At 36.1% G+C, this 72,089-nt stretch overlaps 1 protein-coding gene and 1 pseudogene across 5 annotated transcripts; both read right to left on the bottom strand.

Annotated features, from left to right (window-relative positions):
- Positions 1-22,022: 22,022 nt before the first annotated feature.
- LOC145559634 (phenylacetaldehyde synthase-like) lies at positions 22,023-53,243 on the bottom strand. The gene is made up of 3 exons (XM_081621029.1): positions 52,729-53,243; positions 25,865-26,245; positions 22,023-22,782 (listed from the first exon to the last, which is right to left on the bottom strand). The coding sequence occupies exons 1-3, from the start codon at positions 53,168-53,170 to the stop codon at positions 22,163-22,165; spliced, it is 1,443 nt and encodes a 480-aa protein (XP_081477155.1). The 5' UTR covers positions 53,171-53,243; the 3' UTR covers positions 22,023-22,162.
- A 375-nt stretch (positions 53,244-53,618) lies between these two features.
- Positions 53,619-59,097, bottom strand: LOC145558465 (pentatricopeptide repeat-containing protein At3g49240, mitochondrial pseudogene; annotated as a pseudogene). Of its 4 annotated transcripts, none has more exons than XR_014092486.1 (3): positions 57,052-59,097; positions 54,238-54,312; positions 53,619-54,075 (listed from the first exon to the last, which is right to left on the bottom strand). The product of XR_014092486.1 is annotated as a pentatricopeptide repeat-containing protein At3g49240, mitochondrial pseudogene, transcript variant X4 (transcript). The 4 variants fall into 4 exon arrangements; XR_014092484.1 differs by having other exon boundaries at positions 54,163-54,312; positions 57,052-59,096; XR_014092485.1 differs by lacking the exon at positions 54,238-54,312 and having other exon boundaries at positions 57,052-59,096.
- Positions 59,098-72,089: the final 12,992 nt, after the last annotated feature.

Raw genomic sequence — 72,089 nt, 5'->3', positions numbered from 1 at the left:
GTATGAATGAGATTCATGAAATTCCGCTTAGAGTACCTAAAACCCTACATTTGGGATAGACGCCTAGTATTGGCGTCCCCTAGTCAATGAACCAATCCCCTATGGTTTAAGTGTGCTATGCTTTTGCATGATGCAATGTTGCTTGTTTGATTTATACTCTTATGCAAAAGGAAGATATTATGCGTTCAAGTCTCGCTCTCTAACTAGAGATAATCCAAGTTAATTCTCGTTACAACCCATAGGCAACCTAGTGTTGGATACCTTGGACCATAACTACGAATTAATCATGTAACCTCTAAGTCCCCAGTGGAGTCGCCACTGTAAGGAGGGTGATCCCATCGTAAGGGGTACTCTCCTTAAATGCCCTTGGCCCCTTAAAAGCCTAGGACTTTATACTTGTTAGGGTGAAGTAGGATTTGAATTCTTGCCTATTTGGCGGACCTTGAATTAGAATTGATTCTATCATTACGCTTTTTTGTAAGAAACAAGTAGGAGTCGCTAATGAGTTTTGGGAAAAACTCATAAAAATCGTTCATGCCTTTCTTCCATGTGGAGTTCATTGAATAATTAGCACAAATCATAAGTTTACCCATGCCCAAATTGGTCTATAAACCAGAAATGAGTTCGGGAGCGAGGGTACTAAAATAACGTTCCTTTTAGAGGGGAATCGTTATCCTAGCCCTAGTACGCCCTCTACTAGCTCTTCCTTTTTTACAATTTCATCACCAAACAAAATATGGAACGCGATACCTAAAACTATGTTAATTGATTTTATTTACAAGCATTAATTCACGTAGGAATTACATCGTAATGTCGTTATTCTTATTTAATTAAATTCGTGAAAAGGACAAGAAAATAAACAAGATTCGCCTTGGCTTAAGTGATCAACCAACAATTATTTAATTAAATTCTAATTTTTATTTAACGCAAGATACTATGTGGAATTGATTAATTAATTATTTTAAAGGTGATCAAACAACACTAATTAATTAATTAATTAAAGTCCTTTTAAACAAGAAAATAAAGGTGATTTAACTAAGTGATCGGGAATTTACCACTTCTCTTTGCTAGATATCCGTTTAGAACACTTATGGACTCCTTCTTGTTGGGGAACCTCCACCGTAGTAACAAGATATCGAAAGGGTGAGTGTTTAGGACAAGAGGGCTAGGTTGCACAAGTTCAAAAGTATTTCGCCAGAGTTTTAGGTTAATTTTCTGTCTGTTTAAGCCTCTGTCTAAGATCGTATTTATAGGGAATGATTCGATTTAAGGTTTCTAGCATTCAGCCGCAGCAGGTGTCACGCGCAACAGATTGAGTTGGGCGCGTCATCCCAGTGCAAGTGATTGAGTTGCACTGCTATGTGCAGCGCAACTAATTGTCTTGCGCGCGGCTTTATGGTAAGATTCGATTTTATATTTTCCGTATAATTCTGAATCTTCCGCAGCGCAACTCTGAAGGTTGCGCTGGGTGTCGTGCGCAACTGAATTAGTTGTGCGCGGCAGCCCAGCGCGACTCTTTGAGATGCGCGCGGCTTTTCCAGCGGCAGCACTAAGATTTAACGTAGCTCCTAAATCCGTCATTTTTAGGGTTTAAGCACGGGCTTAAGCCTAATTAGATCTGATTTAGTTAATTGGACCTTTGTTTTGGATTTTTCTTTAATTTGGGCTAGTCTTTTGTGTTTTTTGGCTTAACCAGTTATCCATAAGTATTCTCCACTTCGATCCAACACGAAGATGGCTTTATTTATCGTCATTGCACTTCCTGTCGGGACAGAAGGCCAAAAGTAGATGTTTACAAGTAATTTAGTATATAAATTCTTCCATACCTTTCCTCTTGATTCCATAAAAGCTTCTATACATACGTATAGTAATTTAGTATATAGTAATTTAGTATATAAATCCTACACATTAGCATTTGGACAACAGATGTTCCTAAGGATTCCCTATAAGAATCTATGACTCTACCACCAACACTAAAGGTGGATTCTGAAGCAACCGAAGTTACAGGAATAGCAAGGATATCACATTTCATCTTTGATAAAATACGAAACTTCAAGTTGTTAGCCTTCCACCATTGTAGTGTATCAAAATCATCAGACTCTTCATCACAAATGACAACACCTTCTTCTAAATAGACATGAAGCTCTGATTTTATGCTCTCAAATGTGTTGTAGCCACTCCTAATAAAGCTATCAAATCTCTTCCTACCCTTTTGGAAAATCTTTTTTTTTTCCAGTATTACAAGGGCCCACATTTACAGCAGAACTATAATTCTCATCACTCTCATGAGCAGTTTTTTGAGCATTATTCAAGGAATGAGCTTCAACATACTCCAAGTAGATCTCATACAAAGTGTCCCGCACATATTTTGTATGTGTTGCCATTTCATCCTCCGAGTAAAGTGTAGAAAAAGACCACCCAATTAATTTTTATTTATTTCTAGGATCTAATGTAGCTGCAACAAATATAAGCAAATTACAATTTCCCCATTATTTATCAAATTTAACCTTCATCCTTTGAGCCATTGCCCTCATAAAATAATAATAATAATCACTTTTAACTTGACTCTCCAAAGCTTCCTTAATGTTGGTAAATTTTGGAAAAAATAAGTTTGAAGTTGGATACTCACTTCCTGCATTTAAATGTGATGTTAATCAATAACAGTTGATATAATTATGTGTAACAAAAAGGCATATTTGAATTACGATAAGAAAGTGCAAACAACTTCAACTTTCTTCCACTCTTCATCTGATGGCAACAGATTGTAACTTGGCTCTCTATTCTTGTACCTTGGAAACACACTCCTAAACTCGAATGCAACAGATAACATATGGGGTAGGTTGCATTCCACCTAGTACAACAATCAAGAACTAACCTTCTACCAGGTAACTTTAGTTGTTTACATATTTCACTAAAGATGTTAAGTCGAGCTATGGATGCTATGACATGCTTCACACTTCCCCTCACCTTATATATTACATCCTTGATATTTTCTAACCCATCATGCACCAAAATGTTAAGTATATGAGCATAACAAAGGACATGAAATAACTTTCCACCATAAGGTAAAATAGCTTGGCAAGATATTCTATCTTTCAATGTCCTTACAACTACATCATTGTAAGTTGCATTATCCACTATTATGCAAGCAAATTTACTCTCAATTTCCCATTCAACTAAATATTTATACAAAGCATCATGAACAGAAACTCCAGAGTGAGGTGGTGGAATATCCACAAAGTTAATGACTCTCTTGTGTAATTGAAAGTCAATGACAAAATGACAAGTTATTTCCATATACTCTATCTTTTGTTAATCCGACCTCCATATGTCAATAGTAATGCAAACCTGATTTGCTTGTTTTAACAATCCCTTAGTTCTCTTCTTTTGAATGTCATAACTAGTCAAACAATTATTTTTTGCAGTCACACGTGAAACTTTTTTATATTATAAGGCAGAGGCTTTCATTAACATATTAAAGACCTCATATTTTACAAACATGAATGGTAGCTCATGAACAATAATCATGTGAGCCATAAGCTCTCTAATCTTAGCATGGTCATATTTCCAGTTTTCAAGACCCTTATTGTTTTCAGATTGAGGAGTAGAAATTTGAAAACCTAATTGTTGTTGCCCATTTGACTTACGTATAGAACAAGACGTCAAATGCCTCCTATATTGAGTTGTCGGACCTTTAAACAATTTGGTCCATCAATTATATTAATACAGAGTCAAAGCAGTCTAAGTTACAATTAACGTAACTAGACCCATCAATGGCCACAATTTTAACACAATCAACAACATGAATCAAGCATAGGTGTGTAGCATGGAAATAACATAAATGTGATCCAAAATGTCTATTTCAAACTGGTCCACTTTAAAATTTAGCAAGATCACGATATGATCTAATAGAAGAGTAAACAAAACTGAATACTTTATTTCTGCACAAATACTTAAAACCACAATATTCAAAACGTGTTTATGTCATACAAGCAACAAGGTAACAAACTCCCACTAAAACTATATATACTTAGGTGGCATGACACCCATATGAGCTGTGTGCTCATGAAATACTTTGGTGGTAAACCCTTAGTAAGCGGATCTGCAATCATGGAGTTTGTGCTAATATGCTCTAAAGACAATTGTTTACTCTATACTCTTTCCTTCACATCTCTAAACTTGACAACAATATGCTTTGATTTTGACAAGCTTTTGTTAATTTTTGCATACAATACTGCTGACCTGTTGTCACATAGCAATTTGAGTGGTCTATCAATACCATTCACTATGCGTAGACCTGTGACAAAATTCATTAACCATAATGCATGGTTAGATGCCTCATAACAAGCTATGAATTTTTCTTCCATGGTGGAAGTAGCCGTAAGAGTCTGTTTGACACTTTTCCAAGAGACAACTCCTCTAACTATGATAAAGATGTAGCCAGATGTGGATTTCAGGCTATCTTGACATCCAGCAAAGTCAGAATCGGTGTATCCAACGATCTCAAGTTGATCTGACCTTTTGTAAGTGATCATGTAATCTTTTGTTCTCTGCAAATACCGCATAACCCTCTTACTACTTTCCAATGATTAAGTCTTAGATTACTTAGGTATCTTCCTAAAATTCCAACAATGTATGCAAAATCTGGAGGGGTATAAACTTGAGCATACATAAGTCTCCCTACAACTGATGCATAAGGGATCTTCTTCTTTTCTTTATTCTAAAAGTCATTCTTTAGGCATTTAGTGAGACTGAACTTGTCTCCCTTAGCCACAGGGGTATCACCTGGTTTACAGTCTTGCATGCCAAACCTTTTCAAAACTTTTTTGATATAGCCCTTTTGTGACAATCCAAGAGTGCTTAGATGACGATCTCGATGAATTTGTATCCGTAACACAAAAGAGGCGTCCCAAGATCTTTCATCTCAAAGTGATTTGATAGAAATCTCTTGGTTTCATGCAAATAGCCTATATTGTTGCTGGAAACCAATGTGTCATCAACATATAAAACCAGAAAAACATGCTTACTCCCACTAATTTTATGGTACACACAATCATCAACTGCATTTGTCTCAAAACCATGAGACATAACAACTTGATGAAACTTAAAGTACCATTGACGAGAAGCTTTTTTGAGTCCATAGATGGATTTCCTCAATTTGAAAATCATTTTCTTTGAATCTCCCGAAACAAAGTTTCTGGTTGCTACATATAGATGGTTTCCTCAATGTCACCATTGAGAAATGTTGTCTTAACATCCATCTGATGTAACTCAAGATCATAATATGCTACAAGTGCCATCATAATCCTAAAGGAGTCTTTAGAAGAAACTGGTGAATAAGTCTCCTTATAATCAATGACTTCCTTTTGAGTATAGCCCTTAGCAACAAGACGAGCCTTACGCCTTATCACATTTCCATTTGAATCCCTTTTGGTCTTAAAAATCCATTTATAACCAATGGGTTTCACACCTTCTGGAAATGAAACAAGGTCCCAAACGTCATTGTCCATCATAGACTTAATTTCCTCATTATGGCATCAATCCACTCTTGAGAGTTAGGGCCTTCAATGGCTTAGCAAACGGTGATTGGATCATCATCCACCATTTCATTATCCAACTCTTGTTCTTGAAGTAGTGCAACAAATTCTTTGCTAATTTCATTGTTATCCACCTGTTCTTGGAGAAAAACAATGTAGTCATCTGAAATTGCACTTCTTCCTCTAGTGGATCTCTTTAATGGCACTAGTTCTTGAAGTTGTTGAGTTTGTTCATCATGAATTTCCTATTGATTCTGAATAAGGGAATCATTTTGAGTTTCTTGAGTTGTACCTTCAATCATGCTAGGAATTAATGTCTGATCATGATTGATAACAACTAAAGGAAGAGAAACTTGTTCCTCTTTGAAAATAAACTCTTTAACCTTATTTTCCTCTCCAAACTCAACATCTTCAAAAAATCTAGCATTTCCCATCTCAAAACTTGATCTAAATGTGGGATCATAAAATTTATACCCCTTAGACCTTTCAAGGTACCTAAAAAAGTAACAATTGACAGTTCTAAAGTCCAGCTTCCTTTCATTTGGCCTATAAGGTCTTGCCTCAGCTAGACAACCTCAAATGTGTAGATTCTTTATACTGGGTTTCTTACCAGTCCATAGTTCATAAGGGGTTTTAGAAGCTGCCTTAGTTGGTACTCTATTGAGAATATAAGTTGCGGTCTTAGTTGCCTCTCCCCAGAGGGATTCTGCTAAGGCAGAGTGACTAACCATACTTCTTACCATCTCCTGTAATGTTTTATTGTGCCTCTCAGCTACACCATTCATTTGAGGTGATCCTTGCATGGTGTATTGAGGGACAATTCCACATTCCTATAGGAATTTAGCAAATGGCCTTAGACGTTGTTCATCAGATCCGTCATTTCTGCCATAGTATTCACCACCACGGTCAAATCTGACTTTCTTAATTGTTTTCCCAAGTTGATTTTCAACTTCAGCTTTATAAGATTTGAACACATCCAATGCTTGGGATTTCTCTTGAATCAAATATAGGTAGCCATATTAAGAATAGTCGTCTATGAACATAATAAAATATTGTTGACCATTCCAAGAAGCTGTAGGAAATGGTCCACAAATGTCCATATGTATTAGTTCTAAGGCATCTGAAGCTCGTTTGGCTCCTAATTTACTTTTGTCTGTTTGTTTCCCTTAGATGCAATTAATACATACATCAAAATCTGAAAAATCAAGGGAATCAAGAATTCCATCTGACATAAGTCTTTGAATTCTTTGTTTAAAATATGTCCTAAACGTTTGTGTGATGAGTGACATTTATGTCACTCTTAGGGAGTAGTTTTAGAGTTATTTTCGTGTTTATTTTCCCTTATTTTCCCTTTTATTCTCTTGTTTTCTTTTTAATAAAGTTTCTAGTTTATTTCTTAGTTTTAGTATGTTTTAATTTAATTTCTTTATTTAATTAGTTTCTAGTTTATTTTCGTATTTTATTTGCTTTCGATTTATTTTATTTCGTTCCTTTTCTTTGTTACTTTCATAGTTTTTATTAGTTTTAAGTTTATTTTGTTATTTTATTTTATTTTATTTACTTGTATAGTTTTATTTAATTTTTATTGGTTTAGTGTTATTTCTTTTATTTTCTATTTTATTTATTTTATTCTATTCTTTGTCCCAATCCTCTCCTCAATCTTTCTCGTGTTTGTAGGTGTGTTCAAGGTTCAAGGCATATGCTACAATATCCAAATGGAGTGAGTTTCGGGTTTGAGATAAGGGCATAAATAGATGCCCTGCTCCTTGCTGCTGCCTCCTATCCTTCACCCCACCTCTTTCTTAACCTCCACCACATCAACAGCCCGCATCAGCTCCCCATCTCCTTCTTGCTCTGCTCCAATTGCACAGCCACCACAATCCTCTGCTCCCTCACTCAACTCACACGCACATCACAACCAGCACCCACGAACCGCAACACCACCGTACCACACACATCAGCCCACCAAAACCATCAGCAACACCACCAAAACCACAGCAATTAACCGCACCTCTTCCCTGACCACCAACGACCACCACTACTGCCTCCTTCCACCCACAATCAACCACCAAACTCCAACCCAATTAACAGTCACAGCCACGCACACCACCAGCTCCCACGCAACTGCACCACCGTCAACAATCAGCGCAGCCCCCTACTTCCTCCAATCGCCACCTTCGAGCACAGCCGCATCACCAATTTACAGCAACAAATCAGCCACCAATTGCAACCCCAAATCGCCCAAGCAACAACCCCAATTTAGAGTAAATCACAAATTGATCGGGTTCGGGCAAACCATTGAGGAGTTCGATCGAAGTGCAAAAAAGTCTTAAAACAGTCAGGAACTTTTGAAGTTTTCTAAATTGAACTGGTGTGGTTGAAAATACCCATGGTTCGACTGAACCAACCCCGTAGTTCGGTCGAACCTACCCGAGTTTTGATCGAACCATTTCACGAGCTTCCCACGTGATTTTAGTAAAAATCAAACGGCCTTAATTGATGTTCAATGTAGGAGATAATGAACGGTGTTTATTTGATGATGATGATTGCTGAAGGTATTTTGGTGAGGCGAAAAGCTTGGGATTATTTTCCCCATTGAAGAGCTGTCGAAATATCGAAGAGGAAGAGGAGGGTCTGATTGTTTGGTGGGATTGGTGGGTTTTTGTTATTTTCTTTTCCTTTTATTTTTAATTACTTTTTTCCCTTTTTCTTTTACTTTCTTTCTTTCTTTATTTATTTCCTCTTTTTATTTATTTATTTTTATTTATTTATTTTCTTTTATTAACTTTGTATATATACCCATTTTTTTGGGGTAATAAAAAAAGAGGGGGGAGGAGAAAAACACAATTACCATTTTACTCAACTCTCTAATTAGTTTTTAGGAGAGCTTCTCTCTCTAGGTTTAGGTTAGAATTAGAGTAGTTTAGAGAAAGAAAGTAAGGGTTTCACCATTGTTGAGCTTGGATATTGAAGAGGAAGATTGATCATCTTGCTTGTAGATTTTCACATTCAATCAATGAGAATCTCTAACTCTCTCTCCTCTATTTTTATTTGCTTTATTTTGATTATTATTTTAGTTGTTGGTATTGCTTGTTAATCATGTTTATTCTTGATTATTTGTTAATTAATCTTGTTATTAGCATGAATAGTGAGTAATTTCCCCATTAAGGGGAGTGTTGTGGTGTATTTGGATCTTGAGCATGTTCTAGGGTTTAGAATTGATTTATTTGTGATTAAAGTCTTTATATGCTTGATATTCTTTAATCTTCTTGCAAGTGCACATTGTTGGTTGATTAAAGGTGAATCTTTGCTAACAAGGAACGGAAGTTGACTTAGTTAAGATTCATTATTATTGATTGTTATTTAATAGTACCTCCTAGTATATGGTTCTAATGTGGAAACATAGAGGCTATGTTAGGAGAAGCCAATTGACCCCGGAAAGCGGCTAGATTGGATCCTTTACTTCGATATTCGAGCATGTTTAGTTCATAATTAATTCAATTTCTATGCCTTTGTTTATGTTCAAGTGAATGCTATACCTAAACCATTTCCCTTAGTGTTTTATTTCTTATTTTAGCATCTTTAGACTTTAGTTATTTATCTCTTATTCCGGACTAGCTTAATTGTCGATAACATTTGGTGGTGTTTATTCGTTCTATGTGGTTCGACCCCTATGCTTGCCTTATACTCGTATATGGTTTTTTTAGGTTGTATAAATTGTATTTAATCTAGGGATAGACAATTGACGACGCGTTTATTCCCTTGTCAAATTGGCGCCGTTGCCGGGGAACGGCTTCCATTACCGTTGTGTTATCTTATTGAGAATAGTCCATTGTATATAATTTTCATTCTATTTGTTGGTTTTTATTTGTGTTGCTTTATTTGAAAAAATGGCTTATATTTCTATTCCTCAATTTGATAATGAACTGTTTTGGGTGTATTTCAATAGACTTGAGCATTTCCTAGATGGTGTTATAGGTTTAACCAAGGGTGATTATTGTGAAATCATCAATTTGGGATTAAATGAGCATTTTAGATGAGTAGTTGATAATATGTTAAATGGTAAATTTTAAGACATGTCTTCGGATGAAGCTTGGGATTTCTATTCATGGTTAGCTAGGGATAATTATGATTGGGAGAGGGCCAATCATGAGACTTATGTTCGGGATTCTTATGCTTTAAATGTTGATGCTAATTGTCATGATTTGTCTAATACGAATTCCCATGATGTGCTTGATGCTCCCCATAGTGACCATGTAATGCATCATTTCAACTCCCCTTCCTCTATAGCTCAATGTAATGAGGTGCATTCTTATGATGATGAAGTGCATGTTCTTTCTCATATTGCATCCGATTTTTGCATGAATCCTAAAGGTGTTCCTTATAGTCCCTAGATGATTCCAATGAGCAAGCTTTTGACTCGTCTATCCATGATGATTTGGACTCATTTGAGATTATGGCCCAAATATTTCTTGAGTTTCAAACGGTAGCTCATAACCTTATGAGTGAGTTCGTTGATAAGGCTTCATTAGAAAGAGATGAGTTTGATAGAAATTTGCCCCCATTTGCTCTTGATTTTGAGATGGTAAGCCTTGAGAAATTTAAGGGAGATGTTGTTCAAGGTTTTAAAGAGGAGGTTGAGGTTGAATCATTTGGAGTTTTTGAGCTTGAGGGAGATGTAGAACGTGAGGGTTCTTCATTTGAGGATTCCATGATTGATTTTTCATTCCCTCATTAGTGATGTGAGATCTTGTGATGAGGGATTAGCTAGCTACCCCTTTTTCCCTTTCTCATACACCTTTCTCCCAAAGGTTTAACCATATCTCCTACTATCCTATGTTCCTCCCTTCTTTTCTCAAAGAATTTCTTAGGGATCCTCTTCCTATCCATGCTTCCGAAGCCCCCAACTCTTTCGTTGTTGATGAGGAAAAGATTTATAATGCCAACCAAAAAGATTTTTGTGAGGAGAGTTTGCCTCCCTATTTTTATTTTTATTCTTTTACTTTTTCTTCTTATTTTCTTGATTTTTCTTTTGATTCTTTTACTTTTTCTTTTCTCCCTTCTCTCAAGCATAAAGTCTCCTCATACTTTGTGTTTGCTTGTAATATAAGCATCGCGTATGCTCTATTTCTTGATATGTTTGCCGGTGCATATGACAAGCTTTTGCGTTCTTTGTCGGGTTATTTACTAGATTGGTCATGCTTGCACGTTAAGCAAGCCATTCTCGGGAGGTAACCCGTCTTTTATTGCTTTCTTTTTCTTTCTTTTACGTTTCTCATTTTTGTTTACTCTCTTGTCTTTGTGTATAGGTACTTGATGCATATACTCATGTGCAAGGATTTTGGATTGAGCTCCTTGAGAAGAAGCACACCAATGATTGCTTGCATTTGGAAAAGCAACAAAGACGAGGAATTAGATGAAATTGTGGACAATGTGCTCAATTGCGGGTTTCAACACCCACCTCACATTTGGTTTACTCTTTTCTTCTTCCCTCATCTTGGATTTGCTTTCTTATATGCATTTGGATTGAATGAATATGATTTGTTATGTGGATATGGTTTCTTTCTTCCCCTCCCTCCCCCCCTTTGTGCCTTTATTTTGAGCATTGGGAACAATGCTCCATTCTAGCTTGGGGTAGTAGCTATTCGCTAGCTTGGGGGGTTATCTATATCTCTTGGTGGTTTCTTAATCCATAGTCTCATGATTGCTTGATTTATTTCTCTCATACTTGCCAAAGTCTATTATTGAGATTGGTTTTCTATGTTTGGATGGCCATGAGCGCCTTATTGAGTTGACTTTTGGTATATGTAGTTTTGATTGATCATGCTTTCATATTGCACAATTGTATATGCATTCTTGAGTATTGTTGGTTTTGTGAATATTTGTTTGTATAGTGTCTTTCCATGGCATTCAAGTCAAGGTTTCAAAATGTTTTGTTTCAATATTGGACATATTTGGGCTTTATCACCTAGAATACTCTATTTCCTAGTTGTTAGAGGTTTTCGTGCACTTGGATGTCGGGGTTGGTTCACACATATATCATTGCTAAGGTAGTAGAACTTAAGGGCTATGAGACCTTAGCTCACTTGGTTTGTGGTAAGATGGTTGTCGCTCTCTAGCTAGTTGAAGCTTTAAAGGTGATTTTGCTATTTCACTACCGTCATTTTTCTGAGGATATATCTATATTGTTCTAGCCTTCTACATTTCTTGCATGTGTGGCGTTTGGATCCTTGGCATTGCTAGCTTATATCGAGAATTTGGCTAAATTCTACCCGAGATCGAGACCGAACCAACCTAGGGGAAGACGAAGGCAATTAGGATTTTTGTTTTATTTTATTATTTTCCATTCCTTGATTTTTCTTTTACATTTGCTCAATTAGTACCGCAATTTGAGCCATTTTCCCTTCTTTGGCATAACCACATTACAAACCAATAGACCTTTGCTTTATTTTCACCCTTATTAGTTTTTGTGAAGCATTATTGGGACTTGATTTGTATTTTTGGTTAATGAAAGTGAGAAAAAGAATGAAAAAGAAGTGAAAAACTCAAATTTTGGAACTTGTGATTATCTTTGTTATGTTGAATGGTTTGGGAAAATGAGAAGAAAATAAAGGAAATGAAAGAAAAAGCCGCTCAAAGTTAAAAGAGGCGAGAGCAAAGAATAAAAGAAATGAAAAAAAAAAAGAAAAAAAAAACATATTGACAGAATACAAAAATATTTGTTGTTTAGTTGAAAAAGAATAAGCTTGGGGGAGGAGTTGCTAGAATTTTTTATTTGAAAGTTGGTAGTTTATTGAGTTTAAATTGAGGAATGATCAACCTTGCTTCACTTCTATGTTAACCACCAATTTCCAAATTTATTTACATGCCCTTTACCCTAGCCTAAACGTTTCAACTCTTTTAAGACCTTTTGACCTTAGTGAGGTTTAGTTACTACCGGTGGAGGGTAATCAAGCCAAGCCTATTGAGCGAGCTATCGATGCCAAGATGTCGGGTAGCCTAAATGTTTTTCATTGTTTATTTCTTCCGGTTCCTTCGAGGAATCTCGAGATATCACCTTAAAAGTGGATGCAAAACTAGAGAGGACGCGGAAGTTTGGTTGGAGATAAGGAGGAATGTAAGTCCCTCTAAGTTCTCTACCCTTTGCATGCTTTATGTGTGTACCAACCTTAGCTATTCTTTTGCTTGGCTACCTTTAATGTCTAGAAAGTATTGTATTCTTGTGTACTTAGCCCGTTGTTTGTGTTTGGTTTGAAATGTCAAAACTCGAGTTTTCTTGATTTCACCTTTGCCTTGAATGTTATGTTGCCAAGAGTTGTGGGTTAAACCTCTTAGGAAACCCTCACGAGAGCTTACTCGTCCTCTTTGGCGACATGGGGGTTTAAAGGGCTTGATGCATACGCTAAATGCATCCGTGATTCCTACGGCAGTGAGTTACTGTACATTCTTTCTCTTTGTTTCTATTTTGTTTCTTTTGCTTTCAATAATTCCATCTTGTTCTCTTTTGCCTTAGCTTTGCTCGAGGACGAGCAAAGGTTTAGCTTGGGGGAATTTGATGAGTGACATTTATGTCACTCTTAGGGAGTAGTTTTAGATTTATTTTCGTGTTTATTTTCCCTTATTTTCCCTTTTATTCTCTTGTTTTCTTTTTAATAAAGTTTCTAGTTTAATTCTTAGTTTTAGTATGTTTTAATTTAATTTCTTTATTTAATTGGTTTCTAATTTATTTTCGTATTTTATTTGCTTTCGATTTATTTTATTTTGGTCCTTTTCTTTGTTACTTTCGTAGTTTTTATTAGTTTTAATTTTATTTTGTTATTTTATTTTATTTTATTTACTTGAGTAGTTTTATTTAATTTTTGTTGGTTTAGTGTTATTTCTTTTATTTCCTATTTTATTTATTTTATTCTATTCTTTGTCCCAATCCTCTCCTCAATCTTTCTCGTGTTTGTAGGTGTGTTGGAGGTTCAAGGCATATGCTAAAATATCCAAATGGAGAGAGTTTCGGGTTTGAGATAAGGGCATAAAAAGCTGCCCTGCTCCTTGCTGCTGCCTCCTATCCTTCACCCCACCTCTTTCTTAACCTCCACCACATCAACAGCCCGCATCAGCTCCCCATCTCCTTCTTGCTCTGCTCCAATTGCACAGCCACCACAATCCTCTGCTCCCTCACTCAACTCACACGCACATCACCACCAGCACCCACAAACCGCAACACCACCGTACCACACACATCAGTCCACCAAAACCAGCAGCAACACCACCAAAACCACACCAATTAACCGCACCTCTTCCCTGACCACCAACGACCACCACTGCTGCCTCCTTCCACCCACAATCAACCACCAAACTCCAACCCAATTAACAGTCACAGCCACGCACACCACCAGCTCCCACGCAACTGCACCACCGTCAACAATCAGCGCAGCCCCCTGCTTCCTCCAATCGCCACCTTCGAGCACAGCCGCATCACCAATTTACAGCAACAAATCAGCCACCAATTGCAACCCCAAATCGCCCAAGCAACAGCCCCAATTTAGAGTAAATCACAAATTGATCGGGTTCGGGCAAACCATTGAGGAGTTCGATCGACGTGCAAAAAAGTCTTAAAACAGTCAGGAACTTTTGAAGTTGTCTAAATTGAATAGGTGTGGTTGAACATACCCATGGTTCGACCGAACCAACCCCGTAGTTCGGTCGAACCTACCCGAGGTTTGATCGAACCATTTCACGAGCTTCCCACGTGATATTTGTAAAAATCAAACGACCTTGATTGATGTTCAATGTAGGAGATAATGATGAATGGTGTTTATTTGATGATGATGATTGCTGAAGGTATTTTGGTGAGGCGAAAAGCTTGGGATTATTTTCCCCATTGAAGAGTTGCCGAAATATCGAAGAGGAAGAGGAGGGTCTGATTGTTTGGTGGGATTGGTGGGTTTTTGTTATTTTCTTTTCCTTTTATTTTTAATTACTTTTTTCCCTTTTTCTTTTACTTTATTTCTTTCTTTATTTATTTCCTCTTTTTATTTATTTATTTTTATTTATTTATTTTGTTTTAATAACTTTGTATATATACCCAGTTTTTTGGGGTAATAAAAAAAGAGGGGGGAGGAGAAAAAAACAATTACCATTTTATTCAACTCTCTAATTAGTTTTTAGGAGAGCTTCTCTCTCTAGGTTTAGGTTAGAATTAGAGTAGTTTAGAGAGAGAAAGTAAGGGTTTCACCATTGTTGAGCTTGGATATTGAAGAGGAAGATTGATCATCTTGCTTGTAGATTTTCACATTCAATCAATGAGAATCTCTAACTCTCTCTCCTCTATTTTTATTTGCTTTATTTTGATTATTATTTTAGTTGTTGGTATTGCTTGTTAATCATGTTTATTCTTGATTATTTGTTAATTAATCTTGTTATTAGCATGAATAGTGAGTAATTTCCCCATTAAGGGGATGGTTGTGGTGTATTTGGATCTTGAGAATGTTCTAGGGTTTAGAATTGATTTATTTTTTATTAAAGTCTTTATATGCTTGATATTCTTTAATTTTCTTGCAAGTGCACATTGTTGATTGATTAAAGGTGAATCTTTGCTAACAAGGAACGGAAGTTAACTTAGTTAAGGTTCATTATTATCGATTGTTATTTAATAGTACCTCCTAGTATATGGTTCTAATGTGGAAACATAGAGGCTATGTTAGGAGAAGCCAATTAACCCCGGAAGGCGGCTAGATTGGATCCTTTACTTCGATATTCGAGCATGTTTAGTTCATAATTAATTCAATTTCTATGCCTTTGTTTATGTTCAAGTGAATGCTATACCCAAACCATTTCCCTTAGTGTTTTATTTCTTATTTTAGCATCTTTAGACTTTAGTTTATTTATCTCTTATTCCAGACTAGCTTAATTGTCGATAACATTTGGTGGTGTTTATTCGTTCTCTGTGGTTCGACCCCTATGCTTGCCTTATACTCGTATTAGGTTTGTTTAGGTTATATAAATTGTATTTGATCTAGGGATAGACAATTGACGACGCGTTTATTCCCTTGTCAAATTGACGTCGTCCCCGGCAACGGCACCAATTTGACAGAGGAATAATCGCGTCGTTAGACAACTACACCTAAATCAAATACAATTTATAACACTCGACTTATCCTAATACAAGTATATAGCAAAAAGAGGGGTCGAACCACAGGGAGAAGCATATAAACACCGCATTCATCACTAGACTTTAAGCTATCTCTGAATAAAAGGATAGGAATGACTAAGAGGTTAAACTAAAGATAAAACGAGTTAAAATCAATATAACTAAACACCAAGGGAGATGGGTAGATGTAGATGCCGCTTGATCATGCAATAACATAAAAGCAAATCAATAGTGAACTAAACCTACATGAATATTGATATAAGGTTCAATCTAACCGCTTTCCGGGGTTAATCGGTTTCTCCTAACATAGCCTCTATGTTTCCACACTAGAACCATATATTGGGAGGTGCAATAAAAGAACAATCGATAGTAATGAACCTTAACTAAGTCAACTTCCGTTCCTTATTAGCAAAGATTCACCTTTAATCAACTAACAATGTGCACTTGCAAGAAGATCAAAGAATATCAAGCATGCAAAGATTTAAATCACAATTAACTTAATCTCAATATTAAAAGCATGAACAATTAGCAACTACACCATCCCCACACCCTTGGCTAAGAGACTACTCACAAATCATGTTAAGAACAATATCAATCATCAAATCAATAAGCATCAACATGATCAATAAGCAAAGAAGGAAAATCAAAGTAAATAAACAAAATAAAAAACAAAGGTAAAGAGAAAGAGTAAGAGATTGCTCATTAATTGAAGATGAAGGTCTACAAAGGATTCAACAAACTCCTTCTTCAAAATCCAAGTTCATCAATGAAGAAATCCACACTTTCTCTCTCTACCAAAATGAAGACTAATAGTGTTTCTCTCTCTAGATTAACATAAAAATGTGCAGAAAATTAAAAATAAGTTAATCTAATTACATCAAAACGTTCTAAAATGGGACTTATATAGTCCGTACAGAGCCAGCTGAAAAAGAGGAGTGGTCCGACCGAAGACTGGGAAGGTTCGGCCGGACAACAGGGTAAGTTCGGCCGGACTACAGGGTAGGTTCGGCCGGACTACAGGGTAGGTTCTCCCGAACCATGGGTAGGTTCGATCGAACCTCCCTGATCCTGGTCTGGTCAAACTTCTGAGGTTCGACCACTCCTGCAAAATTGCCAAATTGCTTCTTGACTCTGCCTCGATGTTCGACCGGACCACTGAGCAGGTTCGGCCACACCATGGTTCGGCCACACCTTCAGGAGGTTCGGCCAAACCTCTTCTGAATCTTGCTTCCTTCAGCTTTCCTTGAGCTTGGCTTCCTCCTCTTGAAAACCCCGATGGTTCCTACAAAACATAAGCATGGAAATCAAAGTAAAAAGTAGGAAAAAGGGGCAAAATCTAGGAAAGAAGATGCATAAAGGGAAAGGGAACTAAGTGTAAAGAAAAGGATGCAAACAAGCCGCAAATGTGGGAAAATGACCATCAAAATGAACCTTAATCGTGGCATAAATGCCACTCATCATAGTGCCAAAGTGATGAAGAATTCTCATTTGCTAATTTTCTTTTGGTACCACTAGAACTGACATGCAAACTTTCATTATATGAAGCAATGGTATCCAACAAATATAGGTTGTCAAATCCAGATGAAGAACTAGATCCAACTAACTTTGAATTATAAAAAAAGACTAACTTTATTGTTACGAAAATAACAAAAATAACCAGATTTGTACAATGTAGAAACAAAAATTAAATTCCGCCTAAAAGACAGTACAACAAAAGTCTCTTTTAAATCCAAATAATATCCAGTCTTTAATGACAACCTAAAAGTGCCTATAGCTTCAACTTCAATTGCCTTGCCATCACCCACATAGATGTATCTTTCACCATCACTCGGTTTTCGGCAATTCAGGCAACCCTGCATGGACACACTTATGTGAGTAGTAGCACCAGAATCTAGCCACCAAGTGTGTTTAGGTACCGAAATTAAATTAACCTCATAACAGACAAAAGAAAGAAACATACCCTTTTTCACACGCCATGCGTGGTACTTAGTGCATTGTTTCTTCTTGTGAGTCATCCCACCACAGAAGTAGCATCTAGATGCTTTTGTTTCAGCTTTCTCTTCCTTATGTTGCTTCTTTTGTGGTTGCGAAACCGCATCCTTAACCTTCTTCCTTTTCTTGCCATCCTTAAAGGAAGATGCCAAGTGAGTTCTTTCTGTCTTTTCTTGCTTCAATCTCTCTTCCTCTTGAACACAATGAGAAATGAGCTCATTTAGAGTCCATTTCTCCTTTTGACAGTTATAACTGACCTTAAACTGACTGAACTGTTTAGGAAGAGATATCAAAACCAAATGCACGAGCAAGTCATCAGACAGCTCTAACTTTAGTGCCTTTAATTTTGAAGCAGTATGAGACATTTCCATAATGTACTCCCTGTTCCTTGTTCCTTTATACTTTTGGGAAACAAGACTACTCAAGAGAGTGCTTATTTCCGCCTTTTCGTTTTTAGCAAAACACTTTTCAAGTTCTGTAAGAAACAATTTCGCATTGCACGTTTCATGATTATAAGACTCATGCGATTAGAGCGTTCCCATTTCTCCATATTCCCCTTTTCAATAGAGGAACTAGAATCCGTAAGAGTAGCGGGACACTCAACCCGAAGAGTAAGGTCTAGATCCATGCAACCAAGAACGATCATAACGTTCTCTTTCCAACTCTAAAAGCATGGGTAAAGTATTAATGTTGGCAGATATCACATTAACAGAAATATTCACTAAAGAGAACACAAACAAACAAAACAAGCTCACAGTTAATTCCAAAATTCAACTTTAATAACCAGATTAAAAATATTGACAACATATCCCATCATAGGAGACCTAGCACAACATTAATATTTTAGTCTTTGGACAGAAAATTAACTTGTAAGTGGTCCTCTAGGTGTAGTAATCAAATATTAACAATAAAATCCTGTCAAACATTAAGTCTTTCTTTGGACCGACTCAACATTCACATGGAAAACCTTATAATTGTTACATATTTATTACCACAAGCATGTTTAATTTCCGGCCAAATAATAGTCTTCCTTTGAGCCGACCATTAATCGCATGAAAATCAAACACACACACATCTCAATATTTCAAATAAATTAATCTACACAAAAGAGGTTACTTTGGTAACATATTGTTTCAGTTAATAAACCCAAAATATGAGACACAATATTAGTTTTACCCAATTGTCAAATATAAAAATCTGATTTAATCACTAATACATGTACATATTAATCATGCAATTATATTATCAATAAACTGAAAGCATATTATACTAGTATGGCTCACGCATGTATAATGTTTCGGTTAATGAAACAATTGCATCTACAAATAATAACATGCATCTGATAAATAAAATCAGACAAGAAAATTAATAGGAGAAGATAATGACCAAAGGTTGCAATGATAATATATTATTGTCAAGTTGAATCAACAAAACAAAAGCAATTGCAGTGTAATTAAATTCACAAAAAAAACAAAATGCAAATCCATGATCAGTATTCCAATCAAACGAACGACAAAGAATCACCAAACCATCGTTCACCAAAATCATCATTCATATAACACGAATTAACCAAAACGAAACCATATCAAATTATCATAATTCGAAAATTCACGAAAAAGATAACATGCGACATGAATTTAATAGTTAAACAAGTCGCAACAGATTTCAACATAATTCGCATAACATCATACGATTGAACCAAAACAATCAGATTTAAATTAACCGACTAATCTAATATGAAGGAGGCTCATGATACCAATTGTTAGGATTAATTCCTACAATATACTTAATCTTCATATCAAATTAATCGGTAAAACATAATTGCGGAAGCGTACCTGATTTCATGTCAATTGATCGAGTCCCTTTTTGATTATGCGTCTTATAGTAGATACATACTCTAGGGTTTCTCTCTATTGATGGGATATAACTGAGAGTCTATTGTATGTACTACTAGAGACCATAACCCTAGATGTCTATTTATATATATAGATCCCCTTCCCTAAATTCACCCCTCATGCATTAGAAAAGGTCCAACGGTCTCTATACATAAAGCTAAACTCATACTCTATAAAAGACGTAACAAGCCCAATAATAATAATTACTTAAAATGGATCACTTGAATTTTGGGCTAAACTACATGATAGCGTATAAATACAATCATCACCGTATAATCCACATACATTATTATTGTATTTAGGTCCATAAATTTCTTACAGGGTGGAATTTCCAGTGAGTTAACTTTAACTCACCGTTAACCATAACAAAAAAAGTGAGACCTTGTTAAAAAAAGTTGGACCCCTAATACATTTAATTTTAGCAATGAATAATAATTATCATAATACTAATAAGTAGTCATTAGTTATTTAGCCGTAACAAACCTATAACTATGCAATTTCCTGCTAAAAATAAGTAAATTCTCCTTTCTCCTAAGTTTTCCTTAATAATGCTAAAAATAAAGCACTTTTTTTTTTTAATTTTACTTTTACATAAATCAGTTTTATGATTTTTTCTCCTGTTTGATGAAAAAAAAAAACCATACAAGTATTCATTTACGAAATAATCTTTACATCTTTTATATTCTTTCTAGAGAAACAGTAGTAACAAAAATTAATTTAAATATGGATAATATGAGATTAGTTTTCATGGTATAGTTAGCAACATAAAATTACACAAATCAGACATAAGTACTTAACTTTAGATTTATCAATAACCTTCCATAGTAAATAGTAGTAATATTTACATACAAATGAAAATTATAGTTTTTTGTTTTATATTTATGATTAATACAATTATAGTTAGTAATTAAATTAAATAATTAAGTCTTTATAAACAAAAAAAAAAAATTAAGATACATGAATAATTAGTAATCATATACGGTAAAATGTAATTACCCAAAGCAAGAAATTTAAGCTTTAGGTATGTATATTCATAAAAATAATTAAAAAAAAAAAATAAACCTCAAAAAATTTAATCATGGTCCAAGTTTTTGCATTTTTTTGATTGGTTGCTTTTTAATAAAATAAATATACAAAGAAATTTTTCCATTGGTTAACTAGAAGGGTCGAACTTTTTTAACTCAATGGTCTAACTTTTTAGAAAATTATTAATTATTTTCACCGGAAAAAAAAAAAAAAAAAAAAAAAAAAAAAAAAAACAAACCCTAGACCCCAAACACTAAGGGCTTGTTCTCATTGATTGAACTCAGCTGAACTCAACTGAACTGAAGTGAGCTGAATTGAACTAAACTGAACTGAACTGAGCTGAACTGAACTGAACTGAACTAACTATTTTATAAGAGAAGGAAATTAGGAGCTGAACTGAACTGAATTGAACTGAACTGAACTGAACTGAATTTCAACGTAAGAGAACAGGCCCTAAGTAGAAAAAAGTTAGTCCTCAAACACAATGTTTTGCAAAAAGTTAGACCCCATTTGTTATCTTAACTTTTAGAAGTAATCACCCATAATTGGGATTATCAACGTGTATTTTTCCTTATTAGTTTTTACATCATTTTATATTTTTGTTAGTTTAACATTGAGAAACTACTACTTTTTATACCTTTTGATGTTGATTATAAGCACTGGGTTATTGTTCCGGGTATGGATCTAGAGGTTTTGACTGGAGCAGGCTAGGTCCAGTTGGATAACCTGCATAGGGTGACAAATGTAACTGTCCTCGGGGTTGGCTCGAGGAACCCCCCTCCTATGTATAAGTTAGAATGTGTAGAGAGAAAAAGTGTACTTAGATAGAGAGGGAGTGTAATAACTTGTGTGTCTAAGTTCTTTTCCATTGTACTTGATTCCTTAGTTATAGGTGTACGATCTCTTTTAGGTGGAGTCATACTTGGTCAGCCTGTGAGTCGACTCTATCACGCTCGTGAGCCCCTCTGAGTGTTCTTCTAGCGATGAGCGCACACTCTGTGAGCGAGGCTGGGAGCATGGTGATAGCTCTACGGAGCTATCCTATACGGTTATGGATATGAATTGTATGATATACAACTCTTTGGGGGTAAAGCATATTTCTACGGAGAATGATAACTCTATGTTTATCGTCTAAAGAGTTGAAAGATTTTAATTGAAATATTTAATTACTAAAATTATAGGTAACAAAAGACTACAAAACATTATTGGCAACAAAAGATTATTAGAAGATTACAAACTATTTTATTGAATTAATAAGTTTGACATTTATAGATTTTCATATATTATGGGCAATTGGTAGATAATTTGGCTTTGGAAATGACTTTTTGTTTCCCTTGTTAGGCAATATTAGCACCCTTGAACTAATATGCTCAAATAAATTCAGAACAAATGGACTTCGGGCTATGAATAACAAATCCTTCATATAATTATCCATTTCTAAATCAAACTAAGATCACAATATTAGAGCTATTACGCATGCTCTTTATTCAATGCATTAACGATGAATACAATTATCAAAGCATTATAGTTTGGGAAACTTCTTCAATAGGCAGTTTTCCATCCATTTTTTAAATGAGAGTTTTAGCCTTCTCTTGAATCAAATTCCAAAGGCTATCAATATGACACTTTTGAGTCAATGAACCTCCAATTGCGCAACGTATAGCAAATTTCCCTCCTATCACCGCATGAGTCATGTAAGCTTGACCACTTGAATTTACAGCTTCTAACAATATCTGGTTTAACACGGTCAAATTTCCATTACTACCAAGTAGACTTAGTCTAAAGCAAATCAATGATAGTTTTCGTGGCACGATCAACTCGAAATTCTTGTCATTCTGAATCAAGGATTCAAAATGCTTAGCTAACTCAACGTCGCTTCTTATATGGGACATTAAATTAGTCACACCATACCTTCGAATCACGATCCAAACCTTAAGGGCTCGAAAACGACGACTAAGAGCAATTTGCCAATCTTTGTAGTCTATTACATCCCCTAATTCAGTGGCCTTGTTTCGAAGAATTTCAGGCTTCATTGAAAGAGAATCAGCAAGGATAGTAGGGTTTCTAAGCCATAAGCAACAACACTCCAAATTTGTTAAGAGCCATTTGTGTACGTTCATGCTAATTGAATCTGCCAATTCCACTCCATTCATATAATGCCAATATTCAGGGCATATGCAAGCATTTCCTGTTGAATCAATTGATTATTAAAGTATATATTAACCATGTTCAATATGAGTTTCAAATTAAAACAAATTAGAAAAAAAAAATTATAAGACTATTTTTTCTTATTACCACCATAAGAATACCAGGAGGGTTTAGTCAATCGGAAAGAAATTGGGATAGTGGCACATGTTTGTATTGACTAACACAAAACTTTGACTAATCTATTCACAGTACATGCATTCTTTTAAAAAGATAAATAAAAAAAAATAGAGAGATAAAATGAAAGTTTTGTGTGATGAGTGGAGAAAAATACAACTATTTTTCAACAAAGAACTAATTTTTTGGTCGGTGTGACATTAGTAGTAAAATTAGATGAAAAAATTTTAGGGTTTTCTTATTTTATTTAACTTCATTAATTGTATTTTAATTGTATTTTATTTTTTTTTTTTTATTGAGAAAAATGAAGAGTTCGTTTAAAAGGAAGATAAAGGAGTGGCAATTGAAATGCACCCATAAATAGTACTTGTATTAAGTTAGGGGATATGAACTAAACATGCATTAAACACATAGTGAATTAGTAATAAGATTAGTTTTCTTTTATAAACATTTAAAAAAATTAGAGAAAAGTAAGGGAAACACATGTCATTTGTGGTTTGTTTGATAATATACTAAGTATAGATATAGATATAGGTATGTTAATGTAAAAAAGATTGGAATGAAAAAGGTATGAAGTATAAATAGTTCTTGTTTCACCACTTCAAAGTCTCACTACACCCAAAATTCTTAATTTATTCAAGTATTCATTTTTTATTAGTCATTAGTCAAATCTAACTATTTACTTTACTTTTTTTTTTTTAATTCACTTTTGATCGACCAAAATTTACATTTTTTATACTTATTTTTTAAGTGTTATAATTTGACCGATATATTAATTTAAGTGAATTAATTGATGTTAGTTTAAAAAGATGTAAGCAGGGTAGTTAATTTATTAAAATATTATAATAATAGTTAGCGCCTGTTCTGATTTACTTAACTGAACTGAACTGAAATGATTGGAGCTAAACTGAACTGAAAATAAGCTGAAAAGAACAGGTCCTGGTGTCGTTAATATTTTATTGAAAGAAGATAAGGTATGTGAGTATAAAAATAAATAATAAAAAGTAGTCGTCGATTGCGTTGTCGAGTTGGGACCATGAAATGAAAAAGATACATTATTAAAATGGAGTATTTTGTCGAAAATAAAAGTGTAGAGTTGATAAACGGGCTTGGGCCACACCCGTCACAACTGTCCACTTTATACGACCAAGGAGGTTCCACCTCAAAACCATATGGCAATGTGGGGAGTAGTCCCTTAGCCTTATAAAGTGGACACAACTTTCTTAATTCTTCAATGTGGGATACACTTCCCAACAATTTCTACTCTCTTTAATGTGGGACAACACGCCACACACATGTGAGTTTTCTCATGGGTTCAACAAAAATCCTGTTCAGTTCACCTTAAAAAATGATATTCAATAAATATAATTTTAGTTCAATAACTCTCAAGAAAAAATATAATAGAAAATAGGTAAAAATAATTTCAGTTTAGTAAACTTAATTTCAGTTCAGCAAAAATTAGGTGAAATGAACAGTGCTAACACTTAAAATAAACGGCCGCATTTAATAAGCATAACACTTCCAAAAAAAAAGGAGGGGGGGGGGGAGTAATCTTTTCTAAATCATACTTTAGATATGGAAAATTTGGTGATTACCACCATGTGTAGTAGTCAAAATTGATATTACCACCTCAAGGTTTTTTTTTTTTTTTTTTTTTTTTTTTTTTTTTTTTTTTTTTTTTTTAAATCTTACCACCTAATTTTTTTCCAAAATTTTTAAAACTCCCACCACTTTTACAAATGACGTCATCATGGGTCCCACTTTTGCGTTTCCCTCTCCTTCCCTTTCTCTTCCCTCGATTTCCCTTGTTCTGCTACTCCCTTCTTTCTATCTCATCTCTCTCCTCTTCAATACCCATTATTGTACTCTCAACAACCCAAATTTATTGTGAAACCCTAACATTCAACACTCATCTTTCAATCTCTCTCCTTTTCTTTCTAAAAGAAGCCTTTCTGCGGTACTTTCTCTGAGCAAAAGAGCAGTGGGGGGGGGGGGACCAATTGACAAGCCAAATCAAGTGCATTGTAGTGGGTGGGGGGCCTGGAATTTAATGTTGTGGTGGTGTATTTTTTTTTAATTATTTTTTCATATGAACATGTTCATCTAAATGAGTAATCACCACTACAATGTTACTGTTTTCTCCCCAATTGTATGATTTAATTGTGTTTTCGTCCTAATTACTTGTTTAATTGTCCAGCTATTCATTCAATTTACATTTCATAAACCCTAATTTTTTTTTGAATTTAGCAAAACCCTCAAATTGATTACCCAACCCCTAATTAATTACACTAATCAATTCAATTCGTTAAAGGTTAGATTGTAGAATTTATACCTAATTTGCAAAATTTGTGTAATTGAAATCAAATTGGAATCAAATTTGAGAGATGACATAGAAAGAAAGGAGTAGCAGAACAGGGGAAATCGAGGGAAGAGAGAGGGAAAACGCAAAAGTAGGACCCATGATGACGTCATTTGTAAAAGTGGTGGGAGTTTTAAATGTTTTGGAAAAAACTACTCCCTCCGTCCCCTTTTGATAGTCCCTAATGGGCATTTTTCACGGGAATTAATAAACACAAAAAAAGAATAGTTAAAGTACATTTAAAAGGTAAATTGACATTGGTTATGCAAAAAAATAGAGAGAAAGTAATAAAATACATGGAAAAGTTAGATTTGCACAAATATTGTTGCAAATTGGAGAGAATTTTGATAAAAAAAAATTAATACTACGTATTAATAGTTGTTGAAAAAGGCAAATGGGATGAATATTTTGGGACTAAGATTTGTCCATAATGGACTATCAAAAGGGACGGAGGGAGTAGGTGGTAAGATTTTAAAAAAATTAAAATAAAAAAATAATAAAAAAAAGGTGGTAATGTCAATTTAGACTACTATACGCGGTGGTAATTACCAAATTTTCCTATAGAGGTTTTCAGGTCAATTCAAATTACCTGCAAAAGCAGCATCAACATGTAGCCAAGCACCAAAGTCTCTAGCAATCTTGCCAAGGCCATCTAAAGGGTCAACAGCACCTGATGCTGTCGTCCCAATAGTAGCACAAACATACAATGGTACCAAACCTTGTGATATATCAACCTCAATCGCCGCCTTCAAAGTATCAGGTGACAGTGCAAAGTCCGTTGTGGACGAAGTTGGAAGTACTCGAAAATTTCGAGGGGGGATCCCTACGAGTTTAGCAGCTTTCTGGAAAGTAAAATGAGTCTGATCTGATGCATACACCACCAGTTTCGTTATCTTCTCTTCGCCGTGAACTTCCAAGGCACGATCCCTTGCTGCTGCTAGAGTACACACTACTGCTTCACATGTACTACCTGTAAAAATGAGTAAAACATTTGCGTCAATTGGTAAATATCTAAGGTATTATTGAGCATTATTGCAATTATTTTCATTACAATTATTGTATTAGCCTCTGCATGAATAGTTGGGGTAACATAATGTAACGCCCTTGAAACTTTGTTGTGTGATAATAATAAATGCATTAAATTGTACGTTAATTATACCAGATGACTCAATCCATGATATTAAGGCTTGAAATTAACGACAAAGAGTCAAAGGTCTTGGTCTACAAGGAAACCTAAACCATTTAAATTGTAAGACTAGCTAATATTTAAGAGATTTAGAAATGCCTCAACTACAAATCGTTGTTCAAGGAAATCTATGCCAATAATTACTATTGTAATGAATGAAAATAATAGGTGTTTGTCGGTACATTTATATTTTATGTTGACGTAGTAATTATTTTAACATAAAGTCTAAAAATACCAACAATCTTGTTGGTATAATTAGACCCCTCATATTGGTATAGTAATTATACCAACATGTGATCTAAAAATACCAGGGAACCTTGTTATTGTCATTGGGATGATAAATTTGAAACATCAAACTCATTGGCCTATGGTCAAGATGATTTATTTGAAACATCAAACTCATTGGCCTATGGTCAAGATGATTTCTCTATCAATGAGCACCCACATGATTCTTATTCACAAAAATGTATCAATCTATTTCTTTTTCCTTCTCTGATTTATTGTACTAGATCGAACACAAGGAGATTTATGTTCTATATGCCCCTTTGTTTAAATTTGTTTGTTCTTTATATTTTTCAGGGTCAAAATTTTGAAATTTTTAACATTATAATCCTCTCTGCTAATATAAGAAATATTATAATCAACCAGATCATGACCCATGTTTAGTAATTAGCTAAGTAGCTAATTGATATAAATAGTTATATTAACTAGTTTGACTACATTGTATTAACTAGTTTGACTAGTTGGTTTTACTTAACTAGTTTGTGTAAAAGTGTTTGCTAAATTGCCTAAAAAAAAAAAAGTGTGACTGAAAAGGTGGGACACTCCACTACCCAGGTATTCTGGTTTTAACTGCCAAATTATGTGCTAATTGCACATTTCTTCTTTCCGGCTTTATGCATACTAGATAATCCCTTTTCGCTGCTTCAAACATGATGTCCTGGATTATGTGCTTGATGACTTCTTCTGCAGTCTTTGGCCTCTGAAGTGCACCCACAAACCTGCAACGAGTCTGATTTTATGATTACATTGGCAAAGAAAGTGGGCACTCTCTGGATAGCTTCAAGCACTTCCATTCCCTCAGCTTGGAGTGGAGTTGCTGCAAAGACACGAGCTGATCCCTTGATGTGTTTGAATTGTTCTTCATCTGCAATCCAAGATATTGTTGCTCTCCATGTCTTTCCTTTATCTCCAAGGCGGTCCGTCCAGGCTGCATGCACCACGATACTTATGCTTGGCCTTGGAGAGGCTCTTCCCATTTTCCAAACTATATGGGGTTTTCTTTCCATCACAATCTGTAGCTTAGATTCCTACTGTTGTTTCACTCTCGCTGTAATTCTTCCCCATCTTTGAACGTGTAACTGTGCCACCTCAATGATTCTTGACGGATTAACACTCATGTCTTTGAAAATTATCTCATTTCGATGCAGCCATATTGCCCATAAAGTTTCCTCAAAGTTAAGCAATTTAATAGCTAGGATTATCCTGCATAATATTCATACAATAGCTAATAAAGTTTGTTGCCCGTTCCCTGCATGATAAATGGTTAGAAGAAGAGGAGTTAATTCCAAGAAGGGATGCTAGCCACACCCTTCTTGAAATCGCACAGTGCATGAATAGATGTTCCACACTCTCAGGCTCCTGTTTGCAAAAACCACAAAATCCTCGTGTATTCATCCCCCTTTTCTCGAGGTTTTCCTTTGTTAGTAGGACGTTTTATGCCATTTTCCATAGGAACATCTTCACCTTGGGAGGTACTGAAGTCTTCCACCGTTTTTTCTAGAAATCTTTGTTGCTTGGCATCCATGTGTTTTCTTTCTGGTTTGCTATCTGCATCCAATACCCAGACCTAAATGTGAACTCTCCCTTTTTTTCTGGGATCCATCTAAACTCATCTTCCTTGTTCTATAAAGGTATGTGGACAGCTAGGATGTCCCTATCTGTTTCCTCATCAAAATAATTCCAGATTAGGCTTGCATTCCATATTCTATCTATCTGAAGTCATCAGATCAAAAACTCATTCTGGAGGAGCCACTAAGCCACCCTTTAGCCGGATCCTATTATGTTTAACCCAGATGTCCTGTTCAATGGAAGTGGTTCTCCCATTTCCTATTCTCTTTCCAACTCCAGCTTTGAAAGAGTTTACTGCTCTAATCAGATTCTTGGCAGCCCACGATCCTTTTTTGTAGATTTAATGTTCTCATTCCCAGTCTCACTAGACCACTTCCATACTTTGCTGCAAATAGTCTATTGGATAGAAGATTAGGATTTTTGTACATTCTCCAGCTTTGCTTTATAAGGAGGCTACTGTTTATATGTTCCAAGTTTTTTAGTTTAATACCTCCTTCATTTTTATGAAGCTGCATCACTTGTATTCTCCTCCAACTTAGATACCTTCCTTCTGAGCTTGAACTCCACCAGAATCTAGAGATCAATGAGCTTGCCTGTTTCAGTATAGCCCTTGGACACCAATAGAGTGACAATACATGTTGTGCCAAAGCTAGCAGAATCCCATTTATAAGCAAAAGCCTCCCTGCTTGGTTTAGTTTTGTGAATTTCCATGAAGTAATCGTCTCCTTGATTCTATCTATAATTGTTTTAAATTTTTGAGCTTGTTCTTCCATTCATATCCATTTGTCATCCTAAATATTTCCCAAGCTCATTGCAGCTCTTAACTCATATTGGGTTTCTCACGATTCTAACAAATCTAGATGGTGTATTCGGGCTAAACATAATTGATGTTTTCTTCTCATTTACTACTTCACCTGATATGATGCATAACTCATTTAAGTTTTTTTTATAAGTCTGCGTGATTCTAGAGCAGCCTTGAAGCAGAGGAGGGCATCATCTGCAAAAAAACTGAAAGGAATAGTGTCCTTCGAACAAGTGTATTATTCTGATAGTGGGTTCAGAATTATTAGAAAGCTATAATATTCAGTAAGGTCAAGTGATCGGAATGCCTGAGTGGAGGCCGCTTCCGATCAATGATATTAATGTATAATTAATATTACAGCTTAATCTTGGCTGAACCCTTCGGGTCACACCCAAGCAACCAACGAGCCGAAGCGACGAATTAATCCGAAAGGAATTAATGAGTCAACCGAGTAATATTTTTTTAGACTCGGAAATTCGAGCTTAGAGCGTCAAAACCGAGCGTCGGAAGTCGAGTCAAAAATAGTAAAAGATGAGACGTGCAAATAGTAATAAATCAACGTATTTCCCAAAATACCCCTAGCATTGGAGTGCCCCGTTCAATTCGAGTGCTAGGGGCACAATGTGTGATGTGGGAGCATCATTGAAAACTACGAGTTGTGCGACTATATGTTCTAATTAATGGAATTTATGGCTCCATTCTACTTTTGGGTAACTTCTCTATGTTATGACGTGACTTAGGTGACTAAAAACAATCCTTGTGTCTTGATTTTACAATTGATGGTTGAAGATAAACAATGGGAACGAGGATGAGAGGGAAGAAGCTTATCAATATATGATGCAACTACTTCAATCAGCCATATCTCCTTCGTTACAAGAAATTTTTAGGTGATTCAAGTTGGAGGTGAAAGTAGAGTTCAAGAGATTTCCAACGAATGGTCACATGCCAAATTTGAGCAAGAAACAAAGAAGTTATGAACGTTTGAAGTTGAGCTATCCAGGAGCAGGGGAGTTCGACCGAACCGAAGTATGTTCGGCCGAACCTCCCAGGCAGTTTCAGACCTGATTTCAGCATCTTTGAAGGAGTGGTCGAACCCCAAAAGTTCGACCGAACCTACCCACAAGTTTGACAAAACTTACCCTAAGTTCGGCCAAACCTTTTCCCGTTTTTCTGTCAGCTTGTGCGAACTATTTAAGTTTTTTTAAGACGTTTTTGGTTTGGGAATTAATGTTGAACTTTGCTTGATTTTGTAATCAAAGATACTTTCTCTCTCTACCATAATCTTTGTGATTATCTTGCTTTCTTTGTGATTTCTACCTTGTAATCTTTGTGGTTACACCTTAATCCTAGCTTTACTTGGTGTTGGCTTTGATTAAGACCCCTATTTTCATTATCTTGGTGATTTTGAGATAGGTTTACCTTATTTTGTTGGTTTGAACTTGTTGTTACTTGATTTCTCCTCCTTTTTCTTGGGTTTTGTTGGTTATTTCATATTAATGCGTATCATGGTGCTAGCATGCGCACCAATGCTAGCAGCCAAGGCAAGCCTCGGCACCAAGCCTTGGCAGCAGCACACACGCACTTGGAGTGCGCGGCTTGCTGGCCAAGGTTGCAGCAGCACGCAACTCATGGGTGCGGGAAGCTTGGCCGAGACTAAGGGAGGAACAAAGGGAAGCCCACTTGGGTGCCTTGATGCCCAAGTGGGAGAGGACATGTGGCGCAAGGTGAGGGAGAGAGTGGGGAGCAAGTTTGGTCCCCCCTCTCCAAGTGGTCCTCACTTGCTCTCTCACGTATAATTGACACTTGTTGATTTATTACTAGTTTGTTTAAATAATTTTATTTTACCTTTAAAATAAAATGTAAAAATCTCACTAACCCACATTGGTGGGAGAGACAATCATACTCTCATCATTTCCTATAAATACCTAAGTAAGGGCATTGGAAATGATGCTTGAGTAAGAGTTGGAAAAGGGATCACTAGTAGTGAAAACCTTTGAACTCAAGAGTTGGAAAAGGTATCACATTTTGTGAAAGTCTTTGAACTCAATTACTTGGGTTTATCGATCGGGTCTCGCTAACCCCAAGACATTGGACCCAGTCGGTGATCGTTGTTGCGGGTGGATCATCGTTTGAGGCTTCGTAATTTCGAAGCTAGCTTTCAAGTAAGAGCCCAAGCGGTCGGGCGAAGCACGCTCCAAAGGTAATATTATTATCTTAATCTTGTATTTAAGTTAATTATGGTTATGATTTTATTTATTGCGAGTGCGGTCTTGTTTTTGGGTTTGATTCAAACCCCAACAGCGGTATCGGAGCGTCGCTCGTTTATTTTTAAAATCATAATATTTTTTCAAGGTGTTTTTATGGCTTAATTTTTCTGGTTTTAAGTTGCTAATTAGATTAGTAGCTCGTTTTATCCAATTTAACCTCGTATTAGAGCTGACTTCAGCTCCCGAACCCAGATTTCGACCCAAAAATAGTGAATTTTGGGTGGAAAAGGCGTTCTGGAAATGGTTTTCCCCTTTTAGAACTCAGTTTTTAGCCAAAAAAAACGACCAGAAATGCACTTTTCGAGGGGTTTTTCGTTTTTACGAAAAGTTTTAAGTCTTTCAACCTTGAAAATTAATTGCATATTTATGGTGGTTATGTAATTGGTTCAATTCATATTTTATATGCAATTTTAAACCTCTTTAAGCATGATTACTTGGTGGTAATTTGTGTTTGAAAGCTTGGTTTTATTTTTCACAAAATTGCAAATTAATTGCATTAAGTGTGAAATTGTTGTTCTTTGAGGCTTCTAAGTACTAAAGATTCCATCTTTAATTATGTAAAGTGATTGAAACTTTGAGTTACTAAATTCCATGAATTTTTGTTGAACTTTTTTTATTTAATCATTTTTTAGTTGATTGGAATCATAAAGTTTGAAACTTGTGATAGAAATTTGTTTATCTTCATATTGGAAGATATATTTTTTCAAGGATTCACAAGTATTAAAGTTGGAATCTTTATTGAACTTATGTTCATTTTTCCAACTCCCTTTTATTTTGTCAAAATCTCAAGATTAATTTAAATTGATTAAATTAATAGTGAGTAATTGCCCTCTTATTTTTATTGCACCAAGTTAAACTAATTTTATCAAAGAATGGTTCTTGGAAAAAATTTTGGTTAAATGCTCTTGGATGAATTTTATTTGAGCTAGACTTGCTTAATTTTCATTTTTCACATTACATTAGTTCTAAAAATAATTTAGAATTTATTATTAAGTCATGCGAAACTCGGGTTCAAAAACCCGAGAGTATGGCACGCAAACCAAGACAGCACCCTTCGGCTAGCCGGGCTGCTGTGCAGCCCGCATGTGGCTGCCAAGGGCTGATGCTTGGTGCGCGCCACTGTTGGTGTGTGGCTGGTGCGTCCGAGGCAACAAGCACCACTGCCAAGCAGCAGCGTGCCGCAGCAGCATAATTTACGCGCTAGCCACTACTTGGTGCGTGCTTGCTGCTCGTGTGTGGCTTGGTGCGACAGTGGTGTGCGGGGGATGTGGTGCGATGCTTGCGGCATGGTGCGCATAGCTAGCAAGCTTGTGCGACCTCGTGGCTTGTGCTCTTGCACGCCCCGTAGAAGAGTCGACGCGTATGCGGTATTCTAAGCTATGGGTGTGACGCTTAGCATGAATCACGGTTATGCGCACCTCCCCTTAATTAGCACATATACCACGGTGTTAAGGTCATATTATTATTTTTCATTTTAGCCGTTTTATTTATTTTAATTAATCTTGTTTATTTTAATTAAAATTTAAGAGGCTAAGCCTCGGTTCTAATGAGCAACATTTGCAAAATTTTATTTTGGCAAATAATTGGGTTTTACCGGCTTAATTAATTAGATTTTTAAGATTGATGCGGAATTTAGTGGGAGCTTCAAATATTAATTGCGCTTATTTACATAATCGGTTAAAACAACTTTGACAAGTTTTAATTAGGCGTGTTGATTGAATTAACCACCTAGATTAGTTACTAGTTATCGCGTGTTTATGCATTATTACTTGTTTTTGTTGTAAAATGCATGGGCGATTCACAAATGGTGAATGGATGAATGGAATGTATATTCTCTCACAGGTTTTATAAAATGGCTACTAGTGGGGCCCAATTAGGATAGAAAATACGGACTACGATCCGTGATGTATTTTTGTAAATCTAAATACGGTCTGCGTACCATTGAGTATTTTTGTACCTTAATATTTAGATTAGTCCTAAACCTAGATACTAGTTGTTGCATAATTTTGGTCAAGTCTTGAAGACGGAGGTTCTTGGAAGACAAAGCTATGAAGTTGCAAAAGAAGACCTTTAAAAGACTTGAAGAATTTAAGGGGTCATGCTAGTTGCCAATATGCATCAAAATGCTTATGTTTTACATATTTATGATTATTTATATATGAATTATATGTTAGATGCATGTTTAGGATTTCAAATTTTGCGATGATTAATTAAGTTCACTTAAATCAACCAACATAGAAACCCTAGGTCCCTAAATATTGAGTAAAATTGTCATTCCAAAACAACACTTATCGACCTATTGAGAGTAGTGATGGGCTACGCCAAAGTGAGGCAGCACTACTGCTCCCTAGACTCATAAGGCATACAGGGTATGCAAGTTGGTTTTGGTTGTACTCAACGATATGAGTGATAGAGTCCTAACATGTCTTGGCAAAGTGGATAAATTGTTGAGAGAGCATTAGATGCGACGATTTATTCAACCAAGAGTGGCTTGAAGCCATTAGCAAAGCGTTGCTTATCTTGGGAGATTGAGTGCTAAGACAAGTCAAAGCATGCTTAGCCACTCTTTGTTTCCTTGGATCTTGGAATTGACTTATTTTCACTAAAAGGGGACAAATTTTAAGTGTGAATAAGACGTTAAATAAGTTTAAAATATGCATGAATTAAATTCAATCTTATTTAAGTATTATGAATGGTTTTTCATTAAAAATTCTTTAAATTGTAGAATCATGTCTTGAACTATCGATAACAATCTAATATTCTCAAATCTTCCCGAGAAGTTACCATTTAGCTTGAATTTGGTAAACTTCAAGGAATGGGAGGAAGAACTTCGTTTGACCCTCCACAATATAATTGCTACCTAGAGCATATCTTGGATACACCCATCTCGAGTTTCTTCTCAAAAGGGGTTATGAGCGATGAGGCTCATGAGGAGTGGAGTTATGATTGCAATAGAGTCTCTCGACTCATGGAAAACTCCATTCCGGAGCAGTGGAAGAAGAAATTCTCCAAATACCTTCCGGATGTACTCCTCAAGGCTCTAGAAGATGTGGTCAATCTGAGGGTTACAAAGAGCGATAGGGGAAACTATGATGGACTTGTGTAAGAAGTGACTAGGTCACTGTCTAACATGAGGATCAAGCCACCGCAAGATGGGTGTCTCAGCAAAGAGAGGCAAGAAGTATGGGCCAGTGTCTATAGTGCAAGACTTAGACCCGGGATGCCACTTCAAGCCCATGTGCAAAAGATGACAAGGTTATTTAACCATCTAGAACTGATTGGTAGACCGGTGGAGGATGAGCAAGCGGCTCATATGCTTTTAAGCTCACTCCACTCGGGGCACGTTGCAATTAAGATGCGACTTACCAACAATCGGAACAAACTGTCCTATAAGAAAGTTGTCCAAGAGCTCCAGAAAACCTATTCTTGCAAGGCGGCTAAGTTTGCTCTAAGGCCCAAGAAAAAGGAGTTCAAGAACAAGGCTAAGATGCGCTGCTTCTATTGTAGTAAGCAAGGTCACTATAAAAGATAATGTAGCGAGTATCTGAAAGATGAGGCAAGAGGAAAAGAAGCCTCAATCTCAGGTATCATCTTAACACTTGAATACAAGCAATTTATAAGGTATTAGATACCGAAAAATTGACTCACTTTATGCTCCTATTTCAGGAACAAAGTGAATCGTGCTTTTCAAGTGGACATGAGTACACAAGTGGAAGATGAAGATAATATATCCAAAGAAAGCTTGTAATCTCATGTGTTTTGTCTAAATTCTAAAACTTGTTGATTTTTATCTACCATACTTTGATCTTGTGACGTTGGACGTCATTTTAACCTTGATCACAAGACTTTTGTCTCATGTCTTGTTTATATTTATGGAAATGGCACTTTTATGTGTTTAGAAAACATTGTTTATTATGATACCAAAAGAGCTAAGACCATGGAGTCAAATCAAACTTACTTGTGGCATTGTCGTCTTGGTCACATTAACATCAAACGCATCAAGAAGCTTCTTCAAGAAGGCTTTCTTGACTCTTTCAATTTAGAATCTTTTGAGAATTGCGAAGGAAGTTTATTAGGCAATATGATAAAGCAGCCATTCTCCAATTTGGGAGAAAGAGCAGGTGAGTTATTAAGTCTAATACATACTGATGTATGTGGACCAATGAGCTTCGCCACAAGAAACGGACATCGATATTTCATCACTTTCACATACGACTATAGTAGATAAGGCTATGTCTACCTAATGTCGCACAAATGTGAATTGTTTGACAAGTTCAAAGAGTTTCAGAGTGAAGTGGGAAATCAGCTTGGCAACAAAATCAAAGCCCTTCGATCGGAACCAGGTAGTGAATACTTGAGCCAATAATTCGATGACCATCTAAAAGATCATGGTATACTTTCAGAGCTAACACCTCCAGGAACTCCACAATGGAACAAAGTATCCGAACGGAGAAATCAAACCTTGTTAGACATGGTACGATTAACCATGGATCTTAGTGATCTTCCTATCTCTTTCTGGTGACACGCACTTTTAACTACGGCACTAACACTGAACCATGCTCCATCGAAAGCTGTAGAAAAGACTCCATACAAGTTATGGACGAACAAACGTCCTAGGTTGAATTTTCTACAGATATGGGGATGCGAAGCATATGTCAAGAAATTGATTTCTGACAAAATTCATCCCAAATCTGATAAGATTTACTTTGTGGGATACCCAAAAGAAACAAAGTGTAGACACCCATTTGTGTCTCCCCAAAACCAAACCTAGTGATGAATACCTTTCACGTCGAATTATAATCAAATGAAGTAGAAGTGTGAAAATTCTAGTGTTGCGGTTAGTTTTTATTAAATTTCATTTCTTTCTCTCTGTTTTTGAAAACCTATTTTATGAAAATAGCCAATCCAGTTTATTTTGTTCCATAGCAAGGGTCCAATAATAGTGTAGTTGGATCGGGTTTGAAAAGAGCTTTCCAACGATATATTATAAGCCCAATTCTGATGAATAATGAGAAAGTTATGGCTAAATTACTAAATTGGGCCCGGTTTGATCTTTATATGCGGCCCAATGATCTAGAGGATGGCCTATTATGATTTATCATTCCTAATGCAATTAGGATTGATTATAGTCTTCTAGAATCTTCTAGAAGGTTTGTTTGAATCCTAATATGATTAGCATTGATAATTGAGTTATATGAGTTTTATTTAGAATAAAAGAAGTGTTTTAAATGAAATTACAGTTTTACCCCTCGTACGCTTAATTTTATCCAAAAAATGAAAACGTTGAAAAAACTGCCTGCAACGCCGCACCACAGGCTGTCGCTTGGCGACAGAGGCATGTACGGCGCTAGCGTCGTGTTTTATTCTTCTTGAAACTCCGATTCTTTTTTATCATATTCCGGCTAATTTTCATTATAAATAGCGTCCTTAGACCTCCGTTTTTAATTACCAACTGTCATGAAGAAATTCTTGATACTCTCTCTCTCTTATTCTAAACCAACTTTTCACAAACAAAATTCCGCATTCACAAGATCTAGACACACTTAGCATAATTCGAAGTTGCCTTCGGCCTAGACGTGAAAGGTTTAATTTATGAGGGTTTGGTCCTAAATTCCTATTTCAATTATTTAATTTAATTGTTTGATTTTATATTTTCTTTGAAGTTACTAACGTGTGTATTTTGTTATTAGAAAGAGGTACAAGGCGTCCAAGTAAGTGCTTTAATTGCTTTATTGATATTATGATATAGAAATCATGTTTAGGTTTTTGCTTCCTAGTATCATGTTTAGGGTGATTTGCTTATATAAATTATGATATATGTGATGCTTCCTATTTCATTCCCAATATCATGTTAGTATCATGTTAGGGCTAAAGCTTTGATCTTTATTGTTTAGTGACATGCTAGGGTTTGTTATTAATCTTGTTAGTATCATGCCTATGATCTTGCTAATATTATTATGCTTTATTTTTAACATGATTATGATTATTATTATTATGATGATGATGATGATGATTGTTGCTTTATGCTTATTTGTTGTTATTGCTTGATCACACCTTTTATGCATGTTTAAAGGGAATTTGTACTTGTAATCACGCTTAATAAGATAATTAATAATCTTGTTTAGGGATAATTTGATTATAATTCAAGTGATCGCCAATAATAGATTTATTTGTGCATTAATATTCAACCAACATATATAAACTGGTTTTAGGGTAAACCTAATGATTGCATGTTAGTAAGAAAGCGCACATTAATACGAGAAGAATAAAGTAGATGCCTATAAATAGGGCAGGTTCTTTCTCTTTTAGATTGGATTTGTACCTTCATCCCCGAACTTCCAGTCTTGGTTCCAGATCTATTGGAGTTAACGATCTCTTGGATCGGTAAGGGGTGTAACCTTCACCCTGTGAACGGTTTACAAGTTCCTAAAACTTGTTGGCGACTCTTTTACTCTAGCTTCCTTCCCTTTGGACGCCACCGTACTTTAGTGTATGATCACAGTGGGGTTCAAGCTAGGGATAATGCTTGAAATATTCCCTACATAAAGGGTATTACTTCTACAATAAATCGGAGAACAAAGTGTTTGTTGCTCGCGATGGTGTCTTTTTGGAGAAGGAGCACCTTTCCAAAATGACAAGTGGGAGGAAAATCGAACTCGACAAAGTTCGTGAGGATGAGCAACAAAATCAGAATGACAGTCAAAGTGTTCAAAAAGCGTCTGTTGACGAAGGTCAAAGTGATCAAAATATGCAAAGTCAAACCTACAATACAAATGCTCAATCCAATACCCTACGTAGGCCTCAGAGGCCGAGATCTGAACCTGATAGATATCTTGGATTGTTTTTAACCGAGAATCAGGACATCCTAATCATGGATGGAGATGAACCGGCAACCTACAAGCAAGCGATGGCAAGCACCGACTCTGCTAAATGGCAAGAAGCCATGAGATCCGAAATGGATTCCATGTTTGAAAATCAAGTCAGGGACTTGGTTGACTTACCTGAAGGCTACACACCTATCAGATGTAAGTGGATTTTCAAGTTGAAAACTAACAAAGATGGAAATGTATTCATTTACAAAGCTAGATTGGTAACAAAAGGTTATAGACAAGTTCATGGTATTGATTACAATGAAACCTTTTCTCCAGTCGCAATGCTTAAATCCGTTCGGATTCTCCTAGCGACTGCTGCATATTACAATTATGAAATATGGCAGATGGACGTTAAAACCGCCTTTCTAAATGGTATTTTGGACGAAATTGTGTGTATGAGACAGCCCAAAGGTTTTGTCGACCAAAACAACACTGGAAAGGTATGAAAGCTTAAGAAATCCATTTATGGATTAAAGCAAGCGAGCAAAAGTTGGAATCTGCGATTTGATGAAGCCATTAGTAAGTTTGGTTTTATCAAGAATCCAGATGATTCTTGTGTTTACAAGAAGGTCGGTGGGAGTGACATCACCTTCCTAGTCTTATATGTCGATGACATTTTGCTCATTGGAAACATCATTCCATTTGTTAGAGTCTGTAAAGGCTTGGGTCGGAAAATGTTTTTCAATGAAAGACTTGGGAGAGGCTCATTACATACTAGGCATCAAGATCTATAGGGATATATCAAAAAGGATGATAGGATTGAGTCAAAGTACTTATATAGATAAGGTACCAACTCGATTTTGCATGGAAGGAGCCAAGAGAGGCCACCTACCCATGTTGCATGGCATAAACCTAAGCAAGAAGCAGTGTCCAAAGACACCTGATGAGCGAAAAAGGATGAATTAGATTCCATATGCTTCGCTTATTGGATCGATCATGTATGCCATGATATGTACTAGGCCAGATGTGTCGTATGCCTTGAGCACTATGTGCCGATACTAATCTGATCCAAGAGAGGCGCATTGGACTGCAACCAAGAATATCCTAAAGTACCTAAAAAGGAACAAAGAGAAATTCCTGGTCTATGGTGGCAAAGATGAATTAGTTGTTGAGGGTTATACCGACACAAGCTTCCAGACAGGCAGAGATGACTTCAAGTCACAGTCTGGGTACATATTCTGTCTCAATGGAGGAGAGTTTAGTTGGAAGAGTGCTAAGAAAAGCACATCTGCAGATTCTACAACTGAAGCCAAATACTTGGCAGCATCTGAGGCAGCTAAGGAGGCAGTTTGGATTTGCAAGTTCATTGGTGAACTTGGTGTCGTACCCTCCATCAAGGGACAAACAGATCTCTACTATGACAATAATGGAGCTATTGCTTAGGCCAGAGAGCCAAGAGAACGTCGGAAGGTCAAACATGTTAAGCGGCGGTTTCACATGATTCGAGAATGGAAATAAGAAGGTGAAATCAGAATTTGTAAAGTTGGAACAGATGACAATGTAGCCGATTCACTTACTAAACCTTTACCTCAAGTGAAGCATAACAAGCAAGTTGAGGCAATGGGAATCAGGCACATCGGAGATTGGCTTTGATTTCCTTAATTTAGTGTTTTTAATTAATTTTGGACTATTTAAATGTAAAGCACTATGATAAACCATTCAGTTTTGGAGTAATTAAATATTTCATGTAATCCCCCATATTTTTAAATATGTTATAAATGAAATTTAATTTTATTTAAAATATTGTTTTGTATTTTTCCGTAATTTAATTTCAAAATATTTAAATTATTAATTTGGGTCAAAAATTATTTTGGTACAAATTATTTTATGAACCTTCATTCTATTATTTATTTCAATACAACTAAATCTTAGTCCACTTCATTCATGTGGCCCATTAATTTTATGAGGCCCAATCTTTCTATTTACCCTACAACGTTCTCTCCTATAAATACCCCATGAATCAAAAATTTCCCACACAAAAAGGTTAGTCTTATTTTCTTTCTCCTTTGTTTTATTAATTTGTGTAATTATAATTATTGATTTATGGGTTTTGATTTTATTGTTTGAAATTAATTTAATTAGTCTCAAATTTTATTTTGATGATTTAACTTTATAATTTCAGATTTTATAAATGGTCATAATTTACAGATTTTGTAAATTTTATAACCTAAGGTTTTTAATTATTGAAATCCATGATTTTAGGGTTTTTATGAACAATTGATTTAGGGCTTTTATAGTAATGATGTTTTGAAATTTTGGTGATTATAACTACTGATTAGTTTAACTTAATTCCAGATTATTTTGATCACGTATATTCGTGTTTTAATTTTTAGATTTCCGTTCGTTAATATTAATCCCGTTTTAATCCCGATCAGGTTCTGAACTCATCCGATTTTGATAAAAAAAAAAAAAAAATTAGTGTCTTCCATGTGAAAACAACGTTTTAAGAAAGACTTACTACTTTAAGTAGTAAACACCACCCTATCGTGGCCAAATTCAACCTCTAACTATGATTTTCAGGCAGTTTTTTATTTTAACGAAGTTTTTTTTATACTTAAAATATTATCCTTGAGTTTAATTAATAAAATTAATTATGTTTAAAGTTAATTAAGCATAAATATATGTTTTTATTGAAGTTTTAGGTGCTGGAAATAGTTTCTAAGTATTACTTTTGATGTTTTATAAAGAGGGTTAAATCACCCATTAAAAAGGGAGATTATTAGTGGTTTTTAAATAATTTTAAGATTTTTATTAAACTTTAAACTTTGCTGTAATTTCATTTATAAGAGTGTATTTTAAGGTTTTTATGAAGAAAATTTAAAGAACTATATATAAGCCTTTAATTTTAACTAAAGGGAAGGTTTTAAAGTGATGTTTGATTTGGATTTTGAAGGTTTTAAAGTAAGTTAGTATTGCTGTAAATTTGATTGATTGGGTATTGATTGAGATGTTATTATTTGGTTTAGGAGAGGAGTTTCCCTAGGTGAAAAAAGGCATTTGGCAGCGGTTCAAACCCGGTCTAAGGCACCAATTCGTTTGCTAGTTAGTAAAGTGGCATACCAATTCGTTTGCTCAAGGTACGTACAAGGATACAAAAACCTTGACTTTAGGAGCATGTTTAAGGACTTGGAAAACTTAGAATCATGTTAGGAATTTGTGGATTGGTTGAAATTGTATGGTAGTAATTGTAATTAATGTTTGATGTGACAGTTGGTTTTGATTCAAGTATGAGGATTGTGTATTAATTTAACTTGTAAGTATTATTTATGAATTAACTTTGCAAGATGCACTTAGAGGCAAAGGTATGTGAATATGTGGAATGATTTATTTATTACTCATTCATGATTATTGAAATAGGATGAGTAACGGAAGAATTCAAGTCTTATAAGACGAGGTTAAAGTTTTGGGGTGTCTTATGCACTCAAGGTGTTTATACACCGAGGAAGTTAAAGGAATAAATAATAAATGTTGCTTGTCACTAATAAACAAGAATTGAAATTGGAAAGTTGTTTTACTTGATTGAATTGATATTAGATTGATTGTATTGTTTGCATATGAGTCATCACCAAGTCTAAACCTGTAAATCACGTAAAGTGCAAGATGGATGAGCAATAAAACTCTGGATTGGTGCACTTCTGGAGTAATGACAATCAGGGGTTGGGGTACACGGGGTATTAGCCGTGTACTTTTCTCGAGGTCGTCTGATCTACGAGTCTCTTATTTCAAATATTTTTCAAAACTAGAAGTTAGGTGAGATCTTATACTAACTACGGTCACAGAGTCGCGCCCGTGGTCGTTGGATGTTTATTGATGTTTCCGAAAGGAGGCATGGGGTTTTTCTTTTATTGATGTTCCAAATGGAGCATGGGTTGGACAACCTTGTCTATTGCTTAATCCAATGAATAAAATGAAATGATTTACCTATTATTAAATAGTGGAGTCTTAGTAAATTGATAGTTGAGTCTACAAATTAATGATGTGTGATGATTGATTATTAGTAGCATGTTAGGGATTTCTTAATTTATGTTTCGCAGCTTGTATGTACTCAACTTTGCTGATTGCGTGCTTTGTGTGTCTTTCTTTGGTCATGGCCTTCGCCTTTCAATGACCCTGTGACGATCCAATCTTTACACTTGTAATATTGGGGAGCAAACTCATCACAAGTGTTTACATAGTTTGGACTTGCATCAAGGTGGTGGGATTTTGAGTGGAGAGTTGGTTATTATTCGTAGTTTTTGTCTTTTCATAAGTTTGAATTTATTTAAACTCTGATTTTATTTATTTACTACTTTTGTGGGGTTTTGAATAAGGGCCTTAATGGTTCCAGCTTGTATAACTTAATTTGGTTTTATTTGTTGGTTTTGAAACTTATTTATAACTGATTTAGTTTTTCCGCTGCTAATTTCTGATAAAGCCTTAACGTTTGAACACATGGCGGTAGCACGCCAGTAATTCTCTTGGATTTTGTTCAGGGTATTCACAGGTTTAAAGAGAGATTTATTGGGGTGTTATATTTCATGCAATTTAAATCACTCCGTCGATTATTTAATTGTGGTTTAGAATTAAATAATGAGTCCATTCGATTCTTGGAATATTCAAAATAGGGTATCAAGATCAGTCTTGGTAAGGAAACACCTATTAAGTGAATATTGAATATTATAATCGAAAATTATCCCTAATCGACGTCATTTAAACGACGGACGATTAATTTCCATTTGAAATTAATGTGTAGTTTGATTTATAGCACCATTTCTTGTGCTACAAGGACATGACCGTCATGAATCATTTGCACAGGTATTGGTTTAGAACCATAGTGGATCGACCGATGAAAACACTTTAAGAGATTAAAAATCGTCATAAGTATACTTCTCATTATTGCTATCGGAACCTTTTTCTTCAACCATGAGCATTGTGAGCTTTCTTGTTTCAGCACTAATCCGCTTTGATGATTGTCAAACGTCTGTCGTAATAGGGGATTATAACGACATCACTCGGACGGCTAGGTCCTCTTAGTCAGATAAACCACATTACAAGACTGGAAATGTCCCCCTATTAAAATAGGGAAGATGTCTTTGTTGTTTACAAGGCCTCTCGTAGAGCGAGACTGTAAAAATGCATGGCCGTGCTCGGATGGATTTTAGAAATCATCTGTTTATTGACAGTCGAACTCGAATCGAGAAACACTTTTGGACGTAATAAGGATGACAGATAAATCTTACCTTATAGTTAAAGAAGAGGCATGAAGCGGCATAGGAAAAGGGATATACACTAAAAGCACACTTGTCCGGAAGGGCAAATGGGAGATTAAAAGGAATAGTGTCCTTCGAACAAGTGTATTATTCTAATAGTGGGTTCAGAATTATTAGAAAGCTAATATATTCAGTAAGGTCAAGTGATCGGAATGCCTGGGTGGAGGCCGCTTTCGATCAGTAATATTAATGCATAATTAATATTACAGCATAAATTTGACTGAACCCTTCGGGTCAGACCCAAGAAATCAAAGACCGAAGCGACGAATTAATCCAAAAGGAATTAATGAGTCAACCGAGTAATATTTATTTAGACGTCGGAAATTCGAGCTCAGAGCGTCAAAACCGAGCGTTGGAAGTCGAGTCGAAAATAGTAAAAGTCGAAAATACCCCTAGCATCGAAGTGCCCCATGCAATCCCAGTGCTAGGGGCACAATGCGTAGCCTGGTGGCTAGCATGCCCACCAAGCCGAGCCTTAGCTGGCTGGTGCATGCTAGAGCACCAATGCTAACAGCCAAGGCAAGCCTCGGCAGCAGCCCGCACTTGGAGTGCTCGGCTTGCTGGCCGATAGCAGCAGGAGCCCGCAACTCATGGGTGCGGGAAGCTGGGCCGAGACTAAGGGAGGAAAAAAGGATAGCCCACTTGGATGCCTTGATGCCAAGTGGGAGAGGACATGTGGCACAAGGTGAGGGAGAGAGTGGGGAGCAAGTTTGGTCCCCCTCTCTAAGTCGTCCTCACTTGCTCTCTTATGTATAGTTGACACTTGTTGATTTATTACTAGCTTGCTTAAATAATTTTATTTTACTTTTAAAATAAAAGGTGAAAAACTCACTATCCCACATTGATGGGAGAGACAATCATACTCTCATCATTTCCTATAAATACCCAAGTAAGGGCATTGGAAATGATGCTTGAGTCAGAGTTGGAAAAGGGATCGCTAGTAGTGAAAACCTTTGAACTTAATAGTTGGAATAGGTATCACATTTTGTGAAAGTCTTTGAACTCAATTATTCGGGTTTATCGGTCGGGTCATGCTAACCCCAAGACATTGGACCCAGTCGGTGAACGTTGTTGCGGGTGGATCATCGTTGGAGGCTTCGTAATTTCGAAGCTAGCTTTCAAGTAAGATCCCAAGCGGTCGGGCGAAGCACGCTCCAAAGGTAATCTTATTATCTTAATCTTGTTGTTAAGTTAATTATGTTTATAGTTTTATTTATTGCGAGTGCGGTCTTATTTTTGGGTTTGATTCCGCGGTGATTCGGACTCACCAAACCCCAACAAGAACAAGTGGTTTACAGCTGGAGCATTCCTTCCTATTTTTATGCCCTTTAGCTCTCCACTAGCTTGGAGTTTAGACAATCTTCTTGACAGAGTTTCCATAACTAGAATGAAAAGGTATGGGGACAAAGGGTCCCCTTGGCTTAAACCAACTTTTGGAGAGAAGAAGTTTGTTGGTTCCCCATTCTCCAACACTGCATAAGAGACAGAAGAGATACACTGCTTGATCAATACTTTCCACGATGGAGGGTTGTTCATCTGAGAAATGATATTTTCCACCAGATCCCACGCCACTCGATCATATGATTTGCTAAGATCTATTTTCAAAATAGCTTCAAAAATTCCACCTTTTTTCCTTGCCTTTACTTAATTCAGAATCTCATGAGCTACATAGCAGTTGTCAATCATAAGCCTTCCAGACACAAAAGCGTTTTGAAAATCTCCAATTATAACAGGTAATATTGCCTTGAGTCTGTTTACCATACACTTGGAGATGATCTTGTAAAGAGAGTTGTACAAGCTTATTAATCTAAATTCATCCACCTTTGATGGCTGCTTCACCTTTGGGATTAGGGTTATAAAAGTTTTATTTGTCTCTTCAAGCAAGTTGCATGTACAAAAGAAATGTTGGACTCCTTTGATCACTTCATTCTTTATTACACTCCAATTCTCTTGGAAGAAGAGTGGTGGGGACCCATCTAGACCATGTGATTTAAGGGGATTTGGAGCAAAAACTGCAACCTTGATCTCATCCTCTAAAAAAGGCCTTTCTAACCACAAGATTTGACCTAAGTTTAGCTTTGGGAGAACCTGGATCCAAGCCTTGAGCAAATCCTCTCTTTGATGAACATCATCTTGGGATATAAGAGATCCTTCATACATCAAGGCAAAGTGTGAGTAAAACTAGGCCTTTATTCTTTCCTTATGTGTGATCCATTCATCTTGATTATTCTTTAGAGCTCGAACCTCCATCCTAGATGATCGTTGCTTCACACTCTCGAAGAAGAAGGTTGTAGACTGATCACCATATGTGTCCCATATTGATTTTGCTCTCTGCTTCCAATAAAACCACTTATTGGTAGCCTCCTCTTCCAGCCTCTTCCTCTTTTCTATTTCCAACCCCATATGGAATGTGATGAGTCATATTTATATAGAGTTTATAGGCACATTTATGCTAGTTTTATAGTTTCTTCTTGAGTCTTCTGTTGCTTTGTAGGTTGCAATTGCATAAGTTGTCATTTTTGTGCTCTATTACGCTTCCTTTGTGTTTTCTTAATGGTTTCAAGTAGTTTCTATAACTATTTGGACGCTTTCGGAGTAATTTTGGGAAAATCGGACAATGAAAGGATGAAAAGTCGATGAATCGAGGTCACTCAATGAAAGTATGTGCTTGTGGAAGATTAGGTTGAGATTTGTATGCATTATAAATGATAATAACTTCCACGAGAGTCGCTATGCACCTTTGGGAGATGAATTTGAGATAGAGACGAGGAAAACGATGGTTTACAAAGTGTCAAAACTGACCTTTGTTCACTCTTTTGATCATAATTTGAGTTCTACAGATTGGATTGAAGTGATTCAAGTTGATTTGAAAACAATACTGGAAGAGCTTTCCAATGATAGGTCACACGCCCCAAGAAGCTTCCTAGAACAGAATTTATAGGCATTTGAATCCAAGTGATGCAGTCATCCACCCGCGGGATATGATAATTGCTACGCCCCTGTCCTGCGACCACTCGACATAAGCAGGTGCTACTGCCAAGCCGCAGGATGTGCCTGCGCCCGCAGGTTTTGGCAAGCAGCCCACAAGCCTTCGTTGATTTACGTCCTTCGACCTCGCTTACGGTTTTATGCCATGTCATCATCTATCACCCAATAGTAATGCAACTTGTGTAATTTGTATTTTCTGATTTCTTTTCTTTAATTAGTTTTAGATAAGTTTTAGGATATTATAAATACTTTAAGGGATTATTATTTTTCCCTTAGGCCGTTTTTATATTCATTTTCTTAGCCCTAGTTTTCTCATGGGCAACTCTATGGATTCTCCATGGATTGTTCTTGAGTTTACTATTTTTATTCATTAAGGTATTTTATTCTCTCTTTTAATTATTCTTTCTTTATTAGATTTAGTTTTGATTATTTATTTCGTGCTAGAGTAGTTTATTTCTAGGGTTTGGGAATCCATGTTTATACAATGAATCTTGTTTGATATTAATGATATTTTGATTGTTGTTTCTCTAATTGATAGTGTTTTATTGTTAATCTTGCAACCTGATCAATTGTTTGATTAATTATTGTTAATAAGAGTTTGAATCGAAAGATCTTACTTTTAGAGGCTTACCTACAATTAGCAATTCTGATTATGTTAGCGACCGAACTACATATGTTGAATTGAGAGCGTTAAGACCCGACCGTAGGCTTAGCAATTGCTCTTGATAATTGATAAATTGAATTGTTATTGATATTTGACAGATTTAGAACTATAAGCATGGTGAACCACAACCCTAGGTCTTTTTATTAATTGTTTTATTCCTATTTTGATTTAGATTAATATTTGGGAAATTCTACATGGTGGCCTCATGGTTTCCATTTTTCTACGTGGAAGACGAAGTTTTTTCCAATTCTCTAAAGTGGCCCCAAGGTTTTGAAGTATTATGCATAGTGCCCATTTTTTGATTTTTTGGCTAACTTTTTTAGCTTTTGGTTAGCCATAAGTAAAAATAAAATAAAAAAAATATTTAAAAAGAAAAAAAATAAAGAAAACCACCAACCACCAGCCAGCCACCCACGGTAGCCGGCGCGCCTAACCCCCTTCCCCACTGCCCCCCAACGCCGGCGCGCCTAACCCCCTTTTCCTCGACGGCGCCGGCGTGAATCGAAAACCCTACTCCCTCGGCGTCAGCCAGCCACCCCGACTTCCCTCCCTTCCCCTTCCCTAACCAATCTCGTAACCCCAACCCCCACCAATCAAAAACCCCTAAAAGAAGCCGAAAAATTCCGACTGCCCCTCCTCACACACACGAAACCCTAGCGTTGACCTTTTAGAGGTGTGGGGGAGGGGTGGCCGAACTTTTCCGGCCAATTTTTGGGGTTTTCGAAGGGTGGAGGTTGGGACTTTGGGTTACGGGTTTGGCCTGTTTATGGTCGTCGGGTTACGGTGGTTGGGGAAGGGAGGGTGGTCGAGGTGGCGCCGGCAGTGGGGTTTGGCTAGAGGCTAGGTGGGTGGGGGTTGGGGTTGTGGATGGTGGACGTGGTGGTGGGAGGGTGGTCGTGGGTTTGGGTTTTTTTTTTAAATTTCCTTTTTTTTATTATTTTAAAATATAATTTAATTATTTTTTAATAAAAAAAAAAAGGCTAACCATTTTAATTGTAAAGGTTAGCCAAAAACCTAAAAAATGGGCACTATGCATAATACTTCAAAACCTTGGGGCCACTTTAGAGAGTTGGAAAAAACTTCGTCTTCCACGTAGAAAAATGGAAACCATGAGGCCACCATGTAGAATTTCCCTTAATCTTTTTATCCAATTTTGTGACATAGTTTAGTTCCACCAAATTCTTAGAGGTTAGATTAAATAGTCATCTCTCTATGGATTCGACCCTACTTACCCTACTATTTGTTAGTTGGTTTTGTTAGGAATTTATTTTTGACAGGTGTACGACAACCTATCAGAATGATACTTTTTTCTCAGACTTTTGAGCATCTTCAAACTCCTCTTGTATCTTCTGCCAGTTCACAGCATCATGGCTATTTTTGTAGCTCAAACACCAGTTTTCCACTTCTTTTAAGAATCTTGAAACTTTCCTCTGCGCAATGTACATTGGTGACCCTTTGACATTATAAGCCCAAGCATAACTTTTTAGTTCATGCGCTTCGTCTAATTTCAGACTCCAGACTTCCATTTATAAGGTGTGTATTTTTTGTCCCTTCGTTTTTCCAACTGAAGAATTAAGGGGCCATGGTCAGATAACATTATGGGTAAATTCCATAGGAATGCATCCGGGAAAATTGTCTCCACTCATCATTTGTATATGCACGATCCAATTGTTCATATATTGGATCTTCTTTTCTGTTATTTCACCATGTATATTTTAGTCCTACGAAAGGTATACTAGACAACCTATTTTCAATTGTCCACTTTACAAAGTGATTCATCCCAGGGACGCAATCTCTTCCACCCAACTTTTGTTTTAGAGAATCCAGTTAGTTGAAGTCACCAATAAGCACAAAATTCCCTTTATGTGTGTTTATAAGTTCATGCAGCTTGTTCCACACACCTATACGATTTTGTACATACGAACTACCATACACACAGGTAATATAATAGTTAATATCTCCTACTAGATTAACAGAGCACAGAATAACAAAAGGGGGGGACTTCTACCACATGCACACACACCCTATCCGACCAGCATAGGAACAAACCTCCTTTGCTGGCATTTGCATTGCACCCCGTACTACCTACAAATCCCATTTTACTGAAATAAGGGATTAAACAGTCATAATTACACTTTGTTTCACTTCAGAAAATAAGATCTACATTAAACCTAGTCGCTAAAGATCTTGTTACTGGGAAAATTGGGGAGTTTAGATCATTCACTCCCCTACAATTCCAGCTTAACACAATCATTTTCCACCCAAAGGCTGTTAGCCAGCCGCGCCTTCAACTTTGATTTCAGGATTTTCCTTGCTTGACACTTCACCATCAGAATCCATCAGGTCTTCCTTTGCTTCTATGCGTAATCCTTGGATCCTAGTAGTAGACTTCCTCTCATCTACTTCCATAAAATTTTCCCACAAGTCATCTTCTTTACTAACCCCATACCTGAACTTTTCACACACCTGCTGCACAAACTTTAGTTACTTCTCTTTCCTAAAGACTCTCCCAGCTCTTCCTCAATTGTTGTTCTCTTCACCTACTTCCCATCCATGTTGAAAACCTTCTTAAGATCATCTTCTACACAGGGGCTCCAACCCTTCTTTCTTGGTCCCTTGTCAGTAAACCTCCTTCCCTTTCTCCTTTTAAACAGCATTTTCTTTTCCTCATGAGTGTAAAATTGCTGCTTAAAATCAAAAGACTCCTCACTAGACTCAATCTCAGGTTTACTTAGGTTTAGCACAGGAGTCATTGACTCAGAAGAGATCCATGAAGGGGCTGTATTGAAGGACTCCATAGAGGTGGGAGAGTTCATAGCACTGTCTAGGTTAGGATTCTCCTCTTTTGAGTCAGCTGAAATGGAGGGTGAGATAGCTACTACCACGCCTTTCATTTTAGGCCACTCGTGAGCTGGGTTTTTGTGGGATGGTTCAGGAATGTCTAGAGATTTTTTTGGTGGAGATTGTGCCACAAGAGTTGGAAGAGAAATATAGGAATGGGAAGCTTGGAGACTACGGTAAGTTTTTAGTTCCTCTTCATTCATCATTTCCCTAAGAAAAAAGAACTCAATAGTTCTAATTATAGGATCGATTAGGATACTTTTGGGACGAAAGGGGTCTAGAAAAGGATTGAGAGTGTAGTTTCTGTCTGTGGGGCACAAGGAGACTTTGTAATCTTCTTTCTTTTCCATATTTGTAGTAGACATAAAGGGATTTAAAAAGCAGTTAGTGGTTGGGGTTTAAAAAAGAATTGGGATGAGAATCTAGAGGTGGGGCTTTCAAACGAAAGATATGGGGGTTTACCATTCTTTAACAGAGAATAAACGAATATCTCTGTGGAGTTTACCACTGAGTTGTAATTATTCCAGGTGGTTGGGAAATTTATAACAGGGGATAGCTGAGTAGAGAAAATAGGGAGGGGAAAGCAATGAATGAGGGGGAAAAGATGATTAAACTTCCAGTTGGGGGACATAGCTGGATGAGCAGGTTTTGAGTCTAAAGGTTCCTTATGTAGCAATCTAATAGCCTTACATACCAAAAAGTCAATAAGATTCAAACTTCTTTGGTCAACAAGGCCTGAATCATAAATAGGAAGCAATAAATCGGTAGTTGGAGGGTAGGAGAAGATATTGGTACCTCTTAGGACTGAAAAACGTCATTCCTCCGTTACAGCGTTTTGATGGTTTTCGACGCTGTGACCTGTGCAATTACTTGGCTTTGTGCAGTGCCCTGTTCATTCGACAAAGGAGAAGCCTGATCCCCTAGCTTCCTTCTCTGTTTTTGACTCTCCGTAGTACTGGGAGGGCTAGTTCTTGTACACCATGCAGTAGCATATTTCCTTTTCTTCTGATTTTGATCAAAAGGAACCATGATCTCTTTTATCACCTCTTCCCTGTTCTTTCCCACTTGTAAGCTTAGAATGATTACCGGTGGAAGGTCTGGTAAGCCTCTTCTGCCACGAAGCGAAAGTATGTTTATGACCTTTCCTTACTCCCTACAGTAGGTCAAAGGGGCTAGAGTTTCTCTCACTAGTATGTTTGCCCCTGGATCTACTCCGGTTCTCTTTCCACTACGATGGTCTTCATATTGGGACATACTCCCTTGGACTTGGTCTGTTCTTTCCAAGCTCTTTGGGGCTCTATTACTTGGGCCTGGATTGTTTGAGTCATTGGAACTTAAAGAAGATGATGAGCTTGAGTCAGGACTAGACTCCCTGCTGCTCGATTGAGAGTGTTGCACTTGATTACTCACGTCCAAACTTGGTTGAGGAGAGTTGAAAGGGGGGGGTGTGTGTTCTGAGGAGACTGAAGCAGATATACCCTTAGGTTAACTCTGGTCGTTCGAAATCGATCTTTATCAACTTACCCCATTATCTTCTTTATGTATAGGGGAGTGGTTGGCCTAGCCAGCAGGAGATCATAATTTAACCCACGCAAGTTCTTGATTCTATTTGTAACTTCTCGATGAGCTATTTCCTGTGGGAGTTTGCACATTGGCCTCCGATGTCAGATCTTTCCACACCCATGACAGTATATGAACACTCCTTTAGCTATGTGGTCTGTCATCCATGGATTGTTGGTCGAACCTGACAATTCTTCCTACCCTTTCCAACACTCTTCTAGTCGCTTGGGGTTGACATTCTTTCGTTGGGAGTCCTTCCACTCTTACCCAAACAGATGCTTCAGAGACGTCCAACTTATTCACATCAGTACCCATATGCCACTCTTTGAAGCTAATGAAGGCCCCCTTATAAGAGGCAGAATCCATTGATAGAAGATTGTCCCTATCCTCTAATGAGGTGCAAAAAAGAATAACAAGTCCTTTGAATGACTCACTTTCTACACAATTATGTTGGTGTTTGATTTCCATAGACAGATAGACTATCAACCTAATTTTGAACTTGAATTTCGCTAAATACCCTAGCATCCCACACCTTTGCAACAACTGAGATAGAATATTTATAAATATCTTCCGGGTAATCATAGGGCGTTTTCGGGACTCCAATCCCCATTCTATTCAGATGTGATTTTGGTACATTAAGATTCATATTAAAACTATTTATGGAGACGAAAGATATTTTTGTTTAAGGAATATGAGAGGAAATTAAACTGAAAAGGAAGAGCTTCTCTAGGAATACTAGAGAGAAGAAACTACTCTCTGTGTTAAAGAGAGAATTTGTGTATCTAATAACTAAAAAGCTACATGTTCCATAAACTAGTTTCCAAAATATTCTATTATGAGCTATTTAAAAAAAAAAAGCTTTCTGAGCCAACAAAAACTTTCAATAAGTTTTTTACCAAACTAACAAATTAAATTATCTTATTAAAATGGTCAAACCACTAACAAGCCTCCAAAAGCTCTTACCAAATAAGGTCCTAATAAGATTTGTAACATGGCCTAGTTTAAAATATCAAATTTTTATAATTTTAGATTAGCACATATCTAAGTAAGTTATTTATGCTTTAAGTCAAATAGAACTAAATAAACAAATCAGAACAAATAGAGTAGATATATAAGTATATAACTAATGATATGATTATAGTGTGAAATAAAACAACGAGAAGCATAATGTACCATGCATGACACCACCACCTCCACCAGAGAAAAGAAATACTTGAGGAAGGTTGAGCAGTTTCCCAATCCAATCCATAACAATGGATTCAAGCTCGGTCGCAGCAGGTGAGGATATCCAATTGAAACCGACGACATTAAGTCCCGAACAAAGTATCTCTCCCACCAAAGCAGCATTGCTTGCACTTGCTGGGAAATATGCAAAGAAGTTGGGACTTAGCCAATGAGTTAGACCAGGCATAATTTTGTTATCAACATCTTCTAAAATCTGATCTAGTGATTCAGGGAGAGTTGGGGCGTTTTCGGGTATGAGGTCTAGAAGATAACCCGGTTCGACTTGGCTTCGTACTGGGTAGTCATGTACGTTTTCATAGTAACGGGCTATGTAGTTGATGGCTTCAGAAGCCTCATCTTGTAAAATTTCTGATATTGGATGAAAATTCATTGATGTTGTGTTGAAAGTTAGTATCTATTTTTGGCTTAGCTTAGGAGCCTCTATTTTTAGTGCATTCAAGAGGAGAATTTACTAAGAAGGGTTGATTGTTGGTAAGTGAGACGTATACCAATTTATAGACAATGTCACAAGTGGAATGAATTACTAAAAATGATAGAATGAGAAGGATGACATATTGACATGAATTTTTATGGACACAAATGGAGCTGCAGTTAGCAGTTAGAGCATTAAAGGATGCATCATTTAACCTCGGATATATGGTAGTCAATACAACAAAATACTAGGAAATGACACGATTTGTCAACAATATATTAAATTTACCCACTATCATCATATTTGAAGTCTATAGTCATTTAATATTTGAAGGATACAATAAAATTGCCTAATGCAAATCGTTTGAGTTTGGAAATATCTGGCAAAAATGTGGATGGAAATAATGCACTACAATCATAACTTGTATATTCACATCAGATTGTTAATAAGCACTCAGTATCCATTTTTTGCACGCAAAAAATGGAGCCAAGAACGTATCCAAAAAGACGGCCCTTAAAAATGACAATGACTAAACAAATCTGGGTCATGTATTCAACAAACCTTACAGTGAAAGATTACTAGCTTACTTGGTTTCAAAAAAATAAAAAATTAAAAAAAATTAAAAAAATTAGACAATTAAAGAAACTAATCTGGTTGATTTAGTGACTTAGATACAGGCAAATCGCCGTCACCAAACAGGGATCACATGCATGCTGAAGCCTCAGGTGCTGTGTTATCCATATTCTGAGTAGACTACTGGTACAAACATGCCTGCAACATTGATCACAGATACAAACATGCCTGCAACATTGCTCACAGATACGAAGTATTTTAATGTTGTTGATTCGTCTTCTGTTAACAATCTGTAATTTTGTTTACACATATTGATCAAAACCAATGCAAGAGAATAGATAAATAAATGAAAAGGGGCATTGGGTGGTTTTGTTTACACAGATCATTTCAATCTTTTGTATACTCTTAATAACCACGTCAAACCAACTTCATCAAGAGACCAGCAAATTGACCTTTTGTGATATCTTGTATAGGGCACATTGTCTCACAATGCTACTAAACAGTGCCAGTTCCACTATTTAGGTAACCTGTTACACACAATACATACCATTTTCAAACAGTAAGAGGCACCCAGAGTCCCAGACGCAAACCAAGGTAGAATTAGAACTACTAGAAATGAGAATGTGGAGTCTGGGACAATAAATTGCTGCGACAAGAGAAGAGGGTGTCCAGCAAAAATTCTTTCAGGACATACCTAGAATGGGAACCTTATATCAGCAAAAATTAGAATTGAATCATCTTTGTTACTCAGATCTGATCACTACTGTCAGATATGACAACATGGGTATATCTGCATAGATATTAGGTTCTCCTAGTAAACACAGACACTTTAGCAGAAGAAACAGCCAGCCCAAAAAGAAAAAAAAATGTCGCTGAACAACAAAATAATATGGACAAACCAAGCAATAAACCTGGTCAACACTCCAGATACGCAAGAATTATTTCTCATAAATTATGGTCAAACAAGCCTTTTCTTTTACCTTAGATACAAACTCCCCACATTCAAGAATAGTTACGTATGTTGATGATGAGAGAGAGAGAGAGAGAGAGAGAGAGAGAGAGAGAGCCCACGCGAGGGGGAGAGAATGAAAGAGCAAAAACTATTTCAAAACACTCATACAAGGTGAAGTGTTGTAGCTATTGAAGGAGGGAGTGTTATCAGAAGAATGTAGTCAATTACAGGATTGAGAAAGAGGGGGGGGGGGGGGGGGGGGAATTAAGACATGTAGCGTAGGAGCGCAGCTTAACGGGAGTTAGGAGGGCAGTAGAGCATCAAGATGAAATAACCTCTTTGTTATTGACTGCCAAGATTTTCCTTGAATTTTCTTAAGCCCCAACCTTACAATCTCAATACAATTACTACCCACTTCACCCGAACCATGATTTCCTGCCACAATGAATTGCTACACTTTGCTTTTGGAGATGGGTCACTTACACTCAGCCCAACACTCACCAATGAGGAGCTACAACTTGCACTAATACAGACCCTTAATTCAGTCAGTTCTTGAAGCAGAACACTACCCTAAACTGTCAAGTCCAAAAGAAAGCTGCTGATTACAAACCACCTTGAAGACAAGGTAAAAGTTTGGGTGGCAGGTATTGTTGTGAGCTAATGGAGTGGAAGGGTAGTCTAGGAATGCTACACTAAGCTAGTTAGTACTTAGTAGTACCCTGAGCCCAGAGGAATAAGTAAGCAAGTTAGTTTCTCTATATATAGAGGAGAGATAACTGTTTAGTGGGAGAAAAAGCCATTTGAAAGCTCATACTTTGGGAGAGAATCCACCTCTCAAACGTAGAATTATCATTCACATTTACTGTACTATGCATCCTAGTAAAACCATCTTCTTCTTTTTTAAAATCTTCTTCCTTAGTTTACTACCGTTTATGGTGATATAAGCAAGGAATTACTGATTTTAGCAGTGATACTACGTATAGAGATTGATAAGGTGGAAAAATTACATAAACTAAGATATAGTACAACATAATCATCGTCATACATCACAATTACTCTCTCCCTCCTTGGCTTTATTTATAGAGAATTCCTGCCTAACAAACTCTAGATTCTTCTACAAGCTCCTCATATTGTGAACTACCCAAATAACCCTTTTCTTAATAATATTGAGTCATAACACTCTTCTGGTGCCCAATATGCTCACTTCATGCAAAATTACAAATTGAATTAAAAGTTGGACTATAGTGGTACTTGCAAAGAATGCTAGCAATACCCAATTTCCATAAAGAACCTTGTTCACCATCCTTCAATTAAGCACAAATAACACCCAAAATCATTCCATAACTTCAAGAGGCAATTCAACCACTTAAGAAACCCACCCTTAATATGGTTTGAAATCAATAAAACTTTAGTTGGCAATTTAACCTATGCTTTAAGATTTGAAGTATGCATCAAGTATGACTGCAATAAGTTCTCATTCAGCTTAAATGAAACTCAACTCACCAACACCATGTCACCCAAAAGGGCCAAAACAGAAAAAAGTATATTTACAATGAAATTTTAGTAATTTCCATGTATTCATTAGGGTCACTTATCACCATATCACCGAAATGGGCCAAAACAGAAGTACAATGTAATTTTAAGTACTTTCTATTTATTCATTAGGGTCCCTAATCACTCTACCAGAAAGAACATACACATCAATAGTGCTCGATGAGAACCCGTCCTTATTAAATCAACATGCACATCAGGCGTCTAAACAATCAAAAGTTCTAATTACTTCTCACTACAAATACCAGCAAGAATTTAAAAAATGGAGATCTTTCCTGTAGCTGCTACCAGCCGGATGCCTTGCCTAAAGTATTAACCCCAAAGAATTCTCTTTTGTCAGAATAGAGGGGCTCAGGGATGAGAAGGATGGATTTTATTACTAGATGAACTCTCCTAGTCTCCAAAACTTGCCACACAATCACTTCAATTCATTTCAATTCCAAAAAATATGCCTAAGCCAAAAAGAAAAATAATGAATTGTGAATGGACAATCAACTTTCAAACAGAAGGTACAAGCCAAGAACAGCAGCATGAATTTAGCATATAAAGTTTGATAGTAAAGCAGTCTGAACGAGATTACCAGGAAAGCGTTAGTCAGTGAGTTGCAATCAGGTTTATAGCTAATATCATAAACTAGCCAAATGACATAATAACTATCAGATCATCATTTGGTGAGAAAAAACCTAACAACTGAGTTATAACATATTACAGAAAAGGCTATGATTTTATATGGCAGTGTCATAAAAAGGAAGCCAAGAAAGACCTTTTTTGCATTTGCGGATTACATGAAGATCAAGCTGTTGCCTGTTCAGAGTCGAGACTTTTGGACCCAGATTCATCTGCTGTATTGCCTTCTGGTACAATTTCTCCACTGGCTTGTGTTTCATCATTTGACACTGTATCAGTAATTCCAGAAAGCACTGCAGACTCTTTGCTGTCTTCTTTGTTTCCAAATAACTTAGAAGGAAGTAAAGAAGCAACTGCAGCTTTCGCACTGGCCTTGGCCCTTTCTGCTTCTTCAATTTCCCTTCTCTTAGCTTCTTCCTTCTCCTTTTCCTTTTGCTCAATCAACCTGTCCAATTCCTCCTCCTCTCGCGCTTCCCTTTTCAATCCATCTTTGACAATTTCCTGCATGTCTTTATTAAGGTCAATACTCCCCTCGTCCAAAATGTCATTGACAATCTTGAGCACATCATCAACCCTTCCAACATCACACAAAGCCTTGAACATAAACTCATAACTAGCATAATTGAACTTGAGCTTCTGAACCATCAAGTCGAAAAACGACTTAGCTTCATCAATCTTTCCTACTTGAACCAATCCTTCAACCAGCTTGTTGTAAGTAGACAAATTAGGTCTTAAATTCTCATCAACCATTTTCGTAAAATACCCAGCTGCATCATCATGCCGATTCTCCTTCAAGCACGTACCCATCAACAAGCCATAAGTTACCTCATCCGGACTAACCCCCTTCTCACTCATCCTTCCACACAATTCTTCCGCTTCAGGAAGCAAATCATGGTTACACAATAGCTCAATCAAATTATTAAACGATATAATATCAGGATTACAATTCTTCTCACCCATACTCATAAAAACATCAACCGCTTCCTTATACCTCCCTTCCAAGAAATACCCCTCTACCATCACATTATAACTTCCTAGATTCACAGTCAACAACCACGGCGGATTATGCAAGTTCTTCATCCTCTCAAACAACTTCAACGCCTCCTCAAACTTGCCATTCTTACAAAACGCATCAAGAACCAAATTATACGCCGTATCATCCATCTTAACCTTCGAATTCTCCCCCATTATCTCCTCAAACGTCTCCATCGCCTTATCCTCCATTCCCTTCAAAATATACCCTTTCATCAACGGCCCGAACACAATCCCCTTGGTCACCTCCCCACCTAATTTCTCCCCCAACTCTTCATAAAGCTCAAAAACCTTATCCCCATCCTTATCCTTAGCAAACCCATTCATCAAAAACCCATACACAACCTCATCCGCCTCAAACCCTTTCGACAGCATCTCATCCTTAACCTCAACCCCCTTATCAACTCTCCCATTATCCACCAACCCCTTGACCAAAACCCTGTAGGTAGCCTTCGACGGCTCGAAAGGGGCATCCTCAATCAACCTCTTATAATGCTCTAAAGCAGTATCAACTTTCCGACACTCACAATACAAAGTAATCAACAAATTATAAGTAATCAAATTGGAAGCAATTCCAGCCTGCGTAATAAACCTATGAAGCGACAAGAAATCAGAGTACCTGGATTGGCGCAAAAGCGCAGACAAAACGGCATTGCAAGTGAAAATAGTAGGCCTACAATTGGAGTAAACAGAATGACGAGTGTACAAAGCAGCTTCATCAAGGTCATTCTCGCAAATAAGCTTGAGAATCTTGTTGTGCAAATTGAGGCGATTACCAGTGAGAAGGAAGACATGATCAGGGATTTTGGGGGAATTAGGGTTAGGGTTTGAAATAGGGGATTTTCGTTGTTGTTGTTGTTGGTTGTTGTTGTTGTGGCGAGTAGGAGACAAGGGGGGTTGCATACGGAGCTGGCGCTTGCGTTTGCGGCGCTCGGCGGCGATGTCGTCGGGTGTGGCGAAGGAGAGGAGGCGGAAGGAGAGGGAGATTGGGGGTTGGCGCCGAAGAATCCGGTGGTGGTGGTGGTGGTGGTGGAATGGTAGGGTTTTGAGGTGGTGGAGAAATGAGGAGGGTTTGGAGAATGCCATTTTTGTGGTAAAAGAGAGTGGGAGGTAGGAAAATAGGGAGGGTTTTTCAAGGGTTTATCAAACAACTTTACTTGTGGGGAATGTTATGGTAGTGGAGAAATGGACTAATGGTTAGTGGCTTAATGTTATAACTAGGGATGGCAATGGGTGGGGTTAATTGGGAGACCCATCCTATTCTCGTCATACTGGGGCGGGGATGGAGGGAGGTTTGGCGGGTGATGGGGCGGGGATGGGTATAAAATGTGTACCCGCCATGGGTGATGGAGCGAGTATGGATTTTAGAGTAGATACGTCCCATATTCGCCTCGCCCCGTACCCACCTTATACCGGCACCATATTTCATTTAAAAAAGTTGAGAATTTATGAAATTTGATACCCCCTAAGATCCAATAAGCTTGAATAGTGAAAGTCCTAATTTTCTTAACCTAATTTGATATAATCTTCATTAATGTGATACAATAGAGCATCATGGCACAGGGTTTTAGACCATTTTGGGGTGGGTATGAATATCCAAGTGGGTGATGGGGCGGATATGGATCTGATGAGTCTATTTTATATAAGTATATTTTTATTCTCCGTCCCACGGTCATATTTGTGTTTATTTGAGCTCTACAGAGCTATTTTTATTACTTATATATGTTTTCTAGTGTTTTTGTAGATTTGGTATTATTTTATAGGAATTTGTAGATTTGTTACAATTCCATAGCTAATTAGACTACTACAAAGATATTGGAGTTTGATCGTATATTTAAAGCCCAAGACCAAGTTAACGAAATTTAGTTCGGTAAATAAGAGCTCAATTTAAGGAAGAGGTCCGAAATTCCCGCAAGAAATACGAAACAAGCTATTTGAGAATTGGGACTCAAGTTAACAAGGTTTAAGTTAAAGCCCAATCCGTGTGAAAGAAGTCCAGCTCGCTACCACCGGGCCCGATCGAGTGCGTTACTGTAGGGAATATTTCAAGCATTACCCCAAACTTGAACCCCAATGTGATCATACACTAAAGTACGGTGGCGTCCAAAGGAAAGGAAGCTAGAGCAAAAGAGTCGCCAACAAGTTTTAGGAACTTGTAAACCGTTCACGAGGTGAAGGTTACACCCCTTAACGATCTAGGAGATCGTCAACTCCAATAGGTCTGGAACCATGACTGGTAGTTCGGGGATGAAGGTACAAATCCAACCTAAAAGAGATTGAACCTGCCCTAATAATAGGCATCTACTTTATTCTGATCGTATTCATGTGCGCTTTCTGACTAACATGCAATCAATAGGATTAACCCTAAACTTGTTTAATCTATGTTGGTTGAATATTAATGCACAAACAAAACTATTATTGGCGATCACTTGAATTATAATCATATTTACCCTAAACAAGATTATTAATTATCTTATTAAGCGTGATTACAAGTACAAACTCTCTTTAAACATGCATAAAAGGCGTGATCAAACAATAACAATAAATATCAGGCAACATAATAAATCATAATAATAACAATTATTATAACAATTATAAAAATAATCATGTTAAAGCATATCAACGCTAAAGCATAATAATAGCAAGATCCTAGGCATGATACTAACAAGATTAATAACAAACCCTAGCATGTCACTAAACAATAAAAATCAAAGCTTTAACCCTAACATGATACTAACATGAGTATTAGGAAAGAAAATAGGAAGCATGATAGAAATCATAATTGTCATATTTGATATTAAAGATTATAGTTATTACCCTGAATATGATACTAGGAAGATCAAAACACCCTAGACATGATTTCTATATCATAATAACAATAAAACCATTAAAGCACTTACTTGGATGCCTCGTATCTCTTTCTAATAACAAAATATACACGTTAGTAACTTCAAGGAAAATATAAAACAAACAATTAAATTAAATAATTGAAAGAGAGATTTGGGACCAAACACTCAGAAATTAAACCTTTCACGTCTAGGGCGAAGGCAACTTCGAATTTGACTAGATGTTTCTAGATCTTGTGAATGCGGAATTTTGTATGCAAAAGGGGGTGGTTTAGAAAGAGAGAGAGAGTAATCAAGAATTTCTTGATGAGAATTGGTGATTGAAAAAGGGAGATGTGACCTCTATTTATAGAGAAAAAAGAGGGTCGAAGAATAAGAAAAGAATCCGAATTTGAATCGAAATAAAACTCGATGGACAGTAGTTTTTGCGAATTTTGTTTTTATCATATCTTTTAATCCAAAAGTCCAAATAAGACATATAATATGTCGTTGGAAAGCTCTTGAAGTTTACTTTCCAAAACAATAAAAATCAGATTAAAATATTTTGTAGATAAAAAGATATGGCCGAAATAGTAGGACGATGTCAGTTTTAGATATAGTTTCATATCTCATTCATATCTTTTTCGTTATAGCTCTGATTTAATATTATAATATATCATTGGAAAGATAATTCAAGATCTATTCAACCATATAAAATTTAGATAAAGATTATGAGGCACAAAAATAATATCTGACTGTCTTTGAACATCTTTAAATTCGAATAGAATTAGGATTTAAAAAAGGAAAGTTTTTATTTAACTCAAATTCTTTAATCTTATCTTTTCAAAAAGGACAATTAAGATCTTTTAAAAACTTATAGAAGCTTCTAATTAATCCTAATTAGTTTAGGAATAGGATTAAACTTTTGGACCCTCCACATGATCATTGGGTCGTAGGTAAAATCCGGTTTGGGCCTAGTTTAGTATTTTGGCCATAACTTTCTCATTATTCATCGGAATTGGACTTATAATACATCTTTGGAAAGGTCTTTTCAAGCCTCATCCAACTACACCATTATTGGACCCATATCATGGATCAAACTAAACTGGAATGCACGTTTTTCATAAATAAAGTAAGAAAAGAAATATTTTCAAAAACCAAAAGAAGAGATATTTTAATGAAAACATCCTCATCACTAGACTTTTCACACTTTCTCTTTGTTCAATAATCAAATGACATTAAAGGTATTCATCACTGGGTTTGGTTTTGGGGAGACACATTTGGGTGTCTACAGTTACGAGTATTGCTGATTGATCAAAATATGTTGGCTTTGATTTCATTGGGAGTGTTTTGTCAGTAATGGGATTTATAAAAATCCCATTAAGAGCAAGTTTAGCCCTAAGTTTTAAGACTTGGGATGACATCATCAATATGAATCTTAAGACATATGCTTAGGGATGGCAATGGGGCGGGTTGGATGTGGATTATGGTACCTCCATACCCATACCCGCCTAAAAATCTTATATCCATCCCCGCCCCACCACCCGTGGCGAGTATATATAATATGCACATCCATACCCGCCCCACCGGGTACAAGATAGAATCCATCCCCGCCCCATTACCCACTTGAATATTCATACGCGCCCCAAAATCGTCCCAAACCCATTACCATGGTGCTCTATTGTATCACATTAATGACAATTATATCAAATTAGATTAAGAAAATTGGGACTTTCATTATTCAAGCTTAGAGTAAGTTTAGCCCCAAGTCTTAAGACTTGGATATGACATCATTTTTGGTGGTCCTCATTGAAAATGATGTCATCAAATTCTTGTTAAGACTCACTAAGACTTACACAAATTTATCACTTTATCCCTAAGACTTAAATATTTGACATATTATATGTAGAAAAGTGTAAAAAAAAATAATAAGGGATAATAAAAATAAAAGTGAAGTGGGTGAAGTGGGTCTCAATCTCAAGTCTTAAGTTGAGTCTTGAAATTTCAAGACTCAACATGAGACTTGCTTGAGATTTTTGAAGTAAAATGGGAAAAGTCTTAAGTATAAATCTTAAGAATCAAAATGATGATATCACCCCAAGTCTTAAGTAATTAAGACTCAAAATGATGCACTTGGGGTGACATCATCATTTTGAGTCTTAAGATTTATACTTAAGACTTTTCCCATTTTTCTTCAAAAATCTCAAGCAAGTCTCAAGTTCAGTTTTGAAATTTCAAGACTCAACTTAAGACTTGAGATTGAGACCCACTTCACTTTTATTTTTATTATCTCTTTTTATTATTATTTTTTTTTTACATTTTTCTACATATAATATGTCAAATATTTAAGTCTTAGGGCTAAAGTGATAAATTTGTGTAAGTCTTAGTGAGTCTTAACAAGAATTTGATGACATCATTTTTGGTGACATCATTTTCAATGGGGACCACCAAAAATGATGTCACATTCAAGTCTTAAGACTTGAGGCTAAACTTGCTCTTAAGACCTGGATGTGACATCAATTTTGGTGGTCCCTATTGAAAATGATGTCATCAAATTCTTGTTAAGACTCACTAAGACTTACACAAATTTATCACTTTAGCCCTAAGACTTAAATATTTGACATATTATATGTAGAAAAGTGTAAAAAAAAAAAAAGGATAATAAAAATAAAAATGAAGTGGGTGAAGTGGGTCCCAATCTCAAGTCTTAAGTTGAGTCTTGAAATTTCAAGACTCAACTTGAGACTTGCTTAAGATTTTTGAAGAAAAATGGGAAAAGTCTTAAGTATAAATCTTAAGACTCAAAATAATGATGTCACCCCAAGTCTTAAGACTTGGGGCTAAACTTGCTCTTAGCTTTGTTATAAAAGGGAGAATAGGTAGTAGTAGTAAAGGATCAACTTTTCATTGTGTTTAGGGGGATTAGCTTTTAAGATAGTTCTTGATTTTTATTACTACCTCCGTTAAATGTTATATGCAACTTTAGGTATTATTTGTGAGACATAAAATAATTCAAAGTTGCACATAATATTTAACAGAGGTAGTATTAGTTTTGCTTTTGGAATTGTTTTTAGTGGCAGCTTTTCATTATTTTGCAGAACTTAGTTTAATTCCTTTAGTTCTTGATAACGCTACTTTGAGATTCATTAGTTAGGTATTAGCTTTAGACTTATTGTTTACGTTAACTTCGTCACTTTATACTTTCTCCCGTTTTAGTTTTACTCTTATTTCTTTGTTTCCAATAGTTTATTTGTTTTATTATGCTTTCATTATTCTTGCTTTTAATATGCTTACTTTAATTACTTTGATTAGTTTAGTTTTAATTATGTTTGAATAGTTTATTTTTCTAGGGTGGGGATCCATAAATAATATGAAGGGGTAGTTTATTATTGTTGATTATCAATGCTTTATTAATTTCCTATTGATTGATTTCGTGTTATGCAATTAGATTAGCGCTGGTTTAATTGTATGATTTATGCAATATTGATTCGAGATTCGAGAGATGAGAATTGATGTTTAGGCTTAGTTTTAATAGACAAATTAATTTATAAATGGTTAAGCAAGATTCGAGAGATGCAATTTAATACCGGTAGATTAATCTTGTGATTATAATACGTAGCAAAAGCCCTTTATGATCTGATTAATTATTGCATTGGTAATTGATTATTATGTTTTACCCTGGAATATTGTTTATTGGTGAACCTATACCCTAGGCTTTTATTTATTGATTTCTTCCTACTTTTATTCTCCCTAGTTTAATTTGCTTTAGTTTATTTATTTTCCTTAGTTTAATTCTCATAAAAAAATTAATTTGGTCACTTGATAATTTAGATTATAATAATTTATTAGAAATAAAAGAACATTGTTTCCCTGTGGATTCGACCCTACTTCCCTATCTATTTTAGTTAGTGGTCTTAGGAATTACTTTTGATTAGGTGATACGACTTTAGCCTGTTATGATCCTATCTTGTACCTGGTGGGGCGGGTATGGATGTGGATATTGTACCCGCCACAAGTGGTGGGGCAGGGATGAGTATAAGATTTTTAGGTGAGTATGGCTATGGAGGTACCATCATCCGCATCCGACCTGCCCCATTGCCATCCCTAGTTATAACTTGTTTGGAAGATGAGATTTAAATGGAAGGGCATCAATAATTGAGGATTTTTCAACCTCTACTAAGTTTTGTCTTTTTAGACTCTACCTATCGACACTTTTAACGGTATTCGTTTGGTATTATTTTTAATGTCGTTGGTATACCAACAACAACCAAGACAAATCTAGTTGGTACTCTTATTTGATACCAACAAACTCCAAATTGGTATTTCTTTTGATACCAACGAACCTTTATATAATACTGTTTATATATTAATATTTGTTAATGTTCATTCGATTCTTGATTAATGACTTTAAATAGTACTAGTTATTATAACCCTACTACTTATATATCGAAATAAATTATCTTAACAGTTTAATAGCCCACCATGCTTCGCAATAATAATTATTTAACTAGAGAGTTTTGACCAATATCTAAACTTAGTCGACAATGGAACCTCCGGCGTTCTGAGCTTCCGGCTTTACCAAGGTAAATTACCCAAACCCTGTCTTCCTTAGATCAAGCACAACACAGATCTAATTCGTTTCCTACCTTACACCATAATATCTAATCAAACAATTCTTATAGTGTTTATGAAGGAAATTAATAAGAAATATAACTCATTTGATATATAAGGTTCAAAGGGATAACGTTCCCTTCTTGAACGAAACTTTTATTTAAGTTGAAAAGATTACAACACTCATATATTACTACACACTAACTGAAAGCTTAAATAGACATAAACTGAACTAGAGTTTTCTCTACTTTAAGAGAGATGGAGAACCAATCTGTCTCTTAAGGTGAGTATTTTTCTCTAAAGGACTCTCTAATTATTTTAGAGAAATTTTCTAGCTAACTCTTCCAACTCTCCGTTCACTTCTTTGCCTAATGCCCTTTATATAGAGGAAGGCTCACAAAGGTTACAAATACTTTTTGTGGGCTTACTAAAAACCATGACTCGGCAAGTGAATACCATTCACTGCTTTTCTAAAGATACTTTAAAACAAATGAAACGTGTTACCACAGTGGAAGTATAATTCATTATTGTCGGTGTGGGCTCAGGCTCTGTTATCTCATCCATCATCATAACTTGTAGACCACACTCATTGTCCTTACTATCTTCATAATGAACATACATTTGGTTACCTTCTTCTTTACCGAGATCAATCACACAATTGGCAACATAGAATTCATCTCATGTGACAAATATCTCCAATAAGTTCTTTTTTCCCTCTAAGGATAAATATCTCCTATCTTCAACTTATTCAAGATAATCATATACCGATTCATCATGTAATACTCGTTCTTCTAAATAATTTCTTAACAAATCTGGCACTACTATTGTAGTATATACTCCCCACATGTATTATGACTAGTAGTTCTTCCTTTATTGCTAAGAATTGGTTAATATATTGAGCAATATAGAAAAATCCATAAGCTCTTGCCTCCGTAGAATCTTTTACTCGTGTATGCTGGATACAAATCGGATCTTTGACCTTGCGATGAACATCTTCAAATATGATCAGGAAATGTGGAGAGCTAACTTTTCCTTCAACCATTTAGATGTTTGTTTGCACTTGGACTTGTTCAACTCTTCCTTTATATCTTGTTGCATTGTAAATTCTTCTAAATACATACCTCTGGAACTTTGTGAGCTTCTAAAAGAAAGTAGTTTGTTTATATGGAAATGATACAATACTATGAACCATTCCATAATCCCAAGCTTTGTAGTTCTCCGCCACATATGTTGCCCTCCATTATTCCAGAGAATGTGGATGAATTTACACATTACCCACTATGAAATTAGTGTTGAACATTATTCTACTTCCCCGTAGATCATAAACAACATACAAGTTGTATGACCTTGATACAACAAAATTGTACCAGAATCTAAACTGGTTATCTTTTATTTTATTTAGTATTATATCTTAAATATCATGAATGAGTCGCAAGATAATGATCATTACTTCGTACATTAGAAACCTTCAAACTGCTACATGACAACTTTTAATCAAACCATCTCGAGATCTCTTTTTGATGAAACAATCATGGCCTCCATCAAGGCCCAAGTGGAGTGTCAAACCCACTCCATTGCTTTATCAGTTTCTTCAATAAGAGTTTTTCTCTCTGCCTCCATCTTTTTTAGTTGATGGGCAAGAAGTTTTTCAGATGTCTTGTGCTTCTTTGCCGTTGGCTAATTCTTTGGTTAAGCTATCTGCCAAAGAATTCTTCGATCCTTGTATATGTTCAACAGTAAAAGAAAATTGGTTAAGCCATAATTGCCAATGTAGAAGTCTCCCTTGCGCTTGTATATTAGACAAATTTGTTTAGGGTAAAAATACCCCATATACGTGGTCCAATCCCGTAGCGACATGTGGCCTAGTCAAAGGGTGACACGTGTCACTATGGGAAGATGACACGTGTCCAAGGCTGAAAAGAGCACCTAAAATCAGCATTAAAAGGCCTTATTGCATCACGGCCCAAATCCCGAGACATATTCTTGAAAGCCGCAAAATGGCGCCCCCATATTACACGTGGCATCTCTTGATTGCGCAGCCAATCAGGTCACGAAATTTTAGGGTAAAAACCTTAAAGGGGCACAAACTCCCACCCCTTTAAATACCCAATCATTTATGATGGAAGGGGTGGATGACGACATTACATAAAAAGAGCATTAAATAGCTCCAACTTCTCTCTACTTTATCTCTCTAGTCTTTTTTGTTTCATATCTCTAACTTGATCGTCGGAGGCAAATATTCCGGTAAAGGAATATTCATTCATTTTGCAGGTGTCCAAGTCTCGTTGCCTGAAAAGCGTGACTAGTATCCGAGGAAATTCAAAAAACACCCGAAAAAAAAAATTCTTTTTAATAAAACCAAGTATGCCTTTGCAATCTGTTCTTATTAAGAATTGTTTAAGGTTTAAGAAGATTAAGAAATTCTTAATCCTTCTAATGATTGCAATAATTTCCTTTTTCATTGTAGGATAGTTTAATTCAGCCTTATTAAAACTTTCAGTGTTATATCTACATAGTCTTTCTCCTTCTTTGATTTTTAATACACCACTCTAGTGCTCATTACAAGCGTATGTTTTAGGGATTAAATCATCTTCACTAGTAGGTAGCATTAGTGCATGGAGATCTTTACACATAGCTTTTAAATCTTGAACATTTTTGGAATCACTTTCCTTCCAATTCCAAGTTACTACTTGCAGGGAATATTTCAAGCATTCCACACTTGAGCCCTACTGTGATCATACACTTAAGTATGGTGACGTCCAAAGGGAAGGAAGCTAGATCAAAAGAGTGACCAACAAGTTTTAGGAACTTGTAAACCCTTCACAAGGTGGAGGTTACACCCCTTCACGATCCATGAGATCGCTAACTCCATAGTGGTCATAAACCATGAATAAATATTCGGGGATGAAGGTACAAATCCAACCTAAAAGAGATTGAATATGCCCTAATAATAGGTCTCTACTTTATTATTCTCATATTCATGTGCACATTTTGACTAACATACAATCAATATATTAATCCTAAACATGTTTAATCTATGTTGGTTGAATATTAATGCACACACAAATCTATTATTGGCGATCACTTGAATTAAAATCATTTTAGCCTAAAAAGAATTATTAATTATCTTAGTAAGTATGATTTCAAGTACAAATTACCTTTAAACTTGCAAGAGAGGGCGTGATCAAGCAATAACAATAATATCAAGCAACATAATAACATTGATACAACAAACATCATCATAATAATATTCAACTCATCAAAGCAATAAAATTATTAGCAAGATCTTAGGCATGATACTAACAAGATTAATAACAAATCCTAACATGTCACTAAACATTAAAGACCAAAGCTTTAATCCTTTACATGATACTAACATAATAGAATAAATAGGAAGCAACCTAAATATGATTCTAGAAAGCAAGAAATAACATTCTAACATGATACTAGGAATTATAATAATATAAGCATGCTTTCTAAATATATATAGCAATAAAACTATTCACTTTATTGCCTCATATCTCTTTCTATCAAAACAATACACACGTTAGTAACTTCAATAAAAGTATTAAATCAAACAATTAATTTAAATAATTGAAATAGGGATTTGAGACCAAACCCTCGGAAATTATCAACCTTTCACGTCTAGGGTGAAGGCAACTTCGAACTTGGCTAGGAGTGTCTAATGGTGTGTTTGGATTGAAGGCAATGGAGGGTGTAGACACCTAAAAATGTCTCCCCAAAACCAAACCCTATGATGAACAACCTTTCACTGCCATTATTGGTCGGGTTGAGTATTTAATCTTTGGAGTGCTTAAATTCATGTTTCCATTCAATACATTTCATAAAAACCAATCCATTTCCTAGCTCATTTCCCTACACCATAAGTTGTTTTCCTCTTTTCGTGTCCACATCGCAAAACCGAGAGAAAATTACTTTGTTGCCTTATAATTTGATCCAATTATTATTTTTTATATAGGCATTTTAATAATATCTCCAACAATTTATCATAAGCCCAATTCCGATTTAAAACGAAGAAGATATGAGCAAAACACTAAACTCGACCCAAAACCGACACCCTTCTACTAAAACGGCCATATCTTAAAATCTACAAATGATTTTGACCTGATTATAATTGGGTTGGAAATTAGACTTGATAAGATTCCAATGATATATTATATGCCTTATTCCGAGTTATGGATCAAAAGTTATGATAATTTTAAAAACGTGTTAAAAACCGAAATTACCGTGCATTAAGTAAAACTGACGTGTCACGACGCTTGATGACGTGGCGCGGCGCCTGGTACCGTGACACGACATTCTTCACGTGTCATGGTGCTCTCCTGTGTTTTTTCTGCGTTACTTTTCTCACGCGCTTATGAACTTGGACGGAAAAAATGTCTCGCGTCACTCCATATTCTGCCGCGTCACTCCAAATTTTGCCGCGTCACCCCAAATTTTGCCGCGTCACTCCATATTTTGTCGTGTAATGGTGCATATGGAGTGACACGGGAATTTCCCGGGTTTTCTCCGCGTAAAACCTAAAACACGTTTCATCATTTTAGGGCTGCTAATTCCCCTCGTCACACTATTTTTCCCCGTGTCACGGCATAGTTTGCCGTGTCGCGACATTCTTTTCCATGTTGCGACAGTGTTTTTTTAGGGTTTTTATCTTTTTAGGGTTCCGTGTGTTCCCTAAGATCATTTTCCCTATAAATACCCCCTCTTTTCTATAGTTCGGGGCATAAAATCATTCTCTCTTCCTCTCTTTTACACCAAAAAACATTATCTTCTCTCGCTCTCATACTCCAAGCCTTAAACCTATATTATAAATTGCACCATTATTCCCTCAAGCACTTCAAGGAGTCTATACGACACCCGAGGTTCCGTCCTAAAACCAAGGTGTGAAAGGTACAAATAACAGAGGGTTTGGACCAAATAAACTCTACATTTATTTAATTTAATTTCAATTTGATTTATATCTTTATTGAAGTTACTAACAGTTTATTCATGATGTAGCAATTCAAGGAAACGTGGAAAGTGAATAATTAATCACTTAATTACTCTTATTTTTATTCTTGTTGGTAGTATCATGATCAGGTTTATGATTTTGATTTGACTAACTATTTATTGTTGAATTGCTTCTAATATTAATATATATATTGTATTATTATTATGATCACCATATTTCATGTTTAAAGGGAATATGTAATTGAAAATCATGACTAATAAGATTATTGGACAACCGGTTTAGGTTCCTTTTTAATCTTGTTGTCAATAAAGTGATCACTAATATTTTAGAATTATGTGTTGCATTAATATTCAACCAATTTAGCTTAATAATAGTTTGGAGCAAATTGAATATTTTTTTGCATGCCTTTGAGATCGCAGGAATCACTTTTCGCTATAAGAATCGAGTAGAGGCCAATACGGGCGAATGTGACTCCATGACTCACTTCGTACCATCATCCCCGATCCTCCTTTCGTGGTTCCGAACCATATGGAGTTAGTAATCTCATGGATTATGAATGGGGTGTAACCTTCACGGGCCTATCGTTGTTGCCTTTCGTTGTCCCTTAATCGTGGTTGCCTTTAATGATCCGTGAATGGTTTACAAGTTCCTTAAAAACTTGTTGGCGGCTCCCTACTTTCCTTGTCCCTAATCGTATTATGTCAATTCCCACTTCCTATGAGTGCCAAGCATATTCACACATGCTTTAACGTAGGCGCACTTCGAACGAAGCCTACATAGGGAAAGGAAGGGAAGAGAAATGGAGAGATGGAGTATCTTTCATTTGGATAGAAAATGAGGAAGAGAGGGAATTGGAGGGGAGAGAAACGGAAGGATTAAATTGTAGAAAATTAATCCCTCCAACAATGGAGAGATTTGGAAGGAAAAATCACCATTCTTTCCTCCCCTCCCTTTTTCTCCCCTCTTCTTCTCCTCCCTCCCCTTAATTTCCTTCCCCTTTCTTTATCCAAACAAACTGTAAGTCTCGTGAATGCGGTATTGTATTTTGAAAAATGAAGGCTTTGAAAGAGAGAGAAAGAACAAGATTCTATCTTTGAGAGAGAAGAAAAATATGATTGTTGATGATTGTTGGTGAGTGAAAAAAAGGTCATATGACCTCTATTTATAGGAAAAAATAGGGTCGAAGGAATTAAAAAGAATCCGAATTCGAATCGGAATAAAACTCGATGGACAATAGTTTTTGCGGTTTTTGTTTTTATCATAAATTTTGATCCAAAGGTTGAAATAAGATAAATATTATCTCGTTGGAAAGCTCTTGAAGTCTACTTTCCAACCCAATTAAAATCAGATTAAAATATTTTTTAGAATAAAAGATATGGACGAAATAGTGGAAGGGTGTCAGCTTTGGATAGAGTTTCGTATTTCTTTCATATCTTTTTCGTTATAGCTCGAAATTAATATTATAATATATCATTGGAAAAATAATTTCAGGAGCTATCCAACCATCTAAGATTTGGATAAAGCTTATGAGGAAAAAAAAATAATATCTGACTGTCTTTGAACGTCTTTCATTTCGAATAGAATTCAGACTTAAAAAAAGTTTTATTCAATTTCAAACTCTTTAATTTTATCTTTTCTAAAAAAGGATAATTAAGATATTTTAGAAATTTATATAAGCTTCTAATAAATCCTAATTATTTTGGAATGGGATTAAACCTTTGGACCCTCCACATA

The sequence above is a fragment of the Chenopodium album genome, chromosome 9 (assembly GCF_948465745.1).
Source record: "Chenopodium album chromosome 9, dcCheAlbu1.1, whole genome shotgun sequence".
Classification (NCBI taxonomy): domain Eukaryota; kingdom Viridiplantae; phylum Streptophyta; class Magnoliopsida; order Caryophyllales; family Amaranthaceae; genus Chenopodium; species Chenopodium album.
The sequence above is the reverse complement of the archived record's forward strand: the minus strand, read 5'-3'. Positions and strand labels throughout refer to the sequence as shown.

Excerpts from the sequence above, each read along its gene's own strand:
- LOC145559634 (XM_081621029.1), bottom strand. The coding sequence starts at position 53,170 with ATGAATTTTCATCCAATATCAGAAATTTTACAAGATGAGGCTTCTGAA. Across the intron at positions 26,246-52,728 it reads AGGTGGTGGTGTCATGCATG|GTAGTACATGTGAAGCAGTA; the intron begins GTACATTATGCT and ends TCATTTTTACAG. Across the intron at positions 22,783-25,864 it reads TGTTGATGCTGCTTTTGCAG|GAAATGCTTGCATATGCCCT; the intron begins GTAATTTGAATT and ends TTGATTCAACAG.